This window comes from Bubalus bubalis, chromosome 1 (assembly GCF_019923935.1).
Source record: "Bubalus bubalis isolate 160015118507 breed Murrah chromosome 1, NDDB_SH_1, whole genome shotgun sequence".
Classification (NCBI taxonomy): domain Eukaryota; kingdom Metazoa; phylum Chordata; class Mammalia; order Artiodactyla; family Bovidae; genus Bubalus; species Bubalus bubalis.
In genome coordinates, this window is record NC_059157.1 from 13,549,664 (window position 1) to 13,621,752 (window position 72,089).

The following is a 72,089-nucleotide window of genomic DNA, read 5'->3' on the forward strand; positions in this document are numbered from 1 at the left end:
AATGGTGAGAATTGGTAAAAGGCATCCAGCTAGGAAGTACCAAAGTTAGGAAGGAAACGCAGAGCCTGGATCCGGAGCCCACCGTCTATACCATGGGCTGCCACATGCTGCCACAGCTCCAGGTATGACCAAGGACATGCTGTCCAAGCCAGGATCTGGGAAATCATTTCCAATTTCAAGCGATTTCTTATTGAATCGGTCTATAATTGGTGTAATTGGTTCTGACCTCTAAACACCTCTTATTCTGCTCACTGTTTTCCATCCCATTGCTGCCACCCTGCCCCAAGCCCCTTTTCACCAGGATTACAGCAATTACTTCCCAAAAGGGCTCCCTCTATCTTGCCTTGGCCTCTCAGGGGAGCTGGAGAGACCTTTCAAAAGAATAGTCTTATTATATCACTTTCGTACTAGAAACCTGGCGATCACCTTCCCTTGCCCTTGAGATAGAACCAACTGCATGATGAAGTTGAGAGGCTCTCCATGGCTTCACCCCTGCTAACATCCACAGCTGTCTTTCTTCTCTATCCCATACGATGTATATTTCTCTGGTACTAGACTTGTTTCTTTAGTGATTCAAAAGATACAACAAGTTACTCAAAAGATGTGTGTTCTCTGGCATTTGGGCTGTATCACAGACATTTCTTCTGCCTACAACATGCAGCCCACCTTTTTTTCCCTCCCCCATCTGTTGAGATGTTTTCAGTTTTCAGCAACTGAAAATCCAGCTAACAATGGCTACAGCAAAGAGCTATGTTTAGTATCCTAGTAAGAATCCCTAATCTAGATGGTTCTAGGATTCAAAGAACCAGCCTCTTTCTGGCTTTCCATCCTGCCATTTTGCAGCATTGCCTGTTACCTTTAAGCTTATCATCTACAGGTCCACGATGGCAGGTGAAGATTGTGATGAATTCACTGAGACAGCACTCAAATCCCCTTCAATGAAAGCACATGCTGACCCAGTTTTTGTGAGAGCTGTGAGCAGACAGCCTTGAGATGTCAGTTTCTTTAGGGACAGGCTCAGAGCAGAGAACCAAACTGCATGAATTACAGACCTTCCTGGGGTAGCTTATACGCAACGTGATGTTCTGTGTGTAATGGCCTGGCCATCTTGTCCCAATGGGGAACAGCACTGAGGAGCTTTTCTAGTTCCTCCAGAGCTCTCAGTTGGCTCCAGATATTATATTTCAACGTCCTATTCTATGCAATCCAGCTTCTGCTCCCTTTCTTTTACAGATGTGTTCCTAAGGGCATTCCCAAACATCCTGCATGCTAACCTCTATCTGAGAAAATACTTCTAATTGGCAATAGTTGGTATCTGGGTGATCAGGAACAACAACCAATAAGATGGCCTTTCTGAGCTGGGTCTCTTGCTGCCAGCTAGCAAGGAAGAGCCCATTAGTGATGGTCAGTGAATCACAAATAGTCCCTATAGAAAATGGGGATCCAAATGCTTCACCTTTCACCAGTGATGAATTGGGTTGGTATATCAAAGGAAGAGAATATACTAGCTGGTGTAATTTATCAGGTCTTTATGAAATATGAGATAGTAACTATAAGAGCAATATAACTAGATGGTTAAATTGAGCTCTGGAAAAAGGGTAATGCAAATTTGAGGACAATTAATAGCCAATTAATTGTGGGAGACCTGGGTTCGATCCCTGGTTTGGGACTTTCCCCTGGAGAAGGAAATGGCAACCCACTCCAGTACTCTTACCTGGAAAATCCCATGGACAGAGGAGCCTGATAGGACACAGTCCATGGGGTCACAAAGAGTCGGACACGACTGAGAGACTTCACTTCACTTCACTTCAATAGCCAATTAAAAACTATGGGTGAAAAAGAGGGCCTTGCTGGAAACATACAAAGAGTATCTCATCTCCCACAAAGGCAGGGCAGATAAAGCTGTGACGAGCCCTAGACTTGATCTTCAGAGTAACAGGGCTCCAAAAAGCTTAAACTTCCAACTAAAGCAGGTCTTTCTGAGCTTTCAGAAATTGACAGGACGCAGACGCTAAACTTTACATCTCCCACATTAGAAGCAGTTTACATCTCTTATTTAGATTTTACAGCTGAAAATCTTTTGCTTTCTTCTGAGAATCTGTCATCTCCCCAGGACATGTGGAGTTCAGGGATCACCCGAGGTTTTAAGGAGCTGTTATAAGCAGAATCAGGACAGGATTCTCTGTAGCTTACAGGATTATATGAGGGACCTCCCCTCTCTACTTTTAACCACCTCTGAGACTGAGGTTTTCTGCTTGATTTCTTTTTTTTTTTTAATTTATGTTTTTAAGATTAATTTTTATTGGAGTATAGTTGCTTTCACTGCCAGTGGCTCAGACGGTAAAGAATCTGCCTGCAATGCGGGAGACCTGGGTTCTGTCTCAGGGTTGGGAAGATCCCCTGGAGAAGGGGATGGCCACCCACTCCATTATTCTTGCCTGGGGAAGAGCCTGCTGGGCTACAGTCCATGGGGCTGCAAAAAGCTGGGCATGACTGAGCAACTGACACACACACATAGTTGCTTTATGAGGTTGTGTTAGTCTCTACTGCATGGCAAAGTGAATCAGTCACACGTACACATGTGTCCCCTCCCTTTTGGACTCGCTTCCCATTCAGGTGACCACCGTGCATGATTTCTAACCATCCAGCTTGCTGTCTTCTCTGGGTACCACCTGTGAAATCAAGCATCTCTCCCAGGGAGATTCCCATCTTTCAAGGTTGAATCTCCTCAGGTTTCGTCCTACCTTTGGCTTCTCTTCAGGGATTTTACACAGTTGTTTTATATATTTTGTCTAAAGATTGCAACTGCTTTCTGTGGGATGGCTTGTTTCATACAAGCTACTGATGAATTACTGGAAGAAGAACTCTCATTATTAGGATTTTTGAACAAAGAGTAGAAGGTGACTGCCACACCATCACCCACCATCAAAGAACACCACGTTGCCTTGCTCACTTCTACAGTTTTGAATTTTAGTTTAAACACCTCAAACTACGGATGCTCTGTCTTCCTCCACCTGCTGGAAGAGGTTAGCCATACATATCTCTGTTGTATGGTCCTACTGTGCCCTGTGCATTTACTATCCCAACACCCATCACAGTTTATGGAAATCACATGTTTAATGTCTTTTTCTCTGGATAGGCTATCCATTCTCAAAGGATAGCAAATATATGTCTCCTGTTAATTGCTGTATTCCATGTTCTATCACGTGGTAGATAAATGAGAAGGATAGATGAATAAACAGTGAATAAATTCAGACAGATAGGGGACTTCCCTGGTGGTCCAGTGGTTAAGATTTTGCTTCTAATGCAAGGGATGCAGGTTCGATCCCTGGTCATTGAACTAAGATCCCACATGCCACTGGGCAACTGAGCCTGAGTGCCGCAACTAGAGCGAAGCCCTCCAGCTCTGCAACAAGAGATCATCCTGTCACAGTGAAGATCCCACCTGCCACAATTAGGGCCCAACACAGTCATAAATAAGTAAATATTTCATAAAAATTTAGATAGATAGGAAAAATCATATAGTTTAAAATTAGAACAGAGAAAGCGAAAAGGTTCTGAAAATCTTGAACTCTGATTGATGTTGCCTCAACCTACTGAATATACAAATACTAGTCAGCTCTTGAATGTCTCTCTCATCTTCTGACCCAGAAGAACTGGATATGACCCCACAACAAAGCCCATCTCAGTTGAGACCAGGGCGTGAAAAGAGCAGGAGCAGGTGCCACTGAGGATGTTTCCTGTATTTACTCTGAGCAATTTGCACCTTCTGTTTTGCCAGAGAGAAGCCAGGAGACCCTTGAAAAGAGAGAGCCCAAAGGCCTTGGAATTGGGTTGCATTATCTGATTAATTATCCTCCTGTCCTGGCTGAAGAGTCAACCCAATTAGCCTTCCATAACCTAAAGATTCTTCACAGATATTAGGATTTTCATGCTTTGAGTATTTCAGGTACATGCATTTTGTTCCTCGGTTTTTGTTCATAGAGTTGGGGGTTGGTAAATACATATATTTTGCAATACATGCTGAAACATTGAAAGATGAATATTGAGAAGTAAAAACACTTTAGTCAGCACCTATAATCTGCCAAGGCAATTAATCAAACACATACTTTGTCAACTTACTTTTGTTCTGTTATGTTTTATGACTCTATTATTATTTTATCAACACAATAAAAGGGATTAATCTTTGCATGGAAAATGTTAGGGAGGCAGAGAAAAGGGACTTAGCTGTCAGTCTCAGTCTTGTGGTTAAAATCAATCATTGGGACAGACTGAATTATTTTTAACTGTGATGTATTCATTAAGCCTTATTGGGAACACTTTAATGCATTATAGGATTTCCTACACTATCAGAATACAGATTGTCCCCTGGCATGAATTTGTTCAGTGACTCAGTTGCCCTTACATTATGTGCCTTCTCTAATAGGAAATGGAAGCTTTCAGAAATTGATGAAAGAATAGCAGTTACATCTTTACCCACAGGCTTACAAGTCCCTTGAGATAGAAAGGCACAGATGTAAACCCAGAAGAATTTCTTAAATCTGGAAATAACTGTTTAATACTAGAGGGGATGCAAAGTTTCTCAGAAGGACCCTTATGCACGATAAGACTTCATCGGTTTCTACAACAGAAGGTTCCTTGGCCAGGGGTTGGGTTTTCTACGTTCAGTGTAATTCAGGCTGACTGGCAGAAACAGTCACACAAGTAACACTCATCAATGGGTTAACTTATTCAGCATTGATTATGACATGAACAATAAAAGGGGAACTGTGGGGGTAGAAAGAGTTAAGACATGTAGTTCCTATGGCAATGCACTGTAATCTAGCTGACGAGATTTGTAGGAGAATAAACTAAAAATTATTTGAATCAGTATAAAAAGAGTCCAGCAGATTGGCAAGGACATATGCTTCACTCATCAAGTGCAGGAGGGGACAAGGTGGGACACGGTGTGGGCCTGAGGGGTCCTGCAGATCCAGGAGGCAGGTTAATCGTGTCACATGTGCCTTGGAGTGAAGAGGGAAATGGTTGCTGTCTTAATGAGAATCTTGCAGAAATGTTTGTTTGTAAGTGGCTTCCCACATTTTCTTCTCTCTGATATGGCTAAGTGTCGATGAAAAACATACCAGGATAAACCTATGTGAAAAAATCTTAGTTTCAAAACATGTGATACTTCCTTTTTTTTAATATAAATTTATTTATTTTAATTGGAGCATTGAAACATGTATAATATCATATATGATACTTCCTTTTAACTGTCTCTCCAAAATGACTCTATTTGGTCCTGCAAAAAAGCCTGGAACCATCCATCGGGTCCCTGTGTGACCTCAGACCAATTATTTTACCTCTTCAAGCCTCAGTTTTCTCATCTACATAAGAAAGCACAGAACTAGTCATCTTGATGATTCTTTATTACTCCGGTCTAATGTTATGAACAGTTCTTCATTTTCTTTGGGAGGAAAACAGGGATCAGAAAACCCAGCTGACCTCATTGCTCTGACTTGTTGATCCATCTCTGCCTTTCTGGTTGGTGTCCTTGCCCCATTTTGCTTGGCTCGGGCAATTCCCCATTGCTTCTACAAAGAGTGGAAAGGTGTAGGGAAGTAGCTTGTTCTGTTCTGGTTAGTTATTCAATCCTAAATAATTAATGCTATTCCTGTACTCCACCACCTTGAAGTTGTTGGATGGCCAAGGGATATTAATAAAGGATAAGTTTCATGAGGTCTAAAGAAAAGACTCCAAAACCTTTCTTAGGGTCAGCCAAGCAGAAGGAGGAGGGAAACAGGGTTAGGAGAAATGAAGGAGGGATAGGAAATACATGTTTCATCTAGTCTCAAAATTCTCCAGTAGGTAAAGAAGGAGAAATATTATAACTGAGAATTCTCCACACAGAATTAAGCCGGTGATAAATTAATATCTTTGAAGAAAAATCAATAACAACAAGGTCTGCATTGAGCTGAAAAATCTCATTATAAAATAGAAGCGTTTGAGCTGTGCTTGTCTCCCTTAAAATTAACCCTCTGTAGAAAAGAGCCATTTGAAAGTGGCAGGAAGTGCAGATCATCTCCCATGAAGAGCTTCTTCTATAAATTACCTCTGCAAGGACCAGGGAGGGGCCGGTTCTGTGATCCAAAACATAAAAATGCACCGATGATCCAATGTAGCGAGATTTTCACAATTAAAGGCATGCTGAGTCTCCTCCAAGAATGGAGTCTATGAAGGGCTGCATGCCACCATTGTGTTTAGCTGTTTGGTATGTGTTCTGGATCAGGAGAGAATGCCCTAAAACCCATGTGGTCTGGATGGTAGAGGCTCGCACCATGTCTCTAAGATGCCAGAAAAATATATTTTTAAAAGTCATTTTTAGAAAGTGAATTAATTATATATATATATATATATATATATATATATATATATATATTTTAAATGAAACTGATTACATCTATGCTGAATTTCACCAAAATACATGCTTCTTTGAGTGTGATGTGTACATAGAACAGCCTCTGCACACATCTTCAAAACTCTGGAAATGGAATACTCACTCATTCCAAGAGTTGTTATTGATATCTATAGATCAATGAAGGAAAAAATTAATCAAGCACTAATTATGTGTCAGATACTGTGTTATGTGCTTTACATACATTGTTATAGTAAATCCTTACAACCCAATGACACAGCCACAATTATTACTTCCACTTCAGAATCAGGCATCTAGGTCTAAGTTACCTGCTCAAGGTCACATACCCAATACAAGAGTGGAACCCACCTCTGTCTGGCTAAGGACCTGGCCTCTTAAACACCATCATACATTGCTGTACCAAGAATATGAATAATAATCAAGTTAACAGTGAAGTTAAGATCCAGTCTTCAGTGTAACACAGTGATCAGGACTATGGATGCTGGTGAAGGGAGAGACACACAGCATGATGGAATGAAACAGAGCGCTCAGAAACAGTCCTTGACAAAATTGCCTAGCTTATTTTCGACAAAGGTGCCAGAGCAACTCAGTGGAGGAAAGATAAACTTTTCAGCAAATGGTGCAGGGGAAAGGCGGAGTTTCTGGGCCAAAAAAAAAAAAAAAAAAAAAAAGGGAAAAGGAAATACCACCTAAATCTCACACTGTAGACAAAGATGAACCCAAAACAGATTTCGGACTTGAATAAAAACCACAAAACTCAGATAAATACTGTATTCTAATGCATATATACAGAATCTAGAAACATGGTACTGAAGAATTTATTTACAGGGCAGTAATGGAGAAACAGACATAGAGAATAGACTTATGGACCTGAGGAGAAGGGAGGAGAGGGTGAGATGTATGTAAAGAATGACACAGAAACTTGTTACCATATGTAAAATAGATAGCCAAGGGGAATCTGCTGTATGGCTCAGGAAACTCAAACAGGGGCTCTGTATCAACCTAGAGGGGTGGGATGGAGAGGGAGATGAGAGGGAAGTTCAAAAGGAAGAGGAGATACGTATACCTATGGCTGCTTCATGTTGAGGTTTGGCAGAAAACAGCACAATTCTATAAAGCAATTATCCTTCAATAAAAAAATAATTTAAAAAAACCCCACAAAACTCTAAAATTTGGGGGGAAATATGACAGAATCTTCAGGAGCTATCATTAAGCAAATAATTCTTAGATTTGACCCAAAAAGCACGGTCTATAAAAAGAAAAATTGATAACTGGGCTCCATCAAAAGTTAAAACTTTTCCTCTGTAAAACAGCCCATTAAGAGGATAAAAATACAAGCTATAGTCTAGGACAACATTCTTGCACACCAAATATCCAGCAATGGGTGGTATCTAGAATATGTAAAGATCTCCCAAATAACAACAACAAAAAGCAAACAATCTTATTAGAACATGGGCAAAAGACATGAGCAGGCATTTCAGCAAAGAGGCAAATAAGCATAAGGAAAGTTGCTAAACATTATTAGCCATGAGCAAAATCCAATTTAAAACCACAATAAGATATTACTACATACTTATTAGAATGGGTAAAATAAAAATACTGAAAATACTAAATGCTGATGAGTATGCAAAAAAAACTGGATCACTGTGCAGAATATAAAATGACACAGTTGCTATAGAAAACAGCTTGGCAATTTCTTAAAAAACCTAAACATGCAACTATAATTGCATTACTGGGCATTCATCATCCTAGAGAAATGAAAACTTACGTTCACATGAAAACCTATATGGAAATGTTTATGACAGCTTTTTTTTTTTTTTTAAACTTTACATAACTGTATTAGTTTTGCCAAATATCAAAATGAATCCGCCACAGGTATGACAGCTTTATTCTTAATATCCCCCAAATGAAGTAATCCAAATATCCTTCAACAAGTGAATGAACTGTAATACATCCATACCATGAAATACTGCTGCTGCTGCTGCTAAGTCACTTCAGTTATGTCTGACTCTGTGTGACCCCATAGACGGCAGCCCACCAGGCTCCCCTATCCCTGGGATTCTCCAGGCAAGAACACTGGAGTGGGTTGCCATTTCCTTCTCCAATGCATGAAAGTGAAAAGTGAAAGTGAAGTCGCTCAGTCGTGTCCGACTTTAAGCGACCCCATGGACTGCAGCCTACCAGGCTCCTCCGTCCATGGGATTTTCCAGGCAAGAGGACTGGAGTGGGGTGCCATTGCCTTCTCCGACCATGAAATACTACTCAACAATAAAAAGGAACAAGCTATTGACACACACAACCACCAGGATTAGACTCCAGAGAATTCTGCAGAATGAAAAAAAGCCAGTCCCCAAAGTTTACATTCCATTCACAAAACATTCTTGAAATGACAAAGTTATGAAAATGGCAAACATAACAGTGCCTGCCTTGGGTTAAGAAGACGGTGATGAAGGAGGAAAGTGTATGTGGCTACAGAAGAACAAAACGAAGGATCCTTGTGTTGGAAACGTTCTGTATCTTGAGAGTGTGAATGTAAACATTCTGGTGGTGATATTGTACTATGACTTTGTGGGGTTTTAAGTTATTTTATTTTATTCATTGTTCTTGGCCTCACGGCATGTGGGATCCTAGTTCCCTGACTAGGGATCAAACTCGCACCTCTTGCATTGACAGCTTGGAGTCCTAACCACTGGATTGCCAGCGAAGTCTGATTTTGGAAGCTGTTCACACTGGAAGAAACTAGGTAAAGGGTCTATAGAGATTATTTGTATTATTTTTTCAATTGCCCGTGAATCTACAATTATCCTAAAATAAAAAGTTAAGTTAAAAAAGAAAAGAATTCCCAAGTAATATCATGTGCTTCCTGATAGGATGTGCTATGAAGGCTACAACTTCATATCTGTGATATTTTTGCCCCCAAAATGCATAACCCAAATTTAATCATAAGGAAATCTCAAGGAAAACCAAATTGAGAGACATTTCACAAATAATCAGACACTACTTTTCAAAAACATCAGAGTAGTCTTGCCTGGAGAATCCCATGGACAGAGGAGCCTGGTAGGCTATAAGCCACAGGGTTGCAAAAAGTCAGACATGACTGAAGCAATTTAGCACGCAAGCATTAAAGGTAAAAAACAAAACGAACCCTTGGATTGTTCCAGATTAAGGTACGCTAAGGACAATGGCATACAGTGTGGTATTCTAGATTAGATCCTGGACTGGAAACAAAGGATATTAATGGAAAATTGGTGACATTTGCAGGTTTGTAGATTAGCTCAAACTATTGTTTCCATTTTAATTTTCTGATTTGGGTAATTGAACTGTGATTTGGGAGAATCTGAGTGAAGGTGATACAAACATTTGTATACAATTTCTTCAAATTTTTGTAAAGTCTGAAGTTATTCAGGAAAGTAAAAGCATAAAGAAATTTAAACATATTTAACTTATAAATTAATGTTGGATAAATATATGAGATAAAGACTGATTCTTTTTTATTGCTTAGTGAAATCAAATGCCTAAAATCTGAAACATTCCCCTCCAATATGGCAGCCAAACCTCTGTCTCCAGCCCAGACAGGGAGTCACCCTGGAGCGTCCAACTGCTGGGTTGCAACTAGGGAATGGAAGGTTGTTTTTGTGCATGATAAAAAATCATATGCTTCAACTGAACTGGGTTATGCAGGCTCAGAAGAAGGTAAGATTTTAAGGCTGAGAATAATTCTAATTTGTATCCTCTAAAACCCATTTGAGTTCTTTTCTTTCAAGGGAAAACTTCCAGCTCTGAATGGGTTGCTGCTGTGACATGAGCAGGCAGTGGCTGTCTCATGCATCTTGGCCTGACAGCAGGAGAATCGTAGCCCCTCAACCTGTCATCTCCACCTTCTGGTTTCATTTATTTTTCCACTCTTTCTCTCTGTTCTGGGCTAAGAGCAGCTACAGCAATGCAGTCTCTAGCAGCCGTCAAAGCGGCATAAATATTAGTGATAATTGTAAGGTACAGTAATTGCAAATAGCGGTGATTAATTCTTACAATAATAGCTGTCCTAAGAACAATTGATTTCCCTTCCAGTCATGCCCAAGTTTCCCATGAGAAAGCTTTAAAATGGTTATTATTATTAGGTTAAGCTTTGGGGAGAGAAGGGAAGTGGAGAAGAATGGTGATTACTTTGGTTCTGTTGGCACTGATTCTCGGTTAGTGGGCAGAGGAAAGACATCCATGGTGTTGCAGGAAGCACTGTCCTGTCTTCCTTACCAGAAAATCAACCCCACTCTGAACGTGGAGGGGGGACTGCAATTCACTGAATGTGGATCCCACAGTCACAGCCAAGAATTGGCTTAAAACTATGACACAGCACAGGAAATGCAGGCAAATTCTTAGTCAGGTAATAACTCTCTCTTGCCTAAGTCTTATCCAACACTATGTGATTTACTTTTGAAATCTTCCTGATATAGCCATCTAAGCACTATTATCTCTATTTAACGTATGCTAATAGAAATATGAAGCAGTAAATTGCTTCTTTCAGACCACTGAAGAAGTCAGTGACGGACTTAGAATTTAAGATGAAACAGCCAGGGCTCCCATTTTTATGATCAAATCAGGAAATTAAACCAAAATTTCAGGCCTGGTTTCTCTCAGAGATTACCCCCTCATCCCTCTTCTTTTTGGTTAAGCCCACATGTAAATGAACACCAGACAAAATTTATCACCATATGCTTACTGTCCAACTAAAACCAATAATTTTATAGTATATCAGTACTCAAATTTCTCTTAGTGATTAAAATTTATTTTATTTCAGTTACTCTCCAAACTAGGGGAAAACTATTTCTAAATTTACTGATTAGGATCTGATTTCCTTTTGTATGAGTACAATTATTTGATTTCAGAGTGGTGTATACTTGCATGCATAAACTAAGTAGTGGCAATAAAGCTTTGAATGTTCAGCATCTAGTTGACATTTCAGGTCCTTACATCCACTTTCACATACTTGCCTTTCGGAATAGGCATGTACTCAGAAATTAATTAGCAGTTTTCCTGTCTTTTCCAGATTTTACTGTAACTCCAAACTTCATGAATTCATGCGCTTTCCTCAGCTCATTCTGGTGTCCTTAGCACCTAGTAGAGTGTCTAATATAATACCAGCTGTAGGTGATCAATAAATACTTGTTGTAGGGATAGATAGATGGATTACATCCTTATTCAGTTCAGTTCAGTTCAGTTCAGTCGCTCAGTCGTGTCCGACTCTGCGACCCCATGAATCGCAGCACGCCAGGCCTCCCTGTCCATCACCAACTCCCGGAGTTCACTCAGACTCACGACGTCCATCGAGTCAGTGATGCCATCCAGCCATCTCATCCTCTGTCGTCCCCTTCTCCTCCTGCCCCCAATCCCTCCCAGCATCAGAGTCTTTTCCAATGAGTCAACTCTTTGCATGAGGTGGCCAAAGTACTGGAGTTTCAGCTTTAGCATCATTCCCTCCAAAGAAATCCCAGGGCTGATCTCCTTCAGAACGGACTAGTTGGATCTCCTTGCAGTCCAAGGGACTCTCAAGAGTCTTCTCCAACACCACAGTTCAAAAGCATCAATTCTTCTGTGCTCAGCCTTCTTCACAGTCCAACTCTCACATCCATACATGACCACAGGAAAAACCATAGCCTTGACTAGACAGACCTTTGTTGGCAAAGTAAGGTCTCTGCTTTTCAATATGCTATCTAGGTTGGTCATAACTTTCCTTCCAAGGAGTAAGCGTCTTTTAATTTCATGGCTTCAGTCACCATCTGCAGTGATTTTGGAGCCCAAACACTGTTTCCACTGTTTCCCTATCTATTTCCCAGGAAGTGATGGGACCAGATACCATGATCTTCGTTTTCTGAATGTTGAGCTGTAAGCCACCTTTTTCACTCTCCACTTTCACTTTCATCAAGAGGCTTTTTAGTTCCTCTTCACTTTCTGCCAACATCCTTTATCTCCATTTATTTCATAGCTCCTGCTACTAACTGTTTGAGAGCTGTAGTAATCTTTTCTGACTACATTCCCTCAGCAGGCAGGGATTTAGAATGTATCAGTCAGCTACTGCTGCATAACAAGTTGCCCCCAAACCTTCCACTTTCAAAAAATGAACAGGGCTTCCCTTGAGTCTCAGTGGTAAAGAATCAGCCTGCCAGTGCAAGAGACATGGGTTCAATCCCTGATCTGGGAAGATCCTGAATACTGTGGGGCAACTAAACCCCTGCACCACAAATACTGAGTCTATGCTCTACAGCTTGCTGCTAAGCTGTAAAGTCGCTTCAGTCGTGTCCGGCTCTTCGCGACTCCATAGATGGCAGCCCACCAGCTCTGCCGTCCCTGGGATTCTCCAGGCAAGAACACTGGAGTGGGTTGCCATTTCCTTCTCCAATGCATCAAAGTGAAGAGTGAAAGTGAAGTCACTCAGTCGTGTCCGACTCTTAGTGATCCCATGGACTGCAGCCTACCAGGTTCCTGCATCCATGGGATTTTCTACAGCTTAGGAACCGCAACTCCTGAAGCCCAGGCACCCTACAGCCCACGCCGCACAGCAAGAGAAGCCACCAAAATGAGAAGCCTGTGCTCCACAACGAGAGTAGCCCCTGCTCACAGCAACTAGAGGAAAGCCCAGATAGTAACAAAGACCCAGCACAGTCAAAGATAAGTAAATACATAAAAAACAACAGATATTTTTTACCTCAGACAATTCCTGAAGGTTAGGAATCTGGGTTGTCAAGCCTCAGGGTTTCTCAATGAATGTCAGTTAAGCTGTTGACCAAGATTATAAGCTCAACTGGAACTGGATAATCTACTTTCAAGCTCACTTACCTGCCTGTGGTTGAGAGTTCAACTTCTTGGCAGGCAGGCTTGTTCCAGTGTTGTTTATGACTTGTTCCCTAAAGTCAGTAATCTGAAAAAGAGACGGAGACCATATTAGGGACAGAACACACAGAATTGAAACTGTAATTTTTTAGTATCTAATCTTAGAATGACAAACCATCATTTACTGGCTGCAAAACCCAATCCTGGTACAAGAAGGGTGTAAATATTAGGAAGCAGGGATGTGTGAGACCCAGCTAGGAGTCTGGCTACCATAAAGGCTTTGCAAGATTTTATATATCACCTTCTCAATCAAGCATATGTATCATGTAGCAATTAGTAAATTAGTTTAGATGAGGAAAATTCTTTAAGTGAAAGAGGACAGAATCGTCTTGGACGTGAGAACCTCTGTAGTGGGAATTATGTTAGGTTCATCTCACAAGATTCTAAGGCTCATCCTAAATATAAAAGTGCTGGAAGAGAAGTGAGAGGTGGGAGGCCAGGGGAAAAAAAGAAGATGACCAAACGAGAGAGGAGACAAATGTCTATTCTCTTGTTGCTTGCATAGGCAATAATAGGAACTCTTCAATTTCCCAAATTTTAACCTCTTATGAGCAGGGAAATCCTGCATTTCTGACCAAAAGTTGAAAAGGGTAGCTTAATAGTACGAAACAGAGTGTAGAGATGGTTGATAAATTAGTAGAATGACTGTATAATTTATTGTCTGAACCAAGACACTATTTAGAGCAAAAAGAAGGGCTATTAATAATGATGCCACAGCAACCGACATAAATTGAGACTGTCCAGGACAATCTTGGACACATGCTCACCCTGTAAATTAGAGCCATTTATTTTGGGCTATTTCTACTGTGAAGAGCCTGGAATAGTGAGTTTGGTAAACAGTTCCTTGAAACTTACCTTTTATGCTTTCTAGAATACCTAACCCAGAAAAAAGAATTAAGAAGGAAGCAGGCAGCACTGTGTTCTATAGCTTGACAAAGGACAACTTCTTGGGGAAGGGCTGATTTGTAAGGATGTTGTCTAAGAATTCATGTCCCTCTCAAGGAAATCACCAGTCATGAGGGATTCGAACATATCTTTTACTGCAGTTTTCCTCATATCAGCTGCAAATAGAGAGTCTGTTTAATTTTGCAAAATTTCTTTTCATATGCATCTAATTAAAGTATCTGTTGAGTCCATCATGTTGTATTCAAGTTAATTGAATAGGAAAAAAATTTTAATGGTCCCCTATTAGATTTTCCTGGTTAATGTCACCACCATCTATTGATTTTTTTTTTAATTAGAGATTTTTGTTAATGGATTTGCACAAATTAAAATCTGTCTAATAAGCAGTGCTCCTCTGGCAGTTCTCAGGACACTTGCTGAGATTTGGGGGAGTCTGCATTTTCAATGACAGATTCTATAGAATTCTAAGATGAGATTAGAATTCCTGCTGATAAACTTCATTATGCCATGGATATTTTTCCTTCTCTGAAAAATAAGATTTTTAGAGAGACAAGTGTATAAATAGTAACACTCATTTGCACCCAAATACAGACTGTCATTCCTTAGTCTTTCCTGGTGGTTCAGCAGTAAAGAATCCGCCTGCAATGCAGGAGACTCAGGTTCAATCCCTGGTTCAGAAAGAGCCCCTAGAGAAGGAAATAGCATCCCACTCCAGTATTCTTGCCTGGGAAATCCCATGGACTGAAGAGCCTGGTGGGCTAGAGTCCATGGGGTCACAGAGTTGGACATGACTAAGCAACTAAACCACCACCCCACCCCCTACCCCAGCACTGGTATTCTACAGCCCAGTGCAATTGCTGAAATTCTAGGTAGAGTTGTACCCTTGATTTTTAGGCTCTGCCCTAATGGTAAGAGAGTCACTCAGCCTAGCATAATTTTTTTGTATGGCTATAAATAGAAGAAATAACTGTATCCAAGGTGATTACATTATAATTCACTCCCCGATTGCCTTTTCCAAGAAGAAAGAACAATTGTCCAAGGGCGTTGGATTAATCTTAGAAAAGCTACTTTTTCTTTTTTTTTAATTTTTAAAGAGAAATGTTCAGTCCTAGACTTGATGCAACAAGGTCTTGTTCCTGATGGTCTGAGAGAGTTTAAAGTCAAAAAGGGGGCTGCGAAATATTCTTACTGTAACTTGTTTCTTCCTAGAACATCACTTAAAATTCATTCTGAACTTGAGCCTGCCGAAAGACAAAGAGAAGCCTGAGGGAAGCTTAAGGGCAAAAGAGAAAGTCTTCAGGGTCAGCATCTGGTCCTGGAGAAAGGTAAGATAAGGCAAGAGAGCAAGGGAAAAAGAAACCTTCACCTTCACAGACTGCTGGGTAATGGAGCTATTCAGGGCACACCAGACCCCTCCTATTATTCCTTTTAAAAAGCGGAGAAAAGTCCTCTAAAGTTCCTCAGCTTCACAGAAGCAGATTACAGGAGAATTATCACAGGTAACCCTTAACCCACCACCCAGGAAGCCTCGCAGTTGCCACACAGCCAAGTCATTACAGACTCAACTCTGTCTTACTGCCAGGCAAGGAGAAGTGGTTAATCCAGTCCCTTTCATCCCTTTGAATCGTTTCCAAGGAATAAAATCAGGAATTCACCAAAGACAATAACAAAGCCCACCTGGATCCACATCGCCCATAAGGATAAAAATTCTTCCATTTACATCTTCCAAGCTCTGCACGTCCCATCTATTCACCCAAATCCTATCCATCCTTCCATTTCCTAGAACTCCATAAAAACTCCCTGGACGACCGCCACTAAAATTCATCTCATCTCTCCTTTATCTGAATACTGTAGTGCATACAACATGCAGAATAAAATTTAGTGCTTAATTATACATCACTTTGTATTATCCTTTAACTGTTTCATGTAAGTAAAAGAGAGATAATATATTTTTGCAATTATCTCCCACATTTAATAATATGTGGGAGATATTCCCCATATTCCCCACCAATTCCCCATTCTTCTGACACACTCACTGTCCTTCCTGCTTTCCAGATAACATCCATTAGAATTGTTCCAAGAGAAATTCACATAATATTCAATATTTTTATATGGCTTACTACATATAAGCAGTTAAGCAAATATATGATCTGCACAGCAACCCTGTAATGTAGTAATATCACTTTGTTTTCTTTCCCTGATGAAAAAGAAGACATTACATAACTTACCCAAGGGCACAAGTCTAGTGAAGTGATAGAGCGAAGATCCAAATTCAGGGGTGTGGCTTCAGATTATGTACTCTTAACCCCTTCATCATACAAAGAGAAAGGTTTTATCTTCAACTGCTGATATCCAGATTGGATTCTGCAGCAAGTTAAAGTTCTAACCTTCAGGCTAATAGGTGACCTCCCATTGAGTAAACCATGAACCAAACCCAAAGGATCCAACCATAAGGTGATTTCATAGTACAGCGGGGACAAGCCTTTGGCCAACAATGGTGGGAACATGGTTTGTTTCTCGAAGTAGAAGGATCTGACTTAGATAAAGTAGGAATTCTGAGTCTCTCCCTTTCAACTAGAGGAGTGATGAGAAGAAACCAATGAAGATGCTAATGACCTTGTCTCTGTATCAATTCAACCAGGAGCAAGAGAACATTTAGCAACATCCATAAAAAATGGGGAAAACAAGGCTGACTCATGACCGTGGCTATATCTTAGTGTTTTCCGTGGACTTAGGAAAGTAAAAGTCTTTATCTCAGAGCCACAACCCATATAATGTGGGAACAGTGGTATGGGGGTAGTACAAGTTGGGTAATAGCTGATATTGAAAACACCTTTGGGGCTCCCTATGGATTCATCATGGCAAACATGTGACAATGAAGCCCTGTATGTTCTGAGTGGGCATGAAGAGAGGGTGAGGGCAGTGGTGGATTGGAAAAGGCTTGGTTTGGGAAAAGGCACAGCCTTGTGCAGCGGCCAGTGGTGATGTGTCCAGCGGACTATGGAGAGCTGATGAAATCACCCACCCCTCACTGGCAAAGACCAGAAGGAAGGACAGCCTGGCCACACCACCCAGGGTTTGGGGGCGATCCAGAGGAAGCCAGGTAGATCGGAGGACCCCTCTTCTTACCCAAACTTCCATACAAATACACCAAACCCCCTTCTTAGATCCAATACCATTTGGCAGTGGTGGAGGGGGCAGTGAAATATAAAGCCTGCATAATTGCTCTAAGTGGCTGAGCTACCCACGACCACTGTCACACCAGTGAGGCTTAAGAGGAGAATGTTGAAGAGAAATAAAGTGTAAGCTGGAGGAGGACTCTTTAGGTCAGAAAAGCTTGTGGTATTATTATCCAACAAGTTTAAGTTGCCTCTACTAACCCACTGAAAGAGCGTTTGTCACAAAAATCAGATGATTTTGAGAAAATATCAAGATGATTTCCTTTGCACATCCGAAGATGCTCTCTGAGCAGATGTCAAACCTCCTTGTACGGCTACACAATTTGCTATTTTCTCCTAAGTGAAGGCCCTTCAGATTAGGAAATGGTGTATCTTTTTGTATTTCTTGTTGGCTCAGCTCACAAGTGGGCACGGCAAGTGCGCAGAAGTATTTGTTGACACACTGCCCCAGCGTGAAGGGAATGAATCTCTCCTGTACTTTCTCCAAGACAATTAAGAGAAAGAAAATAATACACATGCGTGATTTGGGGGGAACAATTTTCTTTCCTCGCATCTAAATGTCTTCTTGGTAAGTGTGGGTTTGGGAATCTAATCTGGCTTCCTCTGCCTGTATGATAGCCCAGGGAGCCTCTCCAAAAACCAGACAAGCCAATTAGTAGTGCATCTAATTTTTGTAATTTCCAAAACCCTCCATCACAATGAGGTGATTACAGGAAAATTAACCTCTAGCAGTTGAAATTATTCAGTGTGGAGTTCAGCCAGGGACAGCAAACCAAGTTGACTTAGGAAGAAAAGCGTGGGGCTTCTCCTTTCAAGTGACTTATCTGAAAAGTCAGCCAAAATGTGGAAACCTTGTTATTTCACTGACTTGTTAATTCCTTTGGCAACCAGACAGCCAAGGGCAGGCTGACGTGAGAGAGGCGATAGAGTGGAATCAATTTGGAAGGCTTGGTTTTCACCCAGTGGCCTTGGGTGAATGAACATGGAGGACATAAAACAGAACAGAATCTGAGAAAGGAAGAGAAAGACTTCTAAGACGAAAGCTGGCACTGAGGACTTGGTGACCAAAGGCTTCAAAGGGTGGAGGGAGAGATTTGAAGGACGTATGTGTCAGGCACATAATAGGCATATTCTTAAGAGTTGAGGTTGATTATATATATATATATATACATACACATCAAATCTCATGTTCAACGCTGCGAGTGAAATCACTAGGAATTGTCATGTTTTAATGAGGAAAAAAATAACTTTTGATAAATGGGTTTTGCAAATCTGTGACATATTGTGTTCTTCTCTTTTTCTTACTATTGTTATTCATTCATTTCTTCACTTTTGGCTATGCTGGGTTTTCACTGCCGCATGGACTTTTCTCTAGTTGTGGTGAGCGGGGGGCTGCTCTCCTGTTGCAGGATGCATTGCGGTGGTTTCTCTTTTGGGGGGAGCTTAGGCTTTAGGTGTTCTTTGGAAGGACTGATGCTGAAGCTGAAACTCCAGTACTTTGGCCACCTCATGCGAAGAGTTGACTCATTGGAAAAGACTCTGATGCTGGGAGGGATTGGGGGCAGGAGGAGAAGGGGATGACAGAGGATGAGATGGCTGGATGGCATCACTGACTCGATGGACATGGGTTTGAGTGAACTCCGGGAGTTGGTGGTAGACAGGGTGGCCTGGCGTGCTGTGGTTCATGGGGTCACAAAGAGTAGGACACGACTGAGCGACTGAACTGAACTGAGGCTCTAGGTGCACAGGTTTCAGTACCTGTGGCTCCCAGGCTCTAGATCCTGGGGTCAGTAGGTGTGGTGCAAGGGCCTAGGGGCTCTGAGGCATGTGGGATCTTCCTGGATCAGTGGTGGAACCCATGTCTTCTGCACTGGCAGGTGGATTCTTTACCACTGAGCCACCAGGGAAGCCCCCTTCTTTTTTGTTTTTTGTTTTGTTTTAAACACAGCCCATGCAGTGACCTGATTTTTTTTCTTAGGAAGTAGAACCCAGTGAGGACCTTTCTACACGTCATACACTCGACCCATTCAGTAAAACCCCCCTGACAACTCCTTCCTTGAGACAGGTATCCATGGAGCATCCTTCCCTTTCTAGAAGCCTGCAACACATCTAAGTTAGAGTTTAAGGAAGCTGCCTTGCCTATGAACACAATCTGAAGTCCTAGGTTGTATTTGGTCAGTTAAAAAAAAACAACACAACACTGTTGCCTGCCACATAAGTAAACAAAAGATGTTGCGGCCATTAAGCCATCCCATTACAGCCTCCCCAGTGACAGTGAACCCCGAGAGCACTCAGGATAGAAACAGGCTGCCTGCCATCAAGCCGTCCATCACTCCCACGGATGGACCCTGAGGAGACTCAGTGTGAGAAAGCACAGGACACTGGCCCTGGATATCTGAGGTGTGTATCAAAGGAGCCCCGACTCCTGTCTCTTCCCATACATAGAAAAGCACTAAGTTTACTGAGAGGTCTGGTTTTCTTTAATTAACAGTAACATTTTCAAGATCCAACTCCCTTGGTCTTTGTTACAAAACTCCCATATATCTTGGCTCCTCCCCTACTTCTTTGGAATAGTCCCTCAGAGCTACCTGAAAGGCTGCATCGTGGGCTTCAGTCCTCAGTTTTGTTCACTACAGAAAACTTAATCCTCACCTTTTAGCCTGTGGGTTCTTTTTTCCCAGTCAACTTTTCCTTCAACAAGTAAACCTCGTTAGAAGAAGAGAATTTAGCAGGGCCCTCCATGTGTTCACTGAGCTGATAGAAACAAAACTTCTATTTACTTGGTATTAAAGGACCTGATGCTTCTCGGGTGACTCAGTGGTAAGGAATCTGCCTGCCGAGCAGGAGACTTGGGCCCAGTCCCTGGGCTGGGAAGATCCCCTGGAGAAGGAAATGGCAACCCACTCAAGTAGTCTTGCCTGGGAAATCCTATGGACAGAGGAGCCTGGTGGGTTACAGTCCATGGGGTCACAAAAGAGTCAGACACGACTCAGCTACTGAACAACAACAAAGGTCCTGATAGGGTATTGACATTCTTACTGGGATTACTGTTGGATCCTCTCTCTAGAATGTAAACTTAGTACCACTTAAGTCCTGTCAATGAGACCTGAGAGCTAATTATTGTTTCTTTAGGAGTAACCAATAATGATCGACTAGAGTCCTTGCAAAAGCAAGAATGGAAAGACAGACAAGGGGATGAACACCCACCTACCCAGCCCAGCCACACATGGTCATGTGTGGACAGAACAGCTGGGCAAAATCAGAGAATTCAGAGTTTTTCTCTAGAACTTGTCAGGCAGAACACTAAACGGAACAGAGCTTGCGTCTCACACTTGAATGTGAATCACCTAAGGACTGTATTAAAAATGCAGATTCTGCTCTGGAAGGTCTGGAGTGAGGCCAGGATTTTGCATTCCTAACAAGCTTTAAGGTAATTTTGATGCTGGGGGCCCAGGGTCCAAACATCCTGAAAATTGGGCACTAGATAACATGACACTTAATGTGGAATCCACACCAAAATTTGTAGAGGTCAAGCTCTTTGTCTTTTCCCCCTTTCCTTCCTTATCGCTATCTGTATAAGCACCATAAATGTCAGCTAGAGAGCACTCACGCTGTGAACAGTCGTGGCTATGGGAGTGGGGTACGGGGGCTATGGGAATACAAATGGAACTCTTCTTTTTTTTTTTTTTTTTTTGCATCAAGTGAACATTACCCTTTACATGGAACCAAACAGTGAAGAATTCTGTGCTCCTACTCTTGGGCTCCATTGACCGAAGGATCTGATGTTCAGAGAAAGAACTGAACTTTCACAAGCCCACTGAGAAAATGCTGCTGAGATGCGCATTAATCAGAAGGCTACAGGAGGATAATCCTAAGTGACTTTCCTTGAAAACAGTAGCAAATAATCAACAATTTTCCTTTTGCCTCTGTTTAAAGGCTCCTAAACTACTTCGAATAGTTTATGCTACAAACTCTTATACTACTAAATAAAGTGGAAGACAAAACTATCAAGCTGTAGGCACTGCCTACACCTATGTTGTGAAATATGAAGATCAATGTGCAAAACGACCAGCTCACCGGGTAAGGTCAATAGTCAAACTATGAATGAACAACTGCGAGGTCCAGCCCCGGCTGATCCAGGGTATTCGAAGGAGAGATGGTAAGCAACCTATTCAAATGTTAATTAGAGATATAAAGAGTAATAGAATGAGGATAGCTCAGTAGGAAAATTCAGTGGAGAAAAGAAGCTGAGTAGCTTGGTTTACGCGGAAAATCAATATAACCCGTGACACCAGGTTAGCTCTGACCACGGAGGCCGCAGGCGCCCTCTCGAATAGCGGAAGGTGCCCCACCTTAGACACCTTCTCGAGTGGGTCTTAGAAGCCCAGGCAAATAAATGGTCGCAGAGGATATCCACGCTCCAGATGGACACTCAGCTGAAAATTGAGGGGAAGAATGACATGGGGAGACCAAGCGTTGGTGAGCAAGCCCCATAGCTTTATTTTCAACAGGGGCTTTTATACCCTAAGTTACACATAGAGGATAATAGGGGATGCAAAGTCAGCAGTCTTTGATCCTTATCAAAAACCAGGGTTTCTTTCCTGCAAATTTATCGTATACAAATGGTTTAGGTGATTTACATCATCTTCTGGCCAGAAGGCCTATTAACATTTTATGACTCTTGACAAGAACTTATCAACAAAGACTTATTTTCTCTAAGAGTAATTATTTTAAGGTTTGGCGCCATCTTCCGAAGATAAAATTACATTCCTATAGGGCGGATATATAATGGGTTTACAAAGGAAAGAATTTATCACCTTAAGGGTCTAAAGTTACTAACACCAAGGCCACTACTTATTTTTTCTACATAGCAACTATATTAATTAATACACGTTCAAGGATACAATTCAGGGGATGTGGAAACTTGGCAACAAACATTGGCTCATTAATGAAATCTTTTACTAGTTTTATTCTGACAGTTTCTAACTCTCTGAGAGGCTCTAAGCTATTTGAATATCTTAGGCTTCCCGTGCCTCTCGAGGCTGGGAGACTGCAAACAATGGTATGCATAGCTGTAGGAGTCCGGGTAAACTTGTCAGGTGAGTTAGAGAGCCATCTGAGGGGTTTGGATTTAAACACTCCTAATTGCCCAGGAACTTTATTAACTGGAGCTGTAAGTTAACTTTTTGACAGAGAGAGCGAGATGGTGGTGGTGGTGGGGGACAGCCCCCAGTAAAGTCAGAGGTGAGAGCACAAAGCAATAAAGTAGGCAGACTCTGGTTTTTGGGGGTAGATGCTCGAGAATATCCGGGGGGACTCCCAAGGCTTGATCCCGCCTTTGCATATGCCGAGCCTCCTTCCTCATGACCTTTGTCACGAGTGGAATGTCTCTCGCCGGTTCCCGGCACAACAGGGTCTGCATGTCCCAGGATGGGGCTTAGAAACCCTTTTCTGAAGCAGTGTGTGTGTGTGTGCTCATTTGTTCGGTCATGTCCAACTCTCTTCCACCCCATGGACTGTAGCCTGCCAGGCTCCTCTGTTCATGGGATTTTTCAGGCAAGAATACTGAAAAATCTTTTCATTTCCTCCTCCAAGAGATCTTCCTGACCCAGGGATCAAACCCAAGTCTCTTGTATCTCCAGTATTGGCAGGCAGATTCTTTACCCCTGAGCCATCTGAAGAGCCTTTTCTGAGGCATTACAATATAAACATTCTCATGAAAACGGCAATCCTTGGTGATGGGTAAATTGGAGAGTAGATTGAGATAGGTCTTGTACTTACTGAATTGTCCTTTTCACAGAAAATATAGAACTAGAATGAGCCCCAGAAGGGTACATGATATGAACTATTGTTGGTTATCTGGTCTTTCTGCCAATTAAAAGGCAGAATGAAAACAATATGAAGTAAATGCAGATTGAACTCAGAATTATCCAGAAATAAATTCCATTCCACAAATTAGAATATTACGTACTAAGATCAGATGATCCTGCCTTATGTATGCAAATTTAGTTTAAATAAGAGACAACAAAATGCCAGAAGCATGGTTAGGAATGTGTGTGTCTTTAAAAACTACAGCTTTATATTTCAGAAGATAATTCTAACAGCAACTAGAGAAACAAACCACATCAGGGATAGATATGTTTATTCATTCAATGATGTGGGAATCAGGGGGAAAAAGCAAAATGAAATCAGTAAAAAATCTGCAACATGAAAAAAGTGGAAAACAAAGCATTCAAAGTACATCAAATATCAAAGTAGAGGGAAAGAATATGTATACCTTATATTTTAAGGCAGAGCAGAAAATAAATTTGAAAATATATTACTTTGTACTCAAAAATTTCAAAGAAAATGGTCAGGCTGTATATACTAAGACATTAGAGATAAAAGAGTAAAATAGAAGGTTATGTCTAATATGAAAACAACACATTAAAAAGTAAAATAAAAAGATAATTTTTAAAAAATATAAAATTATAATCACAGATTTAATATCAGTGTTAAAGATCATATTTGAATCTAACAGAAATTAAATTAGTGTTATGGAGGGCAAACTTGAAAATATTTCAGAATTTATTGAAAGAGAAAAGAGATAAAAATGAAATCCTGATGATATATATGGAAGAGAATGATGATCTAACATAGAGATAATTGATGTTTCTGAGAAAGAGGGCAAGTCAAACAGAAGCAATAATTTAAAATATGAGAGAGAAAATCCTTCCCAGATTGAATGAAGTCATAATCCTGTAGATTAAAAACATCCCTAAGTACATGTGGTAATATAAGTAGAAGACTAGCTTCACATATTAGTTGTTGAAATTTTTAACTTTAAAGCATAAAAAGAGATGGCTACAAGATTTCCTCTGGTTATTTTTGTTGGAGAAAAAAAAAAAACCTACTTCAAAATTTAAAACAATACCTATTTCATTTTCTCATGGACTCTGAGTGTTAAGCATTTGGAAGGGGCTCAGTGTGGATGACATGGAAACAATACACCTGAAAATTAAGGATATGGTTTTGTACTGGCTTTTGCAACTGAGAGAATATTCACTAATGAGGACAATCAGAGAGAAAATACAAGAGAATCTGGGGCTTTACAAAAGGGTAAACAGGGGAATCATTCATGAGCTACGTGGGAGTCATGAGGAAGGATGGAGTGGGTCTTATCTTGGAAACTGTGAGGGCAGGGTGGTCCTTTCCAGTTAGCTGTTTCCTGCCATAACAAGCGTGAGAGGCTTTCTCAATGAGCACTGCCTTCTGGGAACTCCCGACTCAGCGAAGTTCAACATCATCAATAACTTAATCTCTGCTGCCAGGGCATGTGGAAATTGAGCAAAGACAACCTGAAGGCTAGGGGTGATACTGTGCCTGGAATCACCTGACGGTTTCTTTATTTGCACATCTGGTGCCTTGCCTGGATATCCAAGGGCTGGGATGAAAAATTAAAGTCTGTCCTAACTTGGCTTTCCCTCCTAGTATCCTCAGGATGATCGCACTTGTTTCCTTGCAGTTCAGGGTTCCAAGTGTGCATTTTCTAAGCCAACGAGACAGAGACTGGATTTCCTTTTGTGACCTAGTCTTGGCAGTCAGATTGTAACACTCCTAAAAGACTGCAAGGGTGTAAGCAGTCAAGCCTGCTTGTCAAGTCTGACAAGGTTCCTGGTGAGAGCAAAGAGATACCGGACTCTCAACTGAAAGAGTGTTGAAGTATTTGTGGCCTTTAAAAAAATAGCCAAAACCAACACTTTGACTATAAATTACTTACATTCTGCTGCATGAAAAATAAACTCACTCCTGCTCCTAAGATTCCCAGAGTGAGAGACTGAGTGAAAGTTGCTCAGTCGTGTCTGACTTTGCAACCCCATGGACTGTAGCCCACCAGGCTCTTCTCTGTCCATGGGATTCTCCAGGCAAGAATACTGGAGTGGGTCGCCATCCCCCCCCACCCCCAACACACACACCCCCGGGAAGATTCCCAGAGTCTCATCCAATTGCAGCAGCAACTCAAAGTCTAGGATGTGATCATCCAAACTGGGCCCAGGTGCTGATGAAGTTCCTCAGGTGTGGGTCTTCAAGTATGGGTCATCTCCTTCTGGAGGTGGGTGAGCACAAGAGACTAGTTACCTCTGACTTGCCCGTGAACAAACCATAGTGGGACAGGCATAAGATAATAGTCGTGTCCGACTCTGTGCAACCCCATAGATGGCAGCCCACCAGGCTCCCCCGCCCCTGGGATTCTCCAGGCAAGAACGCTGGAGTGGGTTGCCATTTCCTTCTCCAATGCATGAAGTGAAAAGTGAAAGTGAAGTCGCTCAATCGTATCCAACTCTTAGCGACCCCATGGACTTCAGCCTACCAGGCTCCTCCATCCATGGGATTTTCCAGGCAAGAGTACTGGAGTGGGTTGCTATTGCCTTCTCCAGATAAAATAGATAGTCCTATTCAAAAACAGATAAATGTAAGGCACACAGAAGTCACTGTTCCATAGCAAATCTGAAATTGAGCTGTACATGTGCTGCTGGCTCCCTGACTAGGGCTCTGCCTTATTCCTTCAGTGTTGTTTATCTTAGGGTTCTTCAGAAATACAGAACCAATAGCATGAAGACAGAGATAGATGGAGAGAGATTATATATATATATATATATATAGAGAGAGAGAGAGAGAGAGAGAGAGAGAGAGAGAGAGAGAGGAGATAGATAGATACATGTGTGTGTGCACATATATGTAGGTATATGCATCTATACACACCAACCTATCTATCTGTAGAGAAAGATCTATTTTAAGAAATTCATTTATGTAACTGTAGGGTTATGAATGACAGGTGGGCATACTGGAGACCCAGGGAAGAGTTGACAGTGCAGTTCAAGCCCAAAGGGAAACTGGAGGCAGATTCAACTTTTTTTTTTTTTTTTGGAAGGACTCACTCTTTTCTTCTAAGACAGTCAACTGATTGGATGAGACCCATCACATACGGAGGCTAATTTACCTTAAAGTCTGCTGATGTGCATGTTAATCACATCCAGAAAATACTTTCACAACAACATCTAGACTGGTGTTTGACTTTAAATTAGACACCATATCCCAGGAAAATTGACACAGAAAACTAACTATCACATTGTTCTTCCTGGCTCTTGGCTTCACCCTGTAAGTCCTTCTTCCTTTTCCAAAAAAAAAAAAAATCGAGTTTTCCAAAGGATAATGTACTCAGACTGGGAGCCCAAAGGTCTCTGTACTGTCTCTTGTCTCTTTATATTTTGTACTATTTGTACTGTTTCTGTCTTGGGTAAAGTTTTTGCCTCCTCTTCCTCATCCTACAAAAACTGTCTTAAAGATGTGTTCTGTGCAATTCTAGATATGCTATTTGAATTAATTCATTTCATCTTCACAACAGCCCAATGAGATAGGTATCAATTTTTTCTTCTGTTCAGGGAAGAAAATGACGTCAATGAAGAGTAAGCTTGCACAAAATCCCATAGCCTTACTCAGCAGAGCTGGGATTCTCAGTAAGTGTTCTGTCCACACACTTGCAGCTATGCACAGCACTTGTCACATATAAGCAGATGCTTCCTGGACTTCTTGCAATGAACTAACTCATTCTCTCTCAATCAACACTGACAGGGCACTAATATTTTGAAATAACTTATTAAAATGAATGAATATGTTGGAAGCAATCATCCTGGTTGTGAAAAGCAGACAGCTGTCAACTTTAGTTAGATCTTTTGGAAATGTCAGGAAAGAGCAAGCCTGGTGAACTAGTAGATTTTCATTACAGGGTGAAGCCAGGGGGAGGGATGCAACAGGGAATCTGGCCTCAGTAACCTAATGGTGACTAATGGTGTAGAGTCTGGTCAAGAAATGAAGCTAGACCTATCTATTTTAGTATTTCCCTCTGTTCTTTGAAGAGAGAAGAAAAGATATGTCAGCTGTAACAGTGATCATATGTTGTTTAATTACTGTGCTTCTCACATCCAAATACTTGGCCATTCTCCTGAATTTTCAATAAGTGGCAAAAGAAGTGAAGGAAGAAGCAAGCGGTGGGACATAATTTAAGAAGGCTTTCTAGTTTGGGGCCTTGTTTTATTCTTTCCCTTCCAGTGCATCCTTTGAGTCCTCTGTTGTGTATTTTCCTATTCTCTTTACACCTCTTGGGGGAAAAAAAAACTATGTGGAAAAAAAGGAACTTCCCTGGTGGCTTAAATGGTAAAGAATCTGCCCACAATGCATGAGACCCAGGTTTGATCCCTGGGTTAGGAAGATCCCCTGGAGAAGGGAATGGCTTACCCACTTCAGTATCCTTGCCTGAAGAATTCCATAAATTGAGGCTACAGTCCATGGGGTTGCAAAGAGTCAGATATCACGGAGCAACTAACACCATGTAGAGAAAAAAAAAAAAACAAAAAACACCTCTTTATATATGCATTCTTCTCTTCCCACCACCCCCTACCACCAAGAAGTTGACCCTTGAAAGTCAGTAAGTCAAGAAAAAGATAAAAGACATGCATTTGAGGGAGGTGACCACTCCACAGCGTAAAAGGCTGGAGGCCTCCAAAACCTGTCCCAGATTCTAGAGGGCATTCTCTCAGGCCACCGCCTGCCCTGCCTGAAACCAGAGCAGATGCCTCTGCCAGTCAGCCATCTGTCTGGACATGTGCAAGGGCGTCCTACGGTTTTTGTGTGTGATCTAATTGCCGGCTTCAATAGTGTGGCCGGTTGGGTGTATAAAAATCTAGTGTTCAGTAGGGATCTGCCATCACTCATTGCTCTTCTGCATCTTCCCTTTCCTCTTCCCTGAGACGGGTTTTAAATAGAGTGTGCGCACTGTATGTAATTGCCTCACAACTAAAATTCAGACTCTGGAATTGGGGGCAGAGGAAGTGAGAGAACAAGAAATATACCATAGATCAAAAATACTGGGAAAAGCACACAATATTTAACCAGGTGCAAGCCTGGAACAGGGGCCCACAGGCAATCATGCCTCTCAGGAGGCACCTGGGAATATCCCTGACATCTTCCCTTTTCCTCAGTAATGCCCCTTTTGCTCTCATTACTTGAACTAGACCTTAAGCCAGAAGGTATCTGGTGATATTCCCTGGGGACCTCTCCTGAGCCCCCTCATTTCAAAATATTTGGAACGAGTTACCCAGGAACACTTGGTAAAGAGCAATTAAACGCCACCCTGCAATCTTGTGCTTAATTATCTTGTTAGGTACACACTGTAGCTCACTGCATCTAAATGCAAATTTGTGTATCTGAGATTTTTATTGGATTTGTTAAGTCCAGTGATTGCTAGTTTATATGGAAAGGGGTTGGGGCTGATGAACTGTAGGAACCCATTTGGGCAGCAAGGAGACAAAAAGTTCCTTGATTCATTTAAAATAGACCTCCCTCCCCCATGATGTCTCTTTTCTTGAACTCTGGTTTCTTTTTTTGTGTGCTATTAGGCTCATTTGCTGATAAGGAAGATGAAGGTAAATAGCATTTTGAAGAGCAGAGTGCAATAAAGCAAGAACACGGCCGGACAAGGCAATTTGCGTTAAGACTTGAGTCTGGGTGCTGATCACTGTATCAGTGATTTTCAAACACTGGACAATATCTTACAGCATTACACACACCCACGTATGTATATTATATACATAAATTTCTATAAATCTATACTTTCCTTTGGGCTTCTCAGGTGGCACTAGAGGTAAAGAACCCGTCCTTGCCAATGTAGAGGACATAAGAGTCACAGGTTCTATCCCTGGGTCAGGAAGATCCCCTGGAGGAGGGCACAGCAACCTACTTCATTATTCTTGCCTGGAGAATTCCATGAACAGAGGAGCCTGGAAAAGTGCCGGACACGACTGAAGCAACTTAGCATGCATGCATGCATACCTTCCTTTATTGTTGTATTTTATTTTCTATTCCAGTGTGCTCTATTCTATTCCATTAAAAAATATTTAAATGCTGGTTGTGACCCAGTTGAAGGATTTCACAACTGCAAAACAAATCTTGATTCTTAATCTGAAAAGGAAAAAAAAGAAAATTGCATTAGATGTTGCTCCTGCTCACAGTGTTTCTAAGCTTTATTAAATCCCCATATGAATGATGGAAACAGTGTTCCTAAACAATACCACCAGCCCAAGGTGCTAATCATAAAGGGTCAGCCTAAAATCAGGTAAAGCAGGGGGGCTGAGGAGGCAGCACATGTGTGCAGTAGAATTTGCTAAAGGTGACGTGGTTGGCAGTGGAATGAATCCCCTGGTGAGTTGGCATTACTGCATTTCAAACAATGCCAGCTTCCAAGGGCATTTTACAATCACAAATACAAGTGCAGGCTGTGCCTGAATGGTTCTTGGGCACTACCCCTCTCCATCACCCCCGCTCAAGCCATTAGACCACAGGGATCTTGAGGGAAGACGACTTCATGTTCAATGCCAGCCATGGCTATCATTTTTCTCACTGCCTTCCCCACTGAGCTTGGGGTCAGTCACCTTTCATCCTTTTCTGGTAGACAGGCCTATTTTACGAACTGTGGCTTGCCAACCAATAAGCATCCTTTGTCAACATTGCCCTCAGATCATCTGCAGCCCCAAATATTAATGCCAAATATTCTATCTTAGCTAAAATATCAGGTTGGTACAAAAGTATGTGTGGTTTCTGCATTGTTGAAATTTGACACTGGAATACATTCTAAATAGATGTGGTTATGTTATACATCATTTTAATGTGCCTTTCTCACTTCATGTTTCTTTGCTAATGATATTACTTGCTGTTTAGTTTATATTTATTTCAGACTATGGAAATGATGTTAGACAAAAAGCAAATTCAAGTAATTTCTTATTTGAGTTCAAAATGGGACATAAAGCAGCAGAGACAACTCCCAACATCAACAACACATTTGGCTCAGGAACTGCTAACAAAAGTACAGTGAGGTGGTGATTCAAGAAGTTTTGCAGAGGAGAGGAGAGCCTTGAGGATGAGGAGTGCAGTGGCTGGCCATCAGAAGTTGACAACGACCAACTGAAAGCAATCATCAACACTGATCATCTAAAAACTACACGAGAAGTCGTTCAGCCTCGACCATTCTACAGTTGTTTGGCACTTGAAGCAAATAGGAAAGATGAAAAGGCTCGATTAAGTGGATACCTCATGAGCTGGCCACAGATCAAAAAAATTATCATTTTGAAGTGTCATCTGCTCTTATTCTATGCAAAAACAACAAACCATTTCTTGGCTGGATTATGACATGCGATGAAAAGTGGATTTTATATGACAACTCGCGACAACCAGCTCAGTGGTTGGACCAAGAAGAAGCTCCAAAGCATTTCCCAAAGCCTAACTTGCACCAAAAAAAGGTCATGGTAATTGTTTGGTGGTCTGCTGCCCGTCTGATCCACTACAGCTTTCTGAATCCCAGTGAAACCATTACATCTGAGAAGTATGCTCAGCAAATCAATGCAATACACCGAGAACTGCAAAGCCTGCAGCCAGCATTGGTCAACAGAAAGGGCCCAATTCTTCTCAATGACAAAGCCTGACCACACATCGCACAATCAATGCTTCAAAAGTTGACCAAATTGAGCCACAACGTTTTGCCATATTCACCTGACCTCTCACCAACTGACTACCACTTCTTCAAGCATCTTGACAACTTTTGGCAGGGAAAACTCTTCCACAACCAGTAGGAGGTAGAAAATGTTTCCAAGTATTCATGGAATCCTGGAGCACGGGTATTTATGCTATAGGAACAAACTTATTTCTCATTGGAAACAATGTTTCAATTGTAACTTTCTATTTTGGTTGTGTTTGAGCCTAGTTATAACTTAAAATTCACAGTCCAAAGCCACAATTATTTTGCACCAAGATAACAGAGTACAGGGAAATTATAAACTTCTGGAGAGAAAGGAAGGAATGGGAGATGAGGGACTAAGGGTGGAAAACACATTCACTGAATGCCTTCTCTTTTAGACATAATGTCAGAGGTATTATTTTGTTTAATACTAACAAGCCCCATTAGACTGGTTCCAAATAGGAAAAGGAGCATGTCAAGGCTGTATATTGTCACCCTGCTATTTAACTTATAGGCAGAGAACATCATGAGAAATGCTGGGCTGGAGGAAGCACAAGCTGGAATCAAGATTGCCGGGAGAAATATCAATAACCTCAGATATGCAGATGACATCACCCTTATGGTAGAAAATGAAGAGGAACTAAAAAGGTTCTTGATGAAAGTGAAAGAGGAGAGTGAAAAATTGGCTTAAAACTCAACCTTCAGAAAACTAAGATCATGCCATCTGGTCCCATCATTTCATGGGAAATAGATGGGGAAACAGTGGAAACAGTGTCAGACTTTATTTTGGGGGGCTCCCAAATCACTGCAGATGGTAATTGCAGCCATGAAATTAAAAAACATTTACTCCTTGAAGGAAAATTATGACCAACCTAGATAGCATATTAAAAAGCAGGGACATTACTTTGCCAACAAAGGTCCGTCTAGTCAAGGCTATGGTTTTTCCAATAGTCATGTATGGATGTCAGAGTTGGACTGTGAAGAAAGCTGAGCGCCAAAGAATTGATGCTTTTGAACTGTGGTGTTGGAGAAGACTCTTGTGAGTCGCTTGGACTGCAAGGAGATCCAACTAGTCCATTCTGAAGGAGATCAGCCCTGGGATTTCTTTGGAAGGAATGATGCTAAAGCTGAAACTCCAGTACTTTGGCCACCTCGTGCGAAGAGTTGACTCATTGGAAAAGACTCTGATGCTGGGAAGGATTGGGGTCAGGAGGAGAAGGGGACGACAGAGGATGAGATGGCTGGATGGCATCACTGACTCAATGGTCATGAGTCTGAGTGAACTCCGGGAGTTGGTGATGGACAGGGAGGCCTGGCGTGCTGCAATTCATGGGGTTGCAAAGAGTCAGACACAACTGAGCGACTGAACTGAACTGAACTGAACAAGCCCCATTAAAAAGATGGTCATTGATCCTACTATTTGAAAATGATCTTCAGGAAGGTTGAGCTGGAATTTCCAAAGTTATATAGCTAGTGGGTGTTATGGATTTAAATATAGGTCTGCCCATTATTCACAGTAGCTAAGGTATAGAAACAATCTACATGTCCATCAATATATGAATGGATTAAGAAGATGCAAGATACATAATTATATATGTATATAATTCTAATATTTTTTCAGCCATGAGAACAAAGGAAATCCTGCCATTTACAAGATTTTGGATGGACCTTGAGGGCATTATGCTTAGTGAAGTAAGTCAGATGGAGAAAGACAAATACTGTACAATATCCATTATACACAGAATCTAAACACAGAAACAAAGAGTGGCGATTACCAGGGGTTGGGGTGGGGAAGATGGGGACATATTGGCCGAAGGGTACAGAGTCCCAGTTTTAAGATGAACAAGTTTAGGGATATAAGGTACAGCTGGTGATTATAGCTAATAATACTGTATAGCTAATATACTTGGCTGTTGCTAACAGAGAAAATCATAAATGGTCTCACCACAAAAAAGAAATGGTAACTAGGTTATGAGATGGAGGCAGTAGCCAGTACAAAGGTGGTAATGATTCTCAACTTATAAAAGTATCAAATCAACATATTGTACACTTACACACAGTTACCTGTCAATTGTACTCAATAAAAATAGGAAAAATAATTTTTAAATAAAAATGTCTCCTCCCACCCCTGCCAAAAAAATACAATTCTGCCTGGGTCTCCAGAGCATGTTCTTCCTAATATGCACAGGGACCTTGTATTTTCACTCTGAATCACAGAGAACATCAATTGGAACATCAACAATGAAAACCCACTCTTGATATGGTGCTTCCACATTCACATTCAGAAACTCTAAGAAGACATGTGAGATGGAATTATAGCTGAGTTAGAGATCATGAGATTGAGTTCCTGGAACACTTGATGCATTGGACAAGATAGTCTCTTTGCAACTTAAGTTGCAAAGAAGATAAAAAGAGAAGGGAAGGGAAGGCAAGTAGCGGCAGCGTTGGAAAAGAGAGAAACTTAATTAGACTTTCTCCTGCTAAGTGAGATAGGTACTTTCAGACAACGAGAGTTATTGTGAGAAAGGTTTGATTCAAAACTAAGGTAAGCAGCTCCTTTGCCCCTTTTCTGTTTGTTCGCCACTGTTTTCCTTAGACTTAAGCATAAAGATGAGATTGGGCAACATTAACTTAGCTCCTGATTGCTGCTTTTCTAAATATACACAACACCTTACCTCACCTGTTGATTCCTTTCCTAGATTAGGAGAAATAAGAATGGAGAATTAAGTAGTTAAAGAATGACTGACTCTCTACCCCTTGTTTCCCCTTAGTAAATTTACAGGTGGACCCCACAAGCTCAGGCTGATCACGGGGGCAAGACAGCACCCCAAGGAAGAAGATAAGGAAAAGTCAGCCAACCTGCACACAATGATGAAGAACCTGACCTCTTGCCTTAATAATTCACTGAGACTCTTACTCCTTTTTTCCCTTAAAAAATTGTTGCATTTGAGCAGAATCCTTGGAACTGGTCTCTGGACGTGAGTCCACCTTCTCCCCAGATTGCCAGCTCTTCTGCATAAAGCACATTTCTTCTGCCAAAGCTTGCCCCCTGATTTATCGGCTGTTGAGCAGCAAACAGCCAAACCTGTGTTTGGTTACACCAGCTGTTAGCTTCACGTTCTTCTCTGTGATCACGATTCTGTGTGCATTTGGACTCTGGTCCTGATGGCTTCAGATGTGACTGCTTTGCAGAGACGGCCCAACCTGTGAAAGTTTTCCATCATATCAAGTTGATGTTTTTATGACCGTGACTTAATGTTTTTGTGCAAAGAAGTTACCTATTTATAATGGAAAACAAGGAGAAACAGATTTTATTGTGGTTGGGGAAATGCTCCCTGGAAGAGGGGCCTTCTGCCAGGTGCTAATTACTTTCCTATTGTCTTTGGCTTCATGCTTTCCACACCAGGGAGAGGAAGAGACTGGAGGGGGAGAGCTGGGGGGGTGGGGGTGGGGGGCTCTGGTGGAAGATAATTGAACAAGGTGAAAATGAATACTCATTAAATTCCAGAATACAGGAGGACTCATTTCATATGATAGGGCTGTAAATATGACTTTTAATGAAATTATGACATGGTTGCCAATAAAAGTCATTTACTCTGCAGTATTACAGTTAATTATACACAGCTGGAGCCATTTATGCCCTGTCCCTTGTTAACTCTGCTTTCCCTGTGTGTTAACCCTTCCAGCACAGACCAACCAGGAGCCAGGCAGTTTTAAACCTGACAACACCATGGAATAAACGTCCCGGATGGCCGGCTGTAGGAGAACACTCTCACTGCCCGCCCCCTCGGTACACCCGCCCTTCCAGGAGTACGCTGGAGGAGGCATGCAGATAGAAAAAGAAGGAGAGAGAATTATGGTTTTATTTTTCCCTTTTTCTTTGAAAAAAAAAAAAAATACACACCATCCTTGATTTGTGGGAAAATTTATAGACATAACAATGTTTTATGCCCGATTTTAAGAGCATTTTAAACACCTTTTGCCAATAGCAAAAATGTTGTTATTGCTGTTTAGTTTCTAAGTCATGCACGCCTCTTTTCCACTTCATGCACTGTAGCCTGCTGGGCTCCTCTGTCCATAGGATTTCCTAGGCAAGAATACTGGAGTGGGTTGCCATTCCCTCCTCCAGGGATCAAGCTTGCATCTCCTGCATTGGCAGGCAGATTCTTTACCAGTGAGCCACCTGGGAAGCCCTGTAACAAAAACACTTGAATAAAATAATCATGAAAAAAGTAGAGCTGACATATTGTCTTTAGCAGCCTAACCCTGTTTGACAAAGAGGCTGCCCCTTAGCGTGGCTGGAAGAGATTCCTCGTTCTGAAAGCCCTGCACTCTGAGATGGATCGATAAGGGAAGGAACCCTATCACAACAGCCGTTACTAGGTTACTAAGCAGTTACTAAGGCCTCTCAGTTGGTTACAGCGAAGCCAGAATGGTAGCCTAAGAGCCCTGCTTCCTGCTTATGCCATAAGGCAGGCTTATCTAAGAGCCCTGCTTCCTGCTTATGCCATAAAGCTTATGCCTATTTTTTAAATTTATTAAAGGGATTTCAACAAAAGATGCAGCTCTCCATCTTTATTCTGGGGGCCTGGAGGTTCTGAAAGCACGTGTATTGCCTTGTATTATTCTTTATTATGGGTTGGGAGTAGGGGACCTTACTCAGTAACCAAAAGTGGCATAGGGTTTTAGTTTTGACACCTGTTAACAGTTTTCTTTCCATGAGGATTCAGCTGTTGGAGTCAGGAAAACACCGTACTCAGTACCTGGACTTCACAAGCATCTTCATTAGGCCCACTCTTTTGTTTCTAGATTATTTCTGGTTCACAACTGCGTGGCTGCCTGGTTTATTTCGGATTCATGACCGATCTAAATTATTTCTGTCATTAATTAATGGCCATCTGGCTTCTTTCCACCAGCAGTAAGCGCGAAGAGGTGTGCGTCTGCAGGATTTCACTAAATTCCCATTGACTCAAGCCTCCCTCTGTTTCTCCCAATAGGGTCAAGGGAGCAGCTCATTTATAAAAGGACAGGCCAGTTTCAACCTGATGGGTTGAAAGAATTAGCCAGTGCCAAATGATACTTTATTGATCTTTCCTTGGGAAGGTGAGGGGAAGTGGGGCAACATAGAGTCCTCAAACTGCTTGTCTGGGTTCATCTTCCCTGAAGGGGCAGCTTGCATACAATCCCCAATATATTGGCTTTGGCATAGTGGCGGGCTTTTAGGATGCTGTCGGCTCTCCATCTGTGTGTCTATAGGTAAGAAAGCCCTCTTGACAGAGGGGGAAAAATGACAATGAATGATCTCTTTATAATTATAGTCCCTTTCCATTTGTGGTCAGATTATTTTAAGGGGGCATGCTTGGACCTTCGTTGACCATGAGAATCTGTCCGACTTCCACACTGTGTGAATATCCAAGACAAACACACATATATACCATTAAAATGGAGGAAGCAGACGCAAATATTTATGGAAACTGGAACAGTTTGGCTGGCTTGAAGGGCAGAGGGCTGGCGTAACTTTCATTTCAGTTGTGTAGACACACCTGGAGGAGTCATAGAGTGGGGACACAGATGGAATCGACGTGGCCTGTCTGGGGCCCACAGACCTCTCCTTAAAGAGCTCCTAACTTCCTGAGAAGTCAAAGGGTTCTGTATAATTAGGCCTGTTCTTGCTTTTTCCTCGAAAAGTATCAGGAGCAATACCTTTGAAGGATAAACTCTGAAATCCTAACCTTAGTAACTTGGTTCCCAGGCAAAAAAGCTTGTTCCTTATCGAGAAAGGACATACCAAACTTTCTCAACTTTTGTTTAAGATTCTTTGAATGTGTAATTTGAAATACTTTCTAAGCACATCTCTGATATTCCTTTGTCTAATTCTGGAGGAGATTAACCAATCAGAGTATCTTGAATTTCAAAGGGAGAAGGAAGAAGTCAAACTATTTTTTTTTTTTTTTTTAGTTTTCTTTTAATTTCTTTAAACAACTGACATTTATTGTGGTGTTTATGATAAGAAATCAAACTTTTAATGCTTTAAATGTGCTGGCCTTTTAAGAAAAACTTCTCTACCAGCTCGTAAAAAATCAAGCTGTGCTGGCAAAGGCAGATTGCTAGATAAGAAACAAAGAAATGCAAAAGAAATCAGCTAGCAACAGTCATAAAAATGCACTAATAAAAGATTCTGATATACATTTGATAAATGGTAAATAAAAGCAGATTTATTATAAGGTATTGGTTTATGTAAATATACATATTAATCAAGGTAAATCCTTTGATAAAAAGGATAGGTTTGATAATTTGGGTTTAAAATTTAGTAACATGTCTTCTCACCTTTTACCACAATGAGGTATAAAATATAAATTTTAATACTTATGTAAGATTAGATTACAAATATTAAACTTAAATTTTATGGAAAGCCATTTTATTTTACATATTCTAAATTTCCAAGGGAGTGAGATAGAATATTATTGTCTTCACACTGTTTAAGCTTATGAGAATGTACTCATATATTTAACTAAGTGAATTTATAATAATTAATGTCTTTTTAAAGATTGTTTTCTGTGAACTTTAGACAATGCTGTGAATCATCTGGGATTGTCTCCTCTACTTGCATGGAGTAAAACTGTGAATGTCACCTCTCTGATGAAATATACTTATCTATAAACAACAAATTTGACCTTTGTAAAACTCCAATTAAGATGATGAGTTCAATGTGGTAGAGTCATTCTCTGATGAAGTTAATACATCTGGAAGCTAAAGTTAAAGGCTTTAAATGTGTCACCTAAATATATATTTGTGTAAAGGCCTATTAATGTTATTAAACAATAAAAAAGGTTATAAATGATAAACCAATGGAAAATTAATCTTGGTGTCATCAGCCTGATGTTAACACTTGGTAATAAAATTTCTGCATGATCTGCCGAGAGGAACCTCCTCCTGTATATCCTGTATTATGCACGTGCCTTTAAAAATTTTTTTTTAATTTTACTTATAATTTTTTTGTTCCTTTCAATGCATGTGTCTTTTTGATGAATGTTATCAGACTCGGGATTTTTTAAATCAATTTTATCAAAGTATAATTGCATTTTTAAAAAGGACCCATTTGAAGTGGTTTGATAAATTTTGATCATATATTTGTATATTTGTATAGTGCATATATTTGTATATATTTGTATAGCCACAGTCACATTCAAAAGTAGCACATTTCCACCCTCCCCAAAGGTTCCTCGTGCCCCTTTGTAGTAATTCTCCCCACCGTATTGGATCTTGGATCAACTGGAGTAATTGATAATTGACTCCATCACTATAAGTTTCTTTGATCTTCTTTACAGATTCATATCCTTGGGTTTATATAATACACAGACTTTTATGTCTGGCTTCCGTTGCACAGCAGAAAGATTTTGAGATTCGTTTACCTTGAGTGTACCAGTATATTTTTATGTCACTAAGTCGTAGTAGAATTTCATTTTACAGTATTTCTGTATCCATTCACCTGTTGATGGCATTTAGATTTGGGGGGTGCTATTTCAAATAAAATTGCTATGGATATTTACATGCAAATCTTCTGGCGAACATATATTCTTATTTCTCTAGGAACAGGATTCCAGGTCTTAAGGTAAGAAAATGTTTAAACTGTTAAGAAACTGCTAAACTCAATACCAAAATAGTTTCTGAATCATTTTTAAAATAAGAGTTTCTCATTTCCAAAAAAAACTTGAATTTCCTTATAACTGATGGGGTAATTTCTTCTAGATTTATAAAACATTATCTCTCTGATTAATAAATTAAACAACATAATGGTCATTCCTTACAACATATGACCACTTCTGGAAGTAATACTGATTGTCTTCTGACAACTGTCTTTTATAGTGCTTTTCCCAAATTTAGGTCCGAAATGAATAACACCACCATCAAAACACCTTTTGCATGTAAACTATCACTTCCTCAAAGACCTCTGGGTGCCCCTGTGTTTTGCTTTCTCACCTCATCAGAGAAGATACGAGAAAGAATTAGGCTTATTTGTAATTACAATACTTTTAATCAGCTCAATGCTATATTGACAGTTGTTTCTCAGGTGGCACAGTGGTAAAGAATTCACCTGCCAATGCAGGAGACGCAAGAGACACGGGTTCAATCCCTGCATCAGGAAGATCCCCTGGAGGAAGAAATGGCAACCTGCTCCAGTATTCTTGCCTGGAAAATTCCATGAATAGAGGAGCCTGGTGGACTACAGTCCAGGGGCATAAAGAGTTGGACATGACTGAGCGCATGTGTGTGCATGCACACACACACACACACACACACACTGACAGTTGCCTAATTTTTATCAAGATCAAAATACAGGAAGAGCTACCCAATCAAAGAGAAGCTCCATTTTACCTAGGTGAATTTATATATGGGAAAAATGATATTAACATAAATGTGTTTCCCAACCCCTCTTTACCTCATATGATGAAGATTCATATGCAAAGATATGCATAGGAATCTTAACATGTCTTATCTCTGAGTATGAGAAACCCCTTATCAGCTGGTGACCATTATAACATATACTACTCATGAATCTGGAGATGGCAATGGCACCCCACTCCAGTACTCTTGTCTGGAAAATCCCATGGACGGAGGAGCCTGGTAGGCTGCAGTCCATGGGGTCGCTAAGAGTCTGACATGACTGAGCGACTTCACTTTCACTTTTCACTTTCATGCATTGGAGAAGGAAATGGCAACCCACTCTGGTGTTCTTGCCTGGAGAATCCCAGGGACGGGAGAGCCTGGTGGGCTTCCGTCTATGGGGTCGCACAGAGTCAGACACGACTGAAGCGACTTAACAGCAACAGCAACAGCAGCAACTGATGAATCAGAAGGACTCGGACTATGTCAATACCACAGCCATTGCCAACGCCATGCTCCTCTCAGCAGGATAGCCACTGTAAGGCATCATGAAACAGGCACATGTTATCCTCCAATAGGGCATTCTACCCTCTCTCTCCTTTTCATATTGTTGGTTGTTGAAATAAATTAACCAAGACCATTCAGTCTTAGCATCAACAGACAGTTCCTGGCTCTTCTGTCACAGGTGCCAAACGGCTCTGCTAAACAGTCAGCTCAGAAATGGACTCTTATGGAAAAAACATCAAAAGAATCATAGCTTCTGCAAATCTATGTACTCGGTATTCTTGTTACTGATCCCAGAGGGTATGGGATGCTCTTGACGCTGCAGGACACAGATTCTTTCGTACAGAATCCCAGGGTGGCAGTGGGGACCACCATCTCGCTCTCTGTTCAGTGCCTGCTGAGCCACTGAGCTTTCAATTCCCTGGTGCAGGATGGGAGGTTGCTTTAAGGAACAAGAAAGAAATTTCCTGAATCCTTCCAGCAAAGATTCCCTAGCTCAATTTTAGTATTACTCTTATCCACTCTTGTATCAGCCTTTCTAACCTGGTTAAGGAAACTGCTTGAGACAGCATCAACATAGGTTTTGGTAAACAGAAGATCTGACAAAGGAGCAGAACAGTGTGGAAGGGAAAAAAATAATAATAAAGGCTACATGGGATAAATATAAACATAGTCTCAGGAATGCACTTAATTATAACCAGATGTATTGATGTTTCTGTCCTGCTAGAGTCTGTCCTTTGCTAATGGACTGAGTGGCATGGAAATCAAGACACTTAGGCTTACAGACCCGGACAGGGGACTCCCTCTCAACAGGGGCTACTCTGCAGTTACAGAAAACAGTGGTGGCTTTATCTAGGAACCATGGTCATTTTCCTGGGTGGAAGTCTTCAGGCCCTTTTATCATAAAGTCCTGGCTGCCTCCACCAAGATTTTCAGAAGAAACAAAAATGTACCAAATCCTTTAACTTAGAAGATGGGTCATTTGTTCACAGTGCTATAATATATCATGTGGGAGGCAGAGATCTTACCATTCTACTCAGTAAACAAGAAGAGGAGGCGGCCTTACTGCCTCTGCCTTTACCATTCTTGTGCACACAGATTCTCTATGCACTTTCACTCCCCGAATAGAGCAGTATCTGCATCTTTTTGTCACCTGCCAAAACCCACTGGCACATCTCGGAGGCAACGTGCCTGGAATGTGTGTTTCCCAGAGGGCAGCCTTTCATCAGTGACTCTTCTGTGTGCCCCAGGGCCTGATCAGGACGATCCTGAGATGTGACCTCCACTGACCCCAGAGCATCCCTGCAGCGTTGAGCCAGGCTCCGTGGGGGACTTTGGTTGATATTTCTCCCTTGGGATGCCTCCTTCTCTTCCTGGTCCCTTTCTCCATCTCCTCATCCATTTTTCCTAGGAATACTTCTCACTTTCATGCTCCCCAGTGCCTCAGGTCTTTTGGCGAATAACCCATCCTAAGACAGCTCATCCCCCCCACCCCCACTTTACCTTGTCTCCTTAGGGTTCGCAGCATCTCCTCTCAAAGCCTCATCTGCCAGGCCTACCATCCAATGCCTGTTCCTCTTGACACGAGGAAGAGGTTCAGCTTCTCTCCTGTATCTTGAGAGGCAGGTACCACCGGTTCAGCTGGATGTTCCTGGAAGGTCTCAGGAACAGTTTCAGATGATAAAGAATGGGCTCTGGAACTCAGTGCAGGGAAGCAGGCTCTCTACCAGCTAGAGGTGCAGTAGATAACTGAATCATCCCAGCAGGTCCTGAAAGGGAAGTGCACCTCAGCAAAGTCTTCCTTCCTTCCCTGCTTCTTCTCCTCCCCCTTCTTCCCCGTCCATCTTCCCCTCCTCCTCCCCTTTCCTCCTCCTCCTTCTCTTTCTTCTTCTTCATTGATGTTGTTAAGTAAGAAAGCATAGTCTAGTTTATATGAGCAAAAGGTTTCTTTTTTAACCATGTGTTTAATCTTGCTTCTAGAAAGAAATTAACAAAAATATGGCATCATTGACCTAAAGAACCCTATAACGTTAACCCGAGTTTGGGTCCTATGACATGAATCAACACTTTTCCTGCTAACGGCTCTGCCTTATCCATGGTGTTAGTGCCTGTTACGTTCTTTCTGGTGCTCAGTTCTTCCCCTAACAAGGCCACATGCCCACTAAACCCACAGTTTTGGGGAGGGGATTGGAGTAGGAAATGGCAACCCACTCCAGCATTCTTGCCTGGGAAATCCCATGGACAGAGGAGCCTGGAGGGCTGCAGTCTATGGACAGTCCATGGGAAATAATTGGACACGACTGAGCCACTGAGCCTGATTTTTAAAAAATAATTTCTCAGCCTCCATGGAAACTGGTCATGGCCAAGGGACACAGTTCTGGCCCCAGGGATGTAAGCAGAAATCATAAGATATGACTTCGAAAACAGCTTGAAGGAGCAGCCCCAGCTTGCAGTGTCCTCGTGATCCTTACTGTTCCTTCCTTCATACCTGGAACCAGGTACATTTGGAGCAGCGACCATGTAGCCATCAAGTGTCCATAAAAAAAGGTGAGTAGAATTTCAGGAACCTCACATCTAACTAAGTCCTAATGATTTGTTGATCTGGTACTTGCTAGCAAACCCCCACCTGACTTTGTGGGAAAAATAAAATCCCTAGTTGTTTTAAGCTGCTTTTTGATATTGTTTTGTGTACGATTCTTGTTATTCACAATTGAACATAAATCTCTTGTTGATAACAGCCATAAGATATTTGTCCAAGATTTGAGCTGGGAACCCAAAGTCTAAAGAGTCTATAATCCAGCTTTATCTCTGTCCGGTGCTTAGACACATTATTCATTTCCCTGTGCCTTATTTTATCTTATAAAAGAGACGACACTAACATCACCTCTGCTAAACTGGAAAAACAGGATGTTGCCTCTGCAGTGTGACGACAGAGCCTTTAAGCACTTCTGGCAAAACCACCTCCCCATACCCACCGGCAAACTGATTTCTGTTTCATCCAATTCCTCTTTAACAATGGCATCATGTAAGGGGGAAGTAATGGGATTTTACATATGGACCATTATTCCTTTGTGTAAAATCAGCTTTGTTTTAATTGGGTTATTATTGGAGGGAAGGAAAGAGCAAAAGCAGGACGTAAAGATAGAGCTGTAGGGCAGCAAGACTGTATTAAAGTAAGTTTTATCCTCCACACATTGTTCCTCCATCCAACATTTTCCTTCATTTCTAATGTTCCCCCAAATGGCTGAGGCCAAGGTATTCATTTATCAGGCCCATCCATTCTGCCTCTCCTGACCATTTTTGCTTATATCTGTGGGCTTGGCTTCTTACCATGATACCCAGAGTCTGGCAGCTGGGTGATGCTTGTGACCCCAAGGATCAGACGAGGACACATCTTCCCACCAGTTGTTGACCATGGGGCCAGTGGAAAGGCTAATGATTTAAAGTTCTCAGGGTGTTCTTTCCGTGGCAGAGCTGGAGTCAATTATTCCACGGCTGCAGCTCTCTGCAGGGGAGCTCCGTTCCTCAACGCAGGGAGCTTGAGACGCCGTCTGCTCTGAGGAGCTTGGATTAGTCCATCTGTTTCTGGTTTTCAAAAACCTGAGGTGAAGAAAATAAATAACAGGGAAAACAAAAATGAAAAATGCCCCTGGTTCCTGAATTGCAGAAAGTCTGCATGTGCTCCTAAATGAGTGCTCCATCCAGATGCGCCAAACCCTGCTGGGCTTCCTGGGTGGAAAGAGAAAAGAAATATCCAGATTTTGCTTTTGAAGATTTCTCCATCTTTAGAAAGATAGCTCACTCCTCCCATTACATAAAAAGTGACATTTCCCATTATTTTGGTGAAGAAACAAATGTGGCACTCATATAAAACCATATCCTCTCCATCATTTGCTTTTTAGAAACTATTCACAAGTTTTTAACTGAAGCCTATGTGAGTCTGTGCTTTCCATAAGAAGGAAGATACAGCCAAGGAATCAGAGACGTACACCTAGAAATCACATAATCACAGCCTCCAAGTGTTTACAATTAAATATGGAAGATGGTTTAGCTTTAGTGGCCTTAGACTTAGAAGGCAAAATTCGGACCACTAGGAAGAAATGATAGAAAAGGGGATTTCAGAGCTTAAGACCATTTTAATCAATGATCTGTTGGGTTTTAAGTGAACTGCCTAGGTTAACAGTGGGGACCACACGTGTTGGAAATCAAAACAGAGGTTCCCAGAGAGGGGCTGCAGTGTAGAGGATGTCTGAGAGTGAAGATTACACTCGTCTACTTGCCCTACAGCTCACTGCAACTAAATATATATATATATATATATATTTTTTTTTTTTTTTTGGAGTAGAGTTGATTTACAATGTTGTGTTAGTTTCTGCTCTACAGCAAAGTGAATCAATTATACATACATACACCCTTTCTTAGATTCTTTTCCCACATAGGTAATTACACAGTATTGAGTTCCCTGCGCTATACAGTAGATCCTCATTAGTTATCCATTTAATATGTGTGTTATTGCTTTGTTGCTAAGTTGTGTCTAACTCTTTTATGTCTACAGTCATGGGACTGTAGCCTGCCAGGCTCCTCTGTCTATGGGATTTCCCAGGCAAGAATACGGGAGTGCATTGCCATTTCCTTCTCCAGGGGATCTTCCTGACCCAGGGATTGAATCTGTCCCCTACACTGGCAGGTAGATTCTTTACCACTGAGCCACCAGGGAAGGCATTTTATATACAGTAGTGTATATATGTCAATCCCAATCTCCCAATTTATCCCTTCCACCATTTTCCCCCAGGAACCATAAAATTTTGTTTTTTACATCTATGACTCTATTTCTGTTTTGTAAATAAGTTTATTTGTACCATCTTTTAAAGACTCCACAAATAAGTGGTAATCATATGATATTTGTCTTTCTCTATCTGACTTTACTTCACTCAGTGTGACAATCTCTAGGTTCATGCATGTTGCTTCAACTTTCTACTCTCATATTTCTCTGAAAATTATTTGGCCAATGGTAATGAACTATCAAGGGGATGCTATTCATAGCCAAGGCTATGGCAGATTTTCTTTTCTTTTTTTTTTGCTTCTCCCTTTATTGGTGGGAAGATTTTTTCTACGCTTACCTCTCCACTAAAGTCTTTCACCTCAATCTCAACTGTGAAGTCCTTTTTCCACGCAGAGTGCCATGGAAACACATGCCTCAAATTATGATATAAACATTTCAGGAGTGGGTGAGGACAAGTATTCTCTTCTTATGGGTGGGAACAATTTCTCTTCTGTCACTAACTAGACCTTGAATTGGCCAAACAAAGATTCTTGCAAATATTGTCATGGCTGGATATGTTTGTCTAGGAGGATATGGCGTTTCAATATATTTTATAGGTCTATCAGCATCAAAATAGCTATATTGCTTAGAACCTTACTATTACAGAAAGGGATTTTGGAACATAGTGAGTTAATTTTGACTTTTTCTATAATTCTCAGATTTCAGTTTCCAGATCAATTTTCCTTTTGTCAAAGCTACTGCCTGGGTGAGTCTAAGTCTCCATAATGAAGAGCTTACTAATAACTGCTCCATGACTGAACCACACTGACTCTGCATTGTCAACTCCATCTTATCCCTAGCCAAGATGCCCTACCCACTCCTCTCTCTGAATGACTGAGCTTTAGTCTACTCACAAGGAATGTGGCCAGGCTAGGAAATTTCCCTATCACCTTTTATCCTTGCTTTCTTCTGATACAGGAACTGAAAGAGTGCTTTTTGCTGACACATATGGTTAATGGTCAGGAGACTCTCAGGGCAAGGAAAACCGTGTTCCCTTCAGTGCTAATCTTTCTCTTAGCTGGTAGTCATGATCTGTTTTTAGCTTTGGCCCCTTTAAGTCCCCTGTACCCCGCTTAAGCAGTGCAGAGTACAGCCTTGAATACCTCTGGACTGTCTTCTCCCCCGACCCCATCCTGCCTGTAGGTTCCCCACAATAAACTTCATAATTGCACTTTATGAAGTTACCCACTTCATCTTTCAGTCTTAAGAGTCCCTTCTCAGTTTGGAGGAGATTATTCAGTATCTCTGCCACTCAACTGCCTCATCTAGGCAAATTCATGTGTCTGAATTTATTTCCTTTCTTATTTAATTTGCATGCCCTCTAGTTTTTTTTTTTTTAATTTTAAATGAAACTGCTTATTTTCTACTGGTATTTTAAAATTCTAATCTGCCCCAGGAGAAATGTTTTGGCCAAAATTTATCTTCTTGTGATTTCTAAACTTAAAGAAACATATTGTTGTGGGAACGACAACACCAGACTGGACATTAAAGAAACTAGGGTTCTATTTCTCTTCTGTCACTAACTAGACCTTGAATTGGTCACTTCATCTTATCAGATTTCAATTTCCTGATGGGTGACAGGAAAGGATTCGACTAGATCACCTCAGAGGGAGGTCTACTTGGAAGGGAAACTCAGAGAAGTCCAGATTCACACTTTTTACCTTGGAAACTATCCTTGGAGAGCTAAAGGGATCTATCCTCTCCAGTGGCTCAGATGGTAAAGAATCTGCCTGCCAATGCAGGAGACCTGGGTTTGATCCCTGGGCCCGGAGGATCCCCTGAAGGAGGACAGGGCTACCCACTCCAGTATTCTTGCCTGGAGAATCCCATGGACAGAGGAGCCTGGTGGGCAAAGAGCCTCAGGTCGCAGAGTCAGACGTGACTGAGGGACTAACACTCTCATCCTCCATCAGACCTAAAATCCTTTCTGTGCTGCTACAGGACACATTTCTGGGGGCATATGTGTCATTTTCATCTTTTCAAGAGGTAGTTGACAAAAATTTTAAGGTCTTGAGTCTTTTAGGATTAACTTTCACTTGCTTCACCAATTCATCTCCCTCTTCTATCCTGAACACACCTATTTTCTAACCTCACTGAATTACTCAGGGGATTATCAGGTACAGAGGCTCTGGCATTTTGGAAGACCATGGCAATACCATCTGTGAGAAGCTGATCTCAGGTGGCTTCTTGAGCAACCAAAGTCACCAAGAAGGGCAGAGTAGAAAAAAAATAAGGTTCTCAGAAATCCTAGACATGAGGAAATTTTGTGGGAGGTTTGATATTATATGGGCGGTGGAAACTAGATCTATTGATATTTGAGTTTTCATCGTAATAGCATTCCTTAGACATCCTGCGGGGAGGGAACCTTAGGCTACTTTACCTCAGGTTACTTTAGTAATAGAACTGTCTATAAATCCAGGACAGAGCTCAAACCTGTATAAATTATACTGCATTAGACTTTAAGTTATTTTGAATTTATCTTTGCATTATTCCACCCCCAGCCCACACCCCTACAACCCACTACCATAAACAGCTCAGATCCTTAGACAGAATACATATTTGGAAATATACATTAAATTAGCCTTACTCATAGTATGAAATCACAAAGTAAATTTAATTGGTCTTTTAATGTTCATTTTAATTTAGCCAAAAGGGCAGCACACCCCCACCCCCACCAAAAAAAAAATGTGTAATGCCGTAACCTTTTTGTTGTTGTCCAGGAAATACAAAGTCTGACATTCACATTCTCAAATTACAGAGTCGCTCAGTCCAAAAACTGGTTTTGGTTGCTTTGGAAATTAGGCCTTTCACTCCGATAGAAAAACCAATAATTCAACCCATCCAGGACTTCTGGATGGGACTTCTTCCCTCCTCCCCTAGTCAGGGTCTGTCTCAGGCACAAAGTCTGTAGCCTGGAAAAGGAGGCAGAAATAGAATCTTTTCTCTTCCTCCCTCCCCTGCTCTGACACCCACCAGCTGCTGCTTTCTGGTAGAGCTGGAATGGAGGGTTGAGAAAGAGCCAGGGCTAGCCTTTTAGATTTCCTGGCTAGCCTTTTAGATTTCCTGGCAGCACCCAGACGTCACTGACTGCAGAGACTCATATTAAGCTCTCTGAGAGGTTTGGGTCAATCACTTCTCTGCTGATTGAAGTGCAGGAGAGGGAGCTTCCTAACCCTGGAGATGGGGGCTAAGTGGGAAAGAATAAACCACCATTTGTCTCCAAATACCCTTTTCCCCAAGCCTGTCTTCTGCTGACCCTTCCAGTATCTGCATGCTGGTGAAGAACTGCAGTCATGGAGCTGTCCTGTGCCATCCATGACATTCCAGTTCTACAGTACAGTCTGTCTCAGAATTCACTTTGATATGTGATTTTCACCAAAGAATCTCAAATAAAACACTCATGTTATTGATAATAGGCTAACAGAGAAAATCAGAGGATGTTTGTAGAGCAGGATGGTACTTATAGATTTCATCCTCAGGAGACACCAGGTCACTCACGTGTAGAAATCAAGACTGTTTCTTGACCCAAAAGAAAGTTTGCCTTTCCTCTCTTCCATTGCTTCTCCCCTTGTTCCCTGTTACCTGCTTATGCATCTAAACTGAATTTTGTGTTTATACTGCTCCCGCCAATTCTATCTATTTTATCCAAGAAAAAGTTTTCTTTGAGAACAAATGGACAAAAGTCCCAATGCACCCATTCCTGGGGAGGATGGAGGAGCCCTGAGTGTGGGAGGCACAGAGCTTGCCTGTTCTAAACAACCGCGAGATTTGTTCTGTTTCCCCAGAGCCTGCTAATATGGAGACTTCTATAGTGGCAATAAAGGGTCTGAAACTACCCCAAAGTCCCCTAGCACTTCTCTTAATTCACTTCTAACCTGTTGGCAATGGGGACTTCTTCCATCCTTTAATTGCTAATGAATTCTATAGTCTCAAAGTCTTATTTCTCTGGTTTAGAATCTCTAGTCTCCCTAATGACGAGAGCCTTCCAGTCATTCATTATAAGTCCTGTGTTTTTCTTCCTTGCTTGGACTTGATAAGGTGCACCATAGTATAAAACTTGCCATTTTTTTCCTACTTGGACCCTTTTTTTTTTTTTACTATTTTTGTCCACACTGCATGACATGAGGGTTCCTAGTTTCCCTGCTGCTGCTGCTGCTAAGTCGCTTCAGTCGTGTCCGACTCTGTGCGACCCCATAGACGGCAGCCCACCAGACTCCCCCGTCCCTGGGATTCTCCAGGCAAGAACACCAGAGTGGGTTGCCATTTCTTTCTCCAATGCATGAAAGTGAAAAGTGAAAGTGAAGTCACTCATTTGTGTCTGACTCTTAGCGACCCCATGGACTGCAGCCTACCAGGCTCCTCCATCCATGGGATTTTCCAGGCAAGAGTACTGGAGTGGGGTGCCATTGCCTTCTCTGCCTAGTTCCCCTACCAGGGACCAAACCACTGCAGTCGAAACACAGTGTCTTAACCACTGGACCACCAAGGAAGTCCCTAGAGTTAATTCTTAATTTCCTTTCAGATTCCTTCTTCTTGTCTCTGCAGAATCAATAGACATCTAGAATAAATGAAAAGAATAGGGTGTGGAAATAGGTAAGCAGGTTTTCGGATGTAGGGCAAACTGAGGATGAAGTTTGAGGATGTAATAATATCTCATTTCCCAGAGAAATACTAGTCTTTTTCTTTCTTATTGAAAAATTTTTTGTCTGAGCCCAGAGAAGAGAAATTCCAACGAAGTGAAAGGAGAAAGAATCCGAATAACAATGCATTCAAATTAAATAAATGCTGGAGAGGGTGGTAATGTAAATTACCAAATGCTGTTGGTGGTAATGGAAATGGGTGTAGGGCCACTATGGAGAACAACATGGACTTTCCTTAAAAAAAAAAAAAAAAAAACTAAAAATAGAACTACAGCATGATCCTGCAATTCCCTTCCTGGGCATATATCCAGAGAAAACTCTAATTTGAAAAGGTATATGCACCCCGGTGTTCACAGCACACTATTTACAATAGCCAAGATGTGGAAACAACTTGAATGTTCATTGACAAACAGTGGACAAAGAAGATGTGGTGTGTGTGTGTGTGTGTGTGTGTGTGTATATATATATATATATATATATGATGGAATGCTGTGCTATGCTGTGCTGAGTTGCTCAGATGTGTCTGACTCTTTTCAAGTCTATGGACTGTAGCCTGCTAGGCTCCTCTGTGCATGGGAATTCTCTAAGGCAAGAATACTGGAGTGGGTTGCCATGCCCTCCTCCAGGGGATCTTCCTAACCCAGGGATCAAACCCAGGTCTCCCACATTGCAGGCAGATTCTTTACCATCTGAGCCACCAGAGAAGCCCAAGAATACTGGAGTGGGTAGCCTATCCCTTCTCCAGGGGAACTTCCTGACCCAGGAATCAAAGGGGGGTCTCCTGTATTGAGGGTGGATTCTTTACCAGCTGAGCTACCTGGGAAGCTGTGATGGAATACTACTCAGCCATAAAAAAAGAATGAAATAATGCCATTTGCCACAACATGGATGGACCTAGAGATTATGATACTAAGTAAAGCATGTCAGATCAGATCAGATCAGTTGCTCAGTCGTGTCTGACTCTTTGCAACCCCATGAATCGAAGCACACCAGGCCTCCCTGTCCAACACCAACTCCCAGAGTTCACTCAGACTCACATCCATCGAGTCAGTGATGCCATCCAGCCATCTCATCCTCTGTCGTCCCCTTCTCCTCCTGACCCCAATCCCTCCCAGCATCAGAGTCTTTTCCAATGAGTCAACTCTTCGCATGAGGTGGCCAAAGTACTGGAGTTTCAGCTTTAGCATCATTCCTTCCAAAGAAATCCCAGGGCTAATCTCCTTCAGAATGGACTGGTTGGCTCTCCTTGCAGTCCAAGGGACTCTCAAGACTCTGCTGCAGCACCACAGTTCAAAAGCATCAATTCTTCGGCGCTCAGCCTTCTTCACAGTCCAACTCTCACATCCATACATGACCACAGGAAAAACCATAGCCTTGATTAGACAAACCTTTGTTGGCAAAGTAATGTCTTTGCTTTTGAATATGCTATCTAGATTGGCTATAACTTTCCTTCCAAGGAGTAAGCGTCTTTTAATTTCATGGCTGCAGTCACCATCTGCAGTGATTTTGGAGCCCAGAAAAATCAAGTCTGACACTGTTTCCACTGTTTCCCCATCTATTTCCCATGAAGTGATGGGACCGGGTGCCATGATCTTCGTTTTCTGAATGTTGAGCTTTAAGCCAACTTTTTCACTCTCCACTTTCACTTTCATCAAGAGGCTTTTTAGTTCCTTTTCACTTTCCTCCATAAGGGTGGTGTCATCTGCATATCTGAGGTTATTGATGGTTCTCCCGGCAATCTTGATTCCAGCTTGTGTTTCTTCCAGTCCAGCGTTTCTCATGATGTACTCTGCATAGAAGTTAAATAAACAGGGTGACAATATACAGCCTTGATGTACTCCTTTTCCTATTTGGAACCAGTCTGTTGTTCCATGTCTAGTTCTAACTGTTGCTTCCTGACCTGCATACAAATTTCTCAAGAGGCAGGTCAGGTTGTCTGGTATTCCCATCTCTTTCAGAATTTTCCACAGTTTATTGTGATGCACACAGTCAAAGGCTTTGGCATAGTCAATAAAGCAGAAATAGATGCTTTTCTGGAACACTCTTGCTTTTTTCCATGATCCTCTGGGTCGTGAAGATCTTTTTTGTACAGTTCTTCTGTGTATTCTTGCCATCTCTTCTTAATATCTTCTGCTTCTGTTAGGTCCATACCATTTCTGTCCTTTATCGAGCCCATCTTTGCATGAAATGTTCCTTTGTTATCTCTGATTTTCTTGAAGAGATCCCTAGTCTTTCCCATTCTGTTGTTTTCCTCTATTTCTTTGCATTGATCGCTGAAGAAGGCTTTCTTCTCTCTTCTTGCTATTCTTTGGAACTCTGCATTCAGATGTTTATATCTTTCCTTTTCTCCTTTGCTTTTCACTTCTCTTCTTTTCACAGCTATTTGTAAGGCCTCCCCAAACAGCCATTTTGCTTTTTTGTATTTCTTTTCCATGGGGATGGTCTTGATCCCTGTCTCCTGTACAATGTCATGAACCTCATTCCATAGTTCATCAGGCACTCTATCTATCAGATCTAGGCCCTTAAATCTATTTCTCACTTCCACTGTATAATCATAAGGGATTTGATTTAGGTCATATCTGAATGGTCTAGTGGTTTTCCCTACTTTCTTGAATTTCAGTCTGAATTTGGCAATAAGGAGTTCATGGTCTGAGCCACAGTCAGCTCCTGGTCTTGTTTTTGCTGACTGTATAGAGCTTCTCCATCTTTGGCTGCAAAGAATATAATCAATCTGATTTTGGTGTTGACCATTTGGTGATGTCCATGTATAGAGTCTTTTCTTGTGTTATTGGAAGAGGGTGTTTGTTATGACCAGTGCATTTTCTTGGCAAAACTCTATCAGTCTCTGCCCTGCTTCATTCCGTATTCGAAGGCCAAATTTGCCTGTTACTCCAGGTGTTTCTTGACTTCCTACTTTTGCATTCCAGTCCCCTATAATGAAAAGGACATCTTTTTTGGGTGTTAGTTCTAAAAGGTCTTGTAGGTCTTCATAGAACCATTCAACTTCCGCTTCTTCAGCATTACTGGTTGGGGCATAGACTTGGATTACTGTGATATTGAATGGTTTGCCTTGGAAACGAACAGAGATCATTCTGTCGTTTTTGAGATTGCATCCAAGTACTGCGTTTCGGACTCTTTTGTTGACCATGATGGCCACTCCATTTCTTCTGAGGGATTCCTGACCGCAGTAGTAGATATAATGGTCATCTGCGTTAAATTCACCCATTCCAGTCCATTTCAGCTCGCTGATTCCTAGAATGTCGACATTCACTCTTGCCATCTCTTGTTTGACCACTTTCAATTTGCCTTGATTCATGGACCTGACATTCCAGGTTCCTATGCAATATTGCTCTTTACAGCATCGGACCTTGCTTCTATCACCAGTCACATCCACAGCTGGGTATTCTTTTTGCTTTGGCTCCATCCCTTCATTTTTTCTGGAGTTATTTCTCCACTGATCTCCAGTAGCATATTGGGCACCTACTGATCTGGGGAGTTCCTCTTTCAGTATCCTATCATTTTGCCTTTTCATACTGTTCATGGGGTTCTCAAGGCAAGAATACTGAAGTGGTTTGCCATTCCCTTCTCCAGTGGACCACATTCTGTCAGATCTCTCCACCATGACCCACCCGTCTTGGGTTGTCCCATGGGCATGGCTTAGTTTCATTGAGTTAGCCAAGGCTGTGGTCCTAGTGTGATTAGATTGACTAGTTTTCTGTGAGTATGGTTTCAGTATGTTTGCCCTCTGATGCCCTCTTGCAACACCTACCGTCTTACTTGGGTTTTTCTTACCTTGGGCGTGGGGTATCTCTTCACCGCTGCTCCAGCAAAGCGCAGCCATTGCTCCTTACCTTGGATGAGGGGTATCTCCTCACCACCTCCTTCCTGGCCTTCAACGTGGGATAGCTCCTCTAGGCCCTCCTGTGCCCATGCAGCCACAGCTCCTTGGACGTGGGGTTGGTCCTCCCTGCCACCACCCCTGGCCTCGGGCGTGGGGTAGCTCCTCCCGCCCGCCGCCCCTGGCCTCAGACGGGAGGTAACTCCTCCCGTCACCGCCCCTGACCTCGGACGTGGGGTAACTCCTCTCGTCGCCGCCCCTGACCTCGGAAGCAGGGTATCTCCTCTCAGCTGTGCCGCCCCCGCCCCGACCTCGGACGCGGGGTAACTCCTCTTGGCCGCCGCCCTTCGGGCATGGGGTCCTCCCGGCTTCTGCCCCTGACCTCGGACGTAGGGTGGCTCCTCTCCGCCGCGCTTAGCACGCCCGTCGCTGCCGCCTGCGCTTTAGCGCATGTCAGACAAAGACAAATATGAACTGATATCACTTACATGTGTACTCTAAAAATGATACAAATGGACTTACTTACAAAACATAAATAGACTCACAGACATAAAAAACAAAACTCTGTGGGAGAGGGAGAGGGTGGGAAGATTTGGGAGAATGGCATTGAAACATGTAAAATATCATGTATGAAATGAGTTGCCAGTCCAGGTTCGATGCACGATACTGGATGCTTGGGGCTGGTGCACTGGGACGACCCAGAGGGATGGAATGGGGAGGGAGGAGGGAGGAGGGTTCAGGATGGGGAACACATGTATACCTGTGGCGGATTCATTTTGATATTTGGCAAATCTAATACAGTTATGTAAAGTTTAAAAATAAAATAAAATTAAAAAAAAAAAAAACTTAAAAAAAAAAAAAAACAAAAACAAAATGACAGTTTCCAAAGGGGATAGCGGGGCAGAGGGATAAATTAGGAGTTTGGGATGAATGGATACACGCTACTATATGTAAGATAAACAATAGAGACCGACTGTATATCACAAGGAACTATACTCAATATCTTGTAATAGCTCCTAATGGAAAAGAATCTTAAAGATTAGCAGGGCACATGCAGTAGTTCATTTGAATCCATCAGTTTTTATTTATTCACACGTCTGTCCATCTACTCAGCCGCCTTTTATATGCTAGAAAATTTTCTAAACACTAGGGATGAAGACATGGTCCAACTTTCCTGGAGATATCATCTCAGCGAAGATCCCATGCTCTCTTCCTTAACAATCACACAGGGCTTCAGAGGTCACCCAATCCCATTGCCTGACCAGAGAACTCGTTATCTTCAGAAAAGATGAAGAAAACCCCCTCACCACTGTGTCACAAAGTCATTTCTCTGCTTTAAAAACATGTTACTGCCATACTTCTCTACTGAGGGAGAGGGCATATGATAATGGGCACCTTTATAGCAATAAAATACATTTATTTCCCAAGTTTATAAATTATATCTTAATTTTTTTTAAGTACTGCAACAAATATAAATTCAAATAGCCATTAACAGCTTAGCAGTCTTTAGCATTAAAGAATTTAGAGATTCTTTAATGCTAGTTGTGTGTAAAAATTGCCCAAGAAAGTTAAACAATAGAGAAGTTTAGGCAGGCCCTATCTGTGAAAATTCCGATGCTCTTAAGTATGCAGGGAGGCTTCAGAAAGGAGGGGTTTTAAGGCCCTTAAATAATCCTAATGGCAAACTTTCCTGCTGGTCCAATGGTTAGGAATCTGCCTGCCAAAGCAGGGGACACCGGTTAGGTCCCTAGTCTAGGAAGATCTCATATGCTGGGTAGCAACCAAGCCTGTGTGCCACAGCTACTGAGCCTGCGTTCCCTAGAGCCCAAGCTCCACAGCAAGAGAAGCCACCACAAAGACAAGCCTGTGCATCACCACAGAGACTAGCCCCTGCTCGCCACAACTAGAGAAAGCCAGTGCACAGCATCAGAGACCCAGGGCAGCCAAAAATACACAAACAATAAAAATAACAACATTAAAAAGAAATCATAATCCTAACAGGTCATCTGCGGGAAAAGCTGCCAAAACATTTATCGATGATCTCCCCCCCACCCCACAAACGTTCTTCTCAGAGATAATATCTCACTGTGAGTAGGAAGGAAAAAAATGGTTGTTCACATTTTGGGTCATAGCTGGAAAGAGTTTCACATGGAAAAAACAACTCATTGTCAGTTAAAATGTTTAGTTGTCTTCTCTGTGTTGTTTTGTTGGAGATGAAAGTGCTTTCTAACACTGCCAAATTTTGACAGCCAGAGAAGTCACATGCCAACCGTACTTAGGTGTACTTTGTCTCAAGTGACTACTGCATTTACCTTAATATTCTGAGACGTTCAAACAGTGTTGCCCTCAGAAAAGACTCTAAGAATAGCTTGCCATCTTCGTGTTCTCCTTGACAGTTTTCTGATCTGCACATTCTACCTCTAATGTCCTTTAGGTAGCCAGAAGAGACTTAAGGAAAGCATGCTCACACACACCCACCCCAGCCTTTCCAACTAGAATGATGGATCAACTTACTCTTTCATCCCATTTAATTTTGATTGCTATGGTTATTTTCTATTTTTAGAATTCAGCTTTTTTTCTGGGCTTAGAGAATTTTACATTCCTAGGTTGCTTATCCAACCAAGATCAATTCCCTCCAGATCTCTTCCTTTAATGAGGCCTGATGTCCTTTAATTCAATTCTGTTGGTATCTTTGGGTGAGAGAAACAAACAGGTCTGGGACATGACATTTCTCTTTATGAATGAGACAGGAAAATGATTCATGAAAGTGTACTTTTTTTTTTTTTAAGGGAGAAGAAAAAAGAAGTTTATTCAACAAGATCACCACAGGTATTTTTAGCCACAATCCTTGTAAATTCAAGAATTTACCTGGTTTGTCTTCACCTTCCTATGACTGGGGTTCAGGCCATCATGGGCTTTTTAAAATTCAAAGCATAATTTCCAAAATCTTAAAGGTATGGCTCTCATACAAATGTATATGGATCTGTTTCAATAACTTTATTCAGCTTACTCATGAACAAGGATACCAGTAATGAGGCAAAGGCTGGTTTAAAGAGCATATGGAATTTTACAAACATTCTGAAGCAATGATAGAACAAGAGTGATAAATTAAATATGAGCCTGACTGATGTCCCACAAGCAAACCTGCATAGGAGTTATCTTTTCTACCTGACAGAAACCATTGCATCTTTATTGGGCCCAAATTTATAAGTTACCGCAAATCTTATTAGGTTTCCCAGGTGGCTCAGATGATAAAGAATCTGCCCACAATTCAGGATACCTGAGTTCGATCCCTGGGTTGGGAAGATCCCCTGGAGGAGGGCATGGCAACCCACTGCAGTATACTTGCCCAGAGAATTCCATGGACAGAGGGGCCTGACAGGCGACAGTCCATAGGGTTGCAAAGAGTCAGACACAACTGAGCGACTAACACTTTCACTTTTCACATATTGTATTAAATTTTTATTCAACAATAAACAATGATTCAAACCAAGTATATTCCCCAAGAATAAGTGATCCTTGCATGTGCCTTGCAAACAGTGCCTCCATGTAACACTGGAAGAACATGCTGCACCCCTTTTTACTCAGTTCCTATGCTTTACGTAATTTTCCTTATAATTTAGTGGTGGTAACAGTTTCAAAGCAGCAAGACCCTGAGATAGCTGAGGCCAGCTTTCAGGTGATGGTGATGGGTCCATGGTTCTTCCTCGCCAAGGTCACTGCTGTGTACGTGCACACAAGGGTACATGATGTGGGACACGTGACAAGTCTGGCACTGCCTACGCAACGTGAAAAGCTTTTAAATGGCTTTTGAAAAAATGAATTTGCTTCTCAGAAAACTTAAACTAACCTGATCCTTCGAACCAACTTTATTAATGTTTCTTTCCTACTGTCTTCTTCATTGGAAAGGGCTTCTTTGTACATTTCCTAAAGAAGCAGTGGCATCTGAATCTACTCGGAACTGTTCAGTGGAACCGTCCATGGAATGCATGCCACTGTCCTTCACAAGGGACTTTTACACAAGTGCTTAGAAATCTAGAAAATAAGGAAGGGCCTTTCCCAGATGAACATCGAGAGTCGGGGCTTTCTTCAAGATTGCTGCAGTTTTAAGTATAAATTTAGATTTAAGTTCCTTTTATTGATGCCAGTTAAGTTCCTTGAGAGGGTTTCTGGAACATAAAAGAGAAAACCTAGCTTTCATGTTTTCCATCATCTTGAGGAAGGAATATCACAGTTACGTCTTCCATTTCCATTTTTTTCCCCTGCTTTCATCTTGAAAGTTTCCTGATCCTCAGAGAGGTCCTTAAAGATTCTCCTCTTATACTGAGAGGATCATAATGATATAAAGGATCACCCTGATTAAATGCACATGTTAATAAGCCTTGGAAGCAGTTCAAAAAGAGCTCATAGGTTTAGAATCTATTTTCCACTATAGAATATTCAGAATGGAAAGCCAAACCTTTTGGAACTGGGTCAGACCTGCTCCTTAATCCTGCCAGTCTGTGGGCACATGATAACATCTCTGGGTGGCATTGCAATTTTCTCCAATTTGCTAACGAAGACTAATTATCCAAATAATTCAGCTCGACTCTCTGCTCTTGACCACTGCAAATCTCCCTGCGGTTCCTTAAAGCTCTGTTTGTTCCCCATTTCTTCTCTTGTTTTAAACCCCTCACTGTTCTGAGTGCCTTTTATTTAAAGAGAAATTGGATACCTACTGTGTAAATTTCTGCAGGGAGTCTTTTAATGTAGACTGTAGCAATTTTCTCTAGGAATATGCTAATAATTACAACAGCTAGGGATTTGGACTTTGTTATCTATGGAGGAGGAATTGTGTGAGAAAATGGGGGGAAAAAATCTCAACTCTCTAGCACCGCTGAAAAGAAAACAAGAAAGAATAAAATAATAAAGGAGAAAGGAAAACAAAGTTATTTGGTCAGATGTGGGCTGGATACAGACAGATGCTTAGAAGTAGTGACTGTGACCACTGGTCTTTATGCAGGCTCTTAGGAAAAGGCAACCATGAAGGGGGAATGGTGAACTTTGGTCCCATGGGGCATCCTTAGTCATGGCAACAGAGCATCCCCAGGTGATCCCCTGGAGTCAAAATGGGACGTACTAGAGTCCTGTCTGTCTCGTCTGCTGGAGGTACGGGTGTCTGAACAGCAATTTCACAGTCCTGAATTGCTGGTGAAAATTAGTTTGAGTGTTTTGACTTTTTCTTTTTTGTCTTTGTTTAAAAGACAACTTTTTGAAATAAACTGCATTAGTTGTAATTCAGAGAAAAGTTTCTGGGAAATAAATATGATTATTTTAGAACCCAATTTGCACTGAAGTGATGGTATTATACATTCACACAGAGTTTGATCAACAGCCACATCCTATCCAAAGGTTATTTGTGAAGTGGATTATTGAAGGTGACTTAAGGTTTCCTACTTGTATTACCAAGCAGCTTTTGGTGGTCACAGACTAACTTGGTCTGACCCTTTATCACAAAGTTCTGAACACCCAGTCACTCTGTAAGCTTGTTTCAACCAAAATGAAGGGAAAAAAGAGACTCCTTTTTAGAATTTCTATAGGAGAAATGAGGCAAAAAAATTATTTCCACTTACTGATGTGAAAATTAAAGCACTGGAAACGAGAAGGAATTTGTCCATGATGGAACCAAAATAAGTCCCAAGATCCTTAAATTCTTTGCTAATTTTTATAGGTTAGACTTCTGAAACTCTGGTTTTGATAACTGCTTTAAGCGTTTCTTCCTGGACAAAAGTGTTAAGAAGTTATGCAAATGAAAAAGGATCATGAATTCACTTTAATTAAAACAGAAGTAAAATCAATACCCAGCAGTATTTTTGGAGTTTCACAGAAGGGAAAAGCAACCAAATAATGTTAATAATGGCAATATTATTAATAATAATATAAGTAACATTTACTGAACAATGTATATAGGTGCTAATCATTCCATAGGAATTATCTCATCTATTTGTTTCTACTTGAATGATGAAGAAACACAAAGACCTTAAGGATCTTCCCCAAAGTCACATAGCTCATTATTGGTAGAGTCAAAATTTAAACCTAGGCCATCTAACAGTAGTGGCTGTGTTTCTAATCACCCCACTACACTCTACTGTGCGTCTACACTATAATTTAAAACGCATATACAAGATTTGTGTACTATAGAAAAATGAAATATTTATAAGTTACCTTAAAATCTACAAACCGTATCACTGTTTATGGAGAAGAATGACCAACCCCAACCCTCGCTGAGCTCCTATGTATCAGCTATACCCCTGGCACTGTGCATATATTATCTCCACTTCTTACCGCAAATCTGCAATTAAAGGAATATTACCCCCATATTTTATGTGAATAAATGAAGCCTAGAGATATTTTCATCATCTGCCCAGGGTTATATTTAAGCAACAGGCTTAGCTGGGGAGTGAGCTCAAGTGTGGGTATTTGCAAAGCAGCTGTTTTTTCCATGATGCTGGGCTGGTTTCTCCAAGTTGTTTTTATGTGTAGCTTCAGTTTTACCAAAAGGGACTAGACAGCAAATCTCTCTTCCCAATCCCTGACCTTACTTTCTTACCAAAATTGTTAATGAGATCATAGTACTAGAAGTACTATCTCCAGAAAACCTGAATAATCTATACTATTTACCTGAAGGGAAGATGATGGTTTACCTTTCTAAACTGAGTGACCATTATTAGCTGATTAACTTGATTTTCACTTTTTAACACTCAAATGAATTAAAAATGAATGAATGAATGGGTAAACATTAAGATAACTGCAAACTAAAAATTGTGACTCACCATCCTTTACAACAAGAATGAAGTCATTGGCCACTGCAGTTGCTGACTTTCAACACCCCCTGGAAGGAGTTCAGGGTGGAGATCAGGAATGAGGCACTCTCTGCTCTGCGAAAAACCAGCAGAACAGGCCCTCAGATAATTAATTATTTTCAGGAGAAGATTTTATGAACCTGGTTTCTTGTATCTTCTCATACACAGGAAAGCACTAAAATTATTAACACAGACATCTGCTCCTTGGGACTAGCAGCAACCTTCTGTTAAAATGTGTGTCTGAGTGCATATATCCCTTTCACCAAAATCACATACATACATACTGATCTTCCCCCTCCACCTCCTCTGAGCAGTTTCTCAGAGCTAGCTGATGGGCTGTCTCCCAGGCTATAGTCCTCATTTTGCCCCAAATAAAACTTAACTCACAACTCTCATGTTGTGTACTTTTTTTTTTTTCAGTTAACACAACCTACCATCTACTGAATGTCTAGTAGTTAATAGGCACTGTGCAATGGCATTTTAACCCTTTCCATGAAGGTTGTATAGTAAAGTGATGATTTTATTATTTGTTCAATGTTTAAGGATGAGGATCTGAAGCTTAGATTAAATTAATGGATCACTCAGTTTCAGCCTGTGAATGAGACTGTTGGAAATAGAGCCCAAGGATCTATGGCTCCAAAGTTTGAATTGTTCAATCTATGTTTAAAATTTTTCTTTTAAAAACTTTTAGATACGTTTTAGATACAAAAGAATATTTTAGAAATATCTTTAAGGAATATAGAACAACTGTATAAGTGAGTACCCAAATATTCATGACCCAGATTTATAAATAAAATATTATATTAAACTTCCCTGAGTGACTTTTCATCCCTATCCCTTCTTTCTACCTTAGAGAATTTCTTTATGGTTTCATATTTGTTAATAGTCCTAAGTAATTCACTATTTAGATATACATGCTTTGTACCTTTAAGTCAATTGAATGAAACCCTTTTTATCTTACTTTCTCTCTTTGCTTGACATCATAACTAAGACTCATCTATAACACTGAATAAAGCTGTGTTTAATTTCTTTTCACTGTTGTATAAAATTCCATATTGTCTCTGTCCTACTTTTTAAAAATTTAACTATAGTTGACTTACAATAGAATATTATTCAGTTATTAAAAAAAATGAAATAATTCTATTAGTAGCAACATGGGTGGACCTAGAAATGGTCATACTAAGTAAGTCAGAGAAAGATAAACAACATATGACATCACTTGTGTGTGGAATCTTAAAAAATGATACAAATCACCTTATTTACATAATAGAAACAATCTCACAGAAATAGAAAACAAACTCACAGTTACCAATGGAAAAAGTGGAGGGAGAGGGATAAATACTGTTTCTACTTGTGAGGAATGCTGGTGTGTGTTTTTCCCTTCCCACCCTTCCCTTCTTCCTCCCTTCCTTTCTTTCCCTCTTTTTTCCTTCTTTCCTTTCTTTCTTTCTCTATTATAAGTAGTGCTGACAAGAATACATTATACACATCTCCCAGGATATATCTGAGAAGGTCACAACACCATAAGCTTTACATTGTTGGTCTGTGAGATAATACCATATTGTTCTAAGATGATGAACCAATTTCTACTACAATTTATTCTGAATAACACTGTACAATTATTCATCTTCCCCTACATCCTCACCAACATATGATATCATTATACTTCAGTCTTTAGTAATATGATTGGTATAAAATGGTATCTTATTGTGAATTGATAAGGTTGAGTATCTTTTTATGTATTTTATTTGCATTTTTTTTCTGTGAATTGCCTATCCATTTTTTATTTTTGCCATATTCTTCTATTGGGTAATTTACCTTTTTCTTATCAGCTTGGAGGTCTCTTTATATATTTTGGACATTAAACATTTCAAATTTAATCTATTAAAAATAATTCTACCAGCTTACATAGGGATTTCACTTATTTATGTGGACTTTTGATGAATTGAAACTCTAAATTTTAATATACTTGTATTTGTCAATCTCTCCCTTCATTCTTTGTACACACAGGCAATCTTCCTTAATCTTAAGTAATGAAAAAATTCTGCTCAAAGGTTTATAGTTGTGCCTTTTGCATTTAATATTTAACCCAGCTAGAGTTGATATTTGCTTAAAGCATTATAAACCTAGTTTCCATATATGTGTGATTGTGTTCCTGGATTCTCCACTAATTTTCCAGTTCTTCCATTTTTGTGACAGTATTGTGTTGTCTTAATTTTTACAGTTTATGGTAATATTTGATATCTGGGAAGCCAAATCCAATTACTTTGCACTTCTTAAGCAATGTCTCACTATTCTTACACCTTTGATCTTGCCCATAAATTTTAAAATAAGCTTGTTAAATTCCCCAGAGTCTGTTGGTATTTTGACTAGAGTTGAATCACATCACTAGAGCAATTTGGTGAGAATTTACATCGTTAAGATAATGTCTTTTCCTTGTTAATTTACAGACTGTGTACGTGATATGGTTCCTATTTATTTAAGTCTCTGAAAACATTTTCTTCAATATAATTTTCTCCATACAAATTTTTTACATGTATTGCTTGATTAATTCCTTGGTACTTTACTTTTTGTTTGAAGCCAATATGAAAGCTATCTTTTAATAACAACCTTTAATAAATGTTTTTAAGCATGTGTCAAATTGCAATTGATTTCTTATCCTCTTAAAAATAAGTTTAATTTTTTAGGAGATTTAGAGTTATAGAAAAGTTTGTAAGATAGTACAAAAAGTTTCCATACATCTTACATCCAGTTTCCCATATTTTTAAATTCTTATATTAAAACATAACATCAACCTCTTTAAATATTATAGTATTTTTAAAGTTGTCTGGTGTAGGAAAAACTGTAGACAAATCATGTGGAGATATACTAGAAACTTTTAGAAGCCAGTATGCATCATCCTGGGAAAAGGCAATGGCACCCCACTCCAGTACTCTTGCCTGGAAAATCCTATGGACGGAGGAGCCTGGTGGGCTGCAGTCCATGGGGTCCCTAGGAGTCAGACACGACTGAGCGACTTCACTTTCACTTTTCACTTTCCTGCATTGGAGAAGGAAATGGCAACCTACTCCAGTGTTCTTGCCTGGAGAATCCCAGGGACGGGGGAGCCTAGTGGGCTGCCGTCTATGGGGTCGCACAGAGTCGGACACGACTGACGCGACTTAGCAGCAGCAGCAGCAGCAGCATCATGTATCATCCTGGCGTTTTGCACCACATCACCTGCTCAGTATCTCTACAGTAAGCAGCACCATTTATTTTATTCTTTATTTTTATTGGAGTATAGTTGCTTTACAACGTTGTGTTAGTTTCTCCTGTACAGCAAAGTGAAACAGCTATACATATATCCCTTCTTTTTTGGATTTCCTTCCCATTTAGGTCAGCACAGGGCAGGGAGTAGAGTTTCCTGAGCTATGAGTTGGCTCTCATTAGTTATCTGTTTTATACATAGCAGTGTATAAAGATACATATCAATTCCAATCTTTCAGTTCATCCTACTCCCCTTCCCCCTTGGTTTCCATGTGTTTGTTCTCTATGTCAGTGTCTCTATCTAAGCAGTACCATTTAGAATGCTATATATATATATACACACACACATATGTATATAATTTTGTATATATGTGCATATGTTTTAATACATGTATATATATATGTATATATACATACATATGTATATAATTTCAGTATCTCTTTATATATTATATATATGTGTATATATATATATTCTATAAAAATCTCAGACATGTTACAAGGACAATTCTGTAAGTCAGGGTATGATTACAGATAGATCTGCACATATATTCTGTTGGCCAACTTTGGATTCATAATTATTTTGCTCAATTTAATAGTTTTTTAGATTCAAATTCTAAATGGGCTTTGTTTTAGATCACAAGCGTACCTAAATCAAACTAAACTATGACCTTTAGAAAAGTGAACACTCTTTGAAATCAAATATAGAGCCTTTTTGGTTGCCCACTTCTCTTCTGAAGTCTGTTGTGGACTTGAATCTCTGAGATCGAGCCCCCAGCTCCTAACCCCCATTTGAGTTGAAACATTGATCTTTCTCCACTTATTGATGCATCCCGCAGGGGTATCTATGTGACAGTTTTCCTAGTGCTTCTCGTAATCTTCTTTCTTAGACCCTTTCATCTCATTTAATTTTACCAAGTCATCTGGATCTATGTCCCATAGCCAGGCTGGCCCTGGACACATTTTTGAAAATACTTGAAGTTACTCCTTTTTTTTTTTTTTTGTCCTATTCCTCCATCTGCTTCCATCTTGTCTCTTCTCTTTCCTTATATCTTTTTCCAGTGCCTGTGAATTGATACTTCTCCCTCACCTCCATCAAATGTTACAGTTTCAAGATGTTTTTCATAAATGACTAGTTACTTCACTTCTATACCACTCTTTCCCGGCATTTGAAATTTCTAAAAATCAAAGATTTAAATTAAAGCTATGCAGAGATGCATGCATTCTATCCTGTGACTTAAGGTTCTTTGAAGTATATATCTTATGGTTCATTGAGGTTGCAGCTTAAATTGTTACCCATTTGGCTCCTTGACCCAAGCCTGCATGCCAAGATTCTTACAAACTGAAACACCCATGAAAGACTAACCCAAAGCCCCAGACTTCACTAAACACAGGCTGCTGTTCCATGGAAAATGATCTGATAGTCAGATAAATATTTCTTTATTTTGTACAATTGAAAGTAAATTTCCTTTGCTAATATTTCTAAGTTAAACACCAAGACCCAGACCAAGTAGGGAAAACAGTATTACACAGTCCAAGGGCTCTGTATTTCACAGAAGTAAGGGTACTATTTTTACCTGGCAGCCTTGCTGAGGCTCTCAGATACACAGAGAGGTCTTTCAAATTTTAGGGCATCTAAGAATCAACTCAAGAGCTTGTTTAAAATGCTAATTTCTGCTTATTTCTCTATACCTTCATTAATATTTGGCAATGCATGATTGGGTCTCTAGAATTTGTAATTGCAGCAAAATGAGCAGGAGACAGGCTCTCCAAGATTGTCTGATATTTTATAAACAGTGTGATTTGTAGCAAGCTGGACTTTATCCTGATTTCATTCAACTCTAGCTGTTCTGGGCTGTGTGTCGCTGAATGGATGGACAGGACCCCCTGGGCATCGTTCCCCTAAGAATGTCATGGCAACAGCTCTGTCCTCTGCTGAAGAGATGAGAGGGGGCTTGTGGGAGAAGTCAGCCTGATCTATCTGTATCACTGTTCCCTTTCAACCCCAGCTGGAGTGTACTACAACCCACTTCCAACATCAATCACTCAGAGTCAGTGCAGACCCACTAGTTAAGAGCTCTGTCCTCCAGAAGACTGTCCTCACTTCAGATGACAATCACAAGTGGAGCTCCCAGGCCCCTAGTCTGTCTGATCGACTGGATATCAACTCAAGGATTCTTACAGCCACCTCAGTGGCTACATTTCCCTAGAATGACTCACAGAATGTATAAAAGCACTATACTTTACTATTACAGTTTATTATAAATGATACATAGTAGGTGAGGTCTGGGAGGGTTCAGGACACAGATCTTTTGTGATGTTGTAATTTATAACAAGAAATGTATATTTGGGACTTCCCTGGAGGTCCAGTCCATGGGGTCTCAAAGAATCGGACACGACTAACTGACTTCACTTTCACTTCCTTTCTTTGGAGGTCCAGTAACTAAGACTCTGTGCTATCAATGCAGGGAGCTCAGGTTTGATCCCTGGTAGGAGAACTAGATCCCACATGCCACAGCTAAGACCCGGCACAGCCAAATAAATAAATAGAAATATTAAAAAAAAATATATATATATATATATGTTTGGTCCTCATATTGTTTCTAGCACAGAGCCCCTAAAACCACTAGAACTGCTGAAATGAGAACAACAATAAAGGTGTCTTCTATTATATTAATAATGTGACTTTTGGAAGGACCTAAGGATGAAGGTTGGTTGCCAGGAGAACCAACCATGTGGTTAGGGTGTAGGAATATTCAGTCTCGGCCCTGACTTGTGGGTAGGGGAGAGGGACTGGAGGTTGAATCAATCACCAAAGGCCATAATTTTGTCTTGACAATGTAATAAAGTCACCGTAAAACCATAAAAGGATGAGATTTGAAGGTCTTATGGATTGGTAGACATGTGAAGATGTGGCGAGAGTGATGTTCCTGGAGGCAGCATGGGCGTTCTGTGCCCCTTCCCACATACTTTGCCTTATGTAACTCTTCTAGCTGATAAGATCCTTTTATAAGAAGCCAGTTATCTAGCAATTAAAACATTTTCTTGAGTTCTATGAGCTGTTCTACCAAGATAAACCGGAGGAGGGAGTCATGGAATACTGTGCTTTATAGTCAATTGGTCAGAAGCACATGTAACAATCTGAATTTGCTTTCAATTAGAATTAGAAGTGGAGGGAAGTCTTGTGGGACTGAGTCCTTAACCTGTGGAATCTGATGTTATTTTTAGATGGAGTCACAATTGAGTTGAATTGAAACACACAGCTGGTGTGGGGCTTCCCTGGTGGCTCAGACAATAAAAATCTGCGTGCAATGTGGGATGCCCAGATTTGATCCCTGGGTCTGGAAGATACCCTGGAGAAGGGAATGGCTTCCCATTCCAGTATTCTTGCCTGGAGAATTCCATGGTCAGAGGAATCCATGGGGTCGCAAAGAGTCAGACAGGACTGAGCCACTAACACTGAACACAGCTGGTGAAGCAGAACTGCTTAGAGCAGAAAAAAACACACATTTTGGAATTAGAATCTGAATTGTTATCATCTGTGTCCTCTCCCTGTGGAATCAAGAGCATGTCACCCTCCCAACACATCAGCATGTTCACCAGTCAGGAAGCTCCCCTGAGCTTCAGTGTCCAGAGATTTTATTGGGATTTCATTATGTAGTCATGATGGGTTAAATCATTGACTGTGTGGTTGAATTTTTTTTATTGGCTCTCCTCTCCTCCCTGGAGGTCAGGTTGTCCCAAAGTTCCAGCCCTCTAAACAAGTGGTTGGTCTTTCTGGTGACCAGCTTCCATCCTGAAACTATCTAGAGACCACCACGTGTCATCATTAGAATAATGAAGATACTCCTAGCATTCTGGAAATTCTAAGGGGTTTTGAAGCTCCGTTCCAGGAACTATGGACAGAGATCAGATCTATTCTTTGTTTTTTTCACAGTGATGAAAAGTAAGGACGTGTGCATGTGGGTGTGTGCCTCAGTGTGCATGGTACATCCTGCTGGTTTCTGGAAACAGACAAACAAGATTGATGGGAAGAAAGCTGAAGAGTCCTCCTGGGTACCAAACACCTAAGGCGAAAATTGTAAGAGCTTTCTGACAAGCCTCCTAACAAATACACCCTTTCACGCCGAGAAAGGCTTGCAGAATTCTTACAAGAATTCTCCTCCAGCTTCCCATTGTTCTCTTTCTTTTTTTCCCCTTTTGGCAATGTCTTCAGTACCATAATTGGTTAGAAGCGACTGGAAAACTGTATGAGCCCATTAGGATCTTAATCACCTGTTCAAGATGAGAGAATTCAGTGAGGAACAACAATAGTTAATCCTTTGAGGGAGACTAGTTGAAATTTCTCTTTGGAATCCATGTGCAAGTAGGTTCTGTGAGGCCCTCAAAGAATGTTTGAGCCCATACTCAGACAGCAGCAGAGCTAATGGACTTAGGGATGTGGTATGAGACAGAAAGGCTGTCCCGTGATAGAATGGGAAGTTCAAGTCCAGTTCAGTGCTTTTCTTTTCTCCTAAGCTGAGGTCTGTGTACTATGCATTTTTTAGAATAAAATGAACTATATAAATGCAGAGAAACATTATCATAATTACTTTTGGCACAGAAATATTTTTAGCTAATGTTATTTTAATAAGAGCTGCTGTCAAGGGGGAAAAGGCAAATCATTTAAAGCAAAAGTGTGTTCTGATGTTCTCTGATTTAATGTTCCCCGCCTATGCTACTGGGTATTGCAGAGTCTCTTAAGCCGCCTTTAGGGGAGCAACCCTATTTTTCAGTCTCAGGAATAATACTGGGCAACTCTCTTTCAGACATTGCGCTTAAAATTGCAAGGAAGGGGGAAAGATAGAATAATTTCTGTCCTCCAGGAGCTTACAGTTTAGGGGTCTGGAGATCCAGACATCTGGCCAAGCAATGAAAATATTTCACCAAATGACATTTGGATGCATGTAAATTATATGATGTACTCATAAAAAGCTGTGCTGTGCTTAGTCACTCAGTCAGGTCTGATTCTTTGTGACGCTATGGACTGTAGCCGTCCAGGCTCCTCTGTTCCTGGGGATTCTCCAGGCAAGAATGCTGGAGTGGGTTGCCATGCCCTCCTCCAGGGGATCTTCCCAACCCAGGGATCAAACCCAAGTCTCCGGCATTGCAGGTGGATTCTCTCCTGTCTGAGCCACCAGGGGAGCCCTCATGAAAAGCAGCGCTTAGGTAATTCCAAAGAGAGATGCAGAAACACTATTTCCTGGAAAGGTAAACTTGAGGAGGTCTATTGAAGGATGCACAGAATCAAAATCAGGTTACAGAGGAAAGGGCATCCCAGACAAAGTAAAGAGCCTGAACCAAGGCACAGAATCCTGAAAACACATAAAACAAAACATAAATATCATGGAGTTTTGCCCCCTAAATTAATCTAATAAAGTTACATCCTTATAAAGAACTCTGCAGAGAAATTTTCTGGGCTTAAATACTTTCTTTTCATACTCCGTCTTTATAAAAAGAAATAACAGTGATTCTCAAAATGTGGTCCCTAGAACGTCAGCATCAGTATTGGCTGGGAACACTTAGAAATCCTAGCACTGCTCCATAGCATCTTTGGGGGGTGGATCCATTAAAGGGTTTTCATTCACACACTCTACATGATTCTGACATGTGCTAAGTTTGAGAACCACAGGACACAACTCAGTAACTGTTTTCCTTCTTCCTGGTCAGTTCTTCTTCCCTTGATCACAAGGCTTTTCAAATTCTTTCTCTTCTTCCTACGTTTCCTATTTCTACCGTTCTTTGTTTCAGCGGATAACTAACTACTCAGGCAAGCTAGGGTGAAATAATGTCAGGAGTAACTCTTTCAGCTTTTCTCAGTATTCACAATTAGATCATCTGTCAGGACCCCCTTCCTACGAGTTCCCTTGTGTTTCACTAAGGGGTGCCCCTGCTTCTCTGCAAGCCTGATGGCCCCTTTTGTCATGTCTGGGAGTTCATTCCTTCTGCGAAACCTCCTAGACTTGGCTGTATCAGCTGTGCTCTCTCCCCCGCATGTTCCATCTCCCCTTCCTTACAGGCCCAATTCTCTCTGTTTATGAATGTGGTCAATCTCCCAAGAAACAAATAATACCAAAAAAAAAAAAAAAGCAACAACTTCAATAATCTTCCTTTGGCTCTATCTTCCTAAAAACTCTCACTCTCTTTTAGCTTGTGATTATCAGAGTTCTTGAACTCGGGAAAATAAAGTTGATGCCTATGGGTTCTAATTCTACTTGACATGATTATAGCTTTTGATTGAATGCTTCCTGCATTTAAATTTTATCCTCCATTAAGGAGAGAATAGCCCCTGCTCACTGTAACTAGAGAAAAAAGCATGCCCAGCAGTGAAAACCCAGCACAGCCAAAAATAAATGAAAAACAAATAAATCAATAAAATTATTTTTTAAAAAAACAGCTGTTATAGTATCTTGCAGCTTTTGCTTTCTCTGATCATAATGATTAGGAAAGCTCTGATTTTTTTTTTAAACAGAATAAACGGAAACCCCCCTAGTTTAGTACAATAATGAATGAGTAGATAAGCTCACTTTGAACCATCACTTGATTCAATGAGAGTGATTTTTGTGTTTCCAGTCCATGCAGACTTTTCTGGGCTGTTTCATTTCTTCTCTGCTGTTTGAACCCTCGGCACCCTGTGAAGCTGCTGCTTATCTGATTCCTTCTGCTGAGAAATACACTGCACATTCTGCCTTGCATGTGCCGCCTTGAATTATCTTTCCATTTTACCACTTGCTGAAAAAAAACTGCATCTCAGCAGTGCCCCAAGTCCCCTGGGAAAGACATCCATCAACATAGACCTGCTTCTCCCCTTAGGTGCCTGTCCGTTTTGGTGCCTCTTATTAAGCCTCATAGGTTCCTATTCATCAAAATCATGCCAAGAAAGCCTTGAATTCTTCCCAAGGTGCGTGTTCAGCAGAATGCCAAGAAAGAGCTGAGACACACAGAGAGAAAGCATTCAAACAGTGTGCAAATTAGGCTACCTATTTTTATTCAAAAGACCCCAAAATGCAAAGTGGATCAGAGTTTTAAATAAAGCCCATTCCTGACTTATTAAAAGCACCCTGCCTATTCTCCTCTGTCATTAACTGTCCAAGGAAGCAGGGAAGTGAGTGACCAAGATATAAGATTAGGTGAAAGGTTGTGATTCGGTAAGAAAGGATGCATGGACTTTGGTGTATGCATCTATCTACCTCTCTACAGAGAACTAACATTTTTGAAATAAACGTGAATGGGGGTGGCTCAGACGGTAAAGAAGCTGCCTGAAAGTGGAAGACCTGGGCTTGATCCCTGGGTTGGGAAGACCGCCTGGAGGAGGGCATGGCAACCCACTCCAGTATTCTTGCCTGGAGAATGCCATGGACAGTGGAGCCTGGCGGGTTACTGTCCATGGGGTGGCAAAAAGTCAGACACCACTGAGAGACTAAGCACATGAAAAAGTGTCACTTGTCATGTTAAGGAAAAGGAGGAGAAAAGGACATTGAGATGAGGACCCTGACCTACGTCTACCATAGAAATCACTTTGGATTTGAGTATGTGTCCAAAGTAATAGATTACCTGGGAACTGAACTGTAATTAGGTTGGGGAGATGTTGATGATTATACTATTTTTAGAGACATAATTACCTGGTGACGAGGACATGTAACTACAACTCCAGTGTGGCTGGAGGGGTTTGTGATCATTGATGGGACCCAGCGCTCCTCCTGAGGGGAAATGTAATAAATACACGTTAAAGAACAAGGGTATGGAAGCATGGGGTCACCTTCCAGGAGCTGTGTGTGTTTCATCTTCTTGCAAAATGTACTGACCCTGAATTGACGGCTTAGTTGAGTGAAGGAAGCAGAGTTGTGTCCCAGGACAAATAAGCCTAATTCAGGTAAGCATTTGCAAACTCCAAAAGTCACTGGGCTTGATGGTTGGTATAAGCAATAGATTTTTGTCTAAAGTGGATGAGTGGTGAGAGACTCCAAGCCAGAAGGACTTCGTGTCTCCAAGGTACAAAGGAACCGAGAGAGGAGAGACTTGCAAGCGGAATAAAAGAGGAGTGCAATCTCACTCTCCCTTTGGGCAAAGGTTGAAGATGACCTTCATATCTCATACCCTCTTTGTTCATAGGACACTGTGTTGATAAATGGGTGGCAAGCACTGGCAGTGGTGCCCAGGCTTTCCTTTTTGACTAACCCAGTAAGAGAAGCCTAGGGAACATTCCTGCAGACTATGTTGGCACAGGGGATTCTCCAGGGAGACCAGCTGGCACAAAAGAGAAGCAAACCTATTAGATGCTTTCTTTCTTTCTTTTCTTTTTTTTTTTTTCATTTTTATCCTATCTCAACATAGCTGGTTTTCCTAGAATTTGTTTCCTGGCTAGTGTGGTTTTGAGATGATACTTCCTCCATTATGTTCTTATAAATAGCTTTGGACATTGGCAGCTCATGAAACTAGTTCCAGCCACAGGACAATCATCATAGGTGGCCTCTGCCTGGATGCAGCTGATTTTCTCAGTGCACTCATTGGGGCTATGCTGTCTGGAAATATAGATGCTGTAATTACTGAGGTTCCTCAGAAGTGAATGCATTGTAGTAATTTGCCAAGAAAGGGGCTATGAGATGAATCTGAGATTATAAAATGGAGTCAAACAGAAAAGGATGGGAAGAGATTGTTTGGTTACTCATATAGGTTTAATGGATAACTGTTTGAACATGAATACGTATCCTCCCTATCCAGAACACAATCCATGCTCCAAGATCATTTTGCTCAGTTGTAAAGATACTTGTGGATTTAAAATTCCTAAACTTTCATCATATTTCACTTAATAAGATGGGTGAGAAAAAGAGGAAAATCATTGGAA

At 41.0% G+C, this 72,089-nt stretch overlaps 3 long non-coding RNA genes across 3 annotated transcripts; 2 read left to right on the forward strand and 1 right to left on the reverse strand.

Moving 5' to 3' along the window:
- Positions 1–29,259: 29,259 nt before the first annotated feature.
- LOC123330868 lies at positions 29,260–33,924 on the reverse strand. The gene is made up of 2 exons (XR_006547120.1): positions 33,788–33,924; positions 29,260–29,379 (listed from the first exon to the last, which is right to left on the reverse strand). It is a non-coding gene; the product is annotated as an uncharacterized LOC123330868 (long non-coding RNA).
- Positions 33,103–35,034, forward strand: LOC123330862. The gene is made up of 3 exons (XR_006547111.2): positions 33,103–33,473; positions 33,700–34,286; positions 34,615–35,034. It is a non-coding gene; the product is annotated as an uncharacterized LOC123330862 (long non-coding RNA).
- A 2-nt stretch (positions 35,035–35,036) lies between these two features.
- On the forward strand, positions 35,037–39,044 carry LOC123330872. Its single transcript, XR_006547125.1, has 3 exons — positions 35,037–36,184; positions 38,519–38,540; positions 38,989–39,044. It is a non-coding gene; the product is annotated as an uncharacterized LOC123330872 (long non-coding RNA).
- Positions 39,045–72,089: the final 33,045 nt, after the last annotated feature.